Source organism: Stenella coeruleoalba (assembly GCF_951394435.1).
Source record: "Stenella coeruleoalba genome assembly, chromosome: 1".
Lineage (NCBI taxonomy): Eukaryota > Metazoa > Chordata > Mammalia > Artiodactyla > Delphinidae > Stenella > Stenella coeruleoalba.
Window position 1 is genome coordinate 88,413,401 of NC_137169.1, and position 72,089 is coordinate 88,485,489.

Below are 72,089 nucleotides of genomic sequence, written 5' to 3' on the forward strand. Positions count from 1 at the left end.
TCCCACTCTGACATTTTCTTCTTTAGTTGTTAACTTGTTTACTGTCTGTTCTTATGGCAAGCCTACCCTGTTGAGAATACCAGATCAGGGACCTTGTCTTTCTCGTTTGCCTCAGTACTCCCAGCACACAGAACAGTGCCTGGCATACAGGTGATTACTGGAATGAATAAGCAAGGAAGTTGGAGCCAATCTATTGGTTCTGCCTGGACTGCTCTTTCTTCACAAAATTCTTCCACAGTGATTAGCGCATGAGCAGACACTCAATACATGATAGCTATAATTACTGTTATTGGGTGTGTGGGTGTGTGAGTGGGTGGCTTACATATGGACCACTGGCTTGTAAGGAAGTATACTCACAGTACCACATTTAAGCTTTTGATGCTGTAAGAGAAATTCGATTTACACTATGCCATTATAATAAGTTTTACATATATAACTCCACATCAACAAACACTCTTATTTCATTTTTAAAAATTTTATTGAAGTATAGTTGATTTAGAATATTGTGTTAATTTCCACTGTACAGCAAAGTGACTCAGTATACATATACATATATTCTTTTTCATATTCTTTTCCATTATGGTTTATCATAGGATATTGAATATATTTATCTGTGCTCTACAGTAGGACCTTGTTGTTTATCCATCCTATGCATACTAGAACAAACACTCATATTTTAAAACAACCACATTTTCTAGGAATTTCTATGATTCTTGATGGATAATGAACATGAAAAGAATTCTGGTAAAGTGGCCATATGATGGCAGCTTTCGTAAATGTTAAACACTCAATATTAATGGAACATTATACACACACACACACTCGTGCACACACACACACATACATACATACTCAGGATAGATAGACAGATAGGTAGATAGATATATTCATACATATATACATGACTATAGGTAGATGTGTATGTTTCCTGACACATAAAAGTCACATGATATTAACATTCACAGCAGAGTTCTTGTCTGTCAAGTTCTACATTATCAAGCAGCACTTATCAACTAAATGGCTTAGAATAATTTATGATCCAAGTTCAAGGAACTGCCACTGGTTCAACATATTAATGACCCATATTAAAATTCATGTATTTCATCAAACTGGGTACATTTTTAGATATTTGGTCATATGACTCTGTTCGGTATCAGATGATCTGATTAATTTATAAGAATTCACAGTAAATTCACACTGTATTGATTTGGAGCTAACTCCATATTTTAACATTCTCCACATTTTAACATTTTAAAACTACCTGTATTTTAACATCCCTGAAATCAAGACATTTTATAATTAACATCTTATAAATATAGTATTTCTTTTTTTTTCTAAAAGCTGTTATTAAAGTAATGGTGTGTCTTCCCATCAGTGGCAACTTAGAATCAAGAAAGTGGTATTTGTATGAAACATGATAGATAGGTTTATAATCTTAACATATTGAGAACTCATACAAAATGATAATTAATGCAGTAAGACCTTTAGAGATAATTGGGCAAAGGACATGAACCTCCCATTCACATAAGAAAATTGTAACTAACCGGAAAATGTAAACGTCCTTACTAGTACTCAAATAAATGCTAATTAAAACAAAAAGGAAACTACATTTCTGTCTTTTAGATTAGCAAAGAAAAATTTTTTAAAAATCCAGTGCTAATTAGAGTGAAATAGAATGGGCATCAAATTTTGGTGGTATATTGGTACAAAATTTCTGGAAAGCAATTTGGCTGTATATATTAAAATTCTTAGTGTTCACACCCTATTTGTTCTTCTGGAATGTATTACAAGAGAACAATCAGAAATAGGTCAAAAATTTATTTACAAATAAGTGAAAAAAAGTCAAGATTCTAAATTTACATGCTATATTTCAGTTGTGTAAGGAATTCAGAAAAAAAATGATGATATTCTACTTGTGTGTACTTTACAAATAAATGCTTATTATTTTAATAACCAGAAAAAAATTTAAAAACTGAAAGGAAAGAAAATGACCATAGGATGTTTTGACAGAATTTCTATTTCTCCCCAAAGGAAAAGAAGGAAAATTTCTTACCACAAAGTTTGTCCTTGTATAAGACTTATCATCAAAAATGACATGTCTGGGAATTTTACACTTTTGTGTGGCACGATATTTCAAGATTTGTTAGATTCAGATGACTCCAAAGTCTTAGCCCTTGAATTTAAAATTTTTAGGATAATTGTTTTGAAGCTTGTTATTGTAATTATTTGATTCTTTTTTCAAACGCTGGCAGCTCACTGGTTAAACTTACCCTGTTAAGTATCGTCTTCCTGGATGAGGAAGTTTTCAATGTCCTCACTAAAGATGGTATTAGTCAGCTGTTCATTATCTCTTGCAAATAATAGTCAGATATGGTTTCCATAATGTAAATATTTATTTACCCAGAAATACAACAGAGACTATATGCGGCTAATTAACAGTTGTGTAAGAAGAACATTGCAAAATTTCCTTTTAATAGGACTCCTATGTCCATCCAATTCAATTCTACCTCAGCACGGAAGAGTCTCCCAGAGGTCTTTGGCTGTCTCCTCTTCTCCCTACTTCTCAGCCTCATCTGCAATCTTGAAATTTTAGTTTTGCTTCCATATTCTTTAAAAAAACAGCAACAAAATGCCTTGACTTGAGCCTTTGATATCAGAAAGAAAATAACCAGCTAAAACAGATACTAAATTTACATACAATGTATCTTCTGTATTTCAATAACTTCCTTCTTATTTTATTTACAGTTTCCTGTATTTATACTTTGGGTATTTTATTTAGGTATGCTGATGTAATGCATATCATTCAGGCCCTCAAGTATCTTGCAGGGAAGTTAAGGGTGGTAGGGTTGTGGGGCAGGTATATTATCAGCAATTATAGTTTAAGGTGAAGAGTATCATCCATTCTTTTATCCAACATAAGTTTACTGAGTGTGTGCCATTAGCCAGAGAGAGTTCTGGGCATTGGAATATAGTGAGGTATAAGGCATAGGCTTTGCTCCCTGAGTAGGAGGGTAACTGGACATTCTAAAAGCATGGAAGAGAGGTGGGCTTCCATTAATTGCTGATCCACAATAATCTCAGTTTCTTTTCCCCTCATCCCATATTCTCATTCCTAAACTCTGGCCAAGTGAATTTCTCATTCAGTAGGTCAGGGGTGAAAACTGGAACTTGATTTGTTTTGAAGCTTTCCTTGTAATTCTGATACACAGTCAAGTTTTAGAACCACTACAATGAAAAAACAGCCATAACCATCTCACTTGGAAGCAGGAGAAATTATTGAAAGCAGCAGAAAAACATTTCCTTGACTCATCTTTTTCCACACCATCTTGCTGCTGTTAGAATTTTGGTTTAGAATGTAAAATCATTAATGGTATTTTCTCTAACTCTGTTTGACTCTATAGATAAGACTGTCTTGTGCTCTTCCAGATGATTCTTGGCTTTGATAAGTTATTGAATTAATAGTCAGCTGAAGTTGTTTCTTTTGTTCTCATTTGAACTTTTCTTCTTATAAAAATGATGCTACAATCTAGTGTCTTATTGTTCGTCTGCTTGGGGCAAGCCAGTGACTCTTTTATAGTTTCACAGATGTGCCATGCTTTCTTGCCTCTGGGTCTTTGAACATGCTATTCCCTGTCGCATTCATTGGCTCATTTGTATTCAGATATCAGGTGTGAAAACATAATTAACTTTTACACATATGAGATCTCAAAAGATGTAATTTCCATGCGTCCTGTCATAGAAAGCTATTGATGATGGGTAAATCTAGATAGAGGAAGACAAGACTTGGGAAACAGCTAGCTAAGGAATAGCAGCCAAGAGAAGGAAGTCCCAGGATGACATTGGGCAGAAGGATGCAAAAATCCAGAGAGGAGAACCCTAGGGGAAAGAAAAGAGCTCTTGAAAAATAACACAGACAAATATTTAACAAATATGATGGAGTAATTAGTCATATAGAAACCTTTGCAAATGATAAAAGAAAGCAAAACAGAAGGTTGTTAACAAAGGAAAATGTAATTATTGCATACAGTGGCTGAGCAGTGAATAATATTTACATTATCTTTGTAATATGTCCATTGATTATTTCTCCTACCATTGTGATATACCTTTAGTGGGACAAGGGGAGAGGAGAACTGAGTGTGTGAGCAGTGGTGGTGTAAGGGCATTAAATCCTCTACGGATGCAAAAAATCAACAGGGAAGATGTAAATTTGATAAATCAAAAAATAATAGGCACATGAGAAAGTAATATGGAAAAATTGCCAGCAGAAATGACTATGAGAATTCAAAGTAGTTGCCTAAGTCAAGGATGGGTGGGGAATAGGGGATGTGTACAGGAGACTGTGCTGTTGTTTTTTCTATGAAAGTCTTTCAAATATTGATATTTAGAATATTTTTGTTATCATTGTGTTCAAAAAGTACATATATTCCTTGATTAAAAATATGAATCAACATGTATATATTAAGCAACCGCCACATGTCTGGCAAAGTGCTGAACTCTGCCCCTTATATAAGAGAAGCTAGAAAACATAGTTCTGACCCTCCAGGACCCTAAGTCACCTTGGAGGAGATATCAACCCATATCTAAAAAAGAGTACAAATGAACTTATCTTCAAAACAAAAATAGAGTTACAGATGTGGAAAATAAACTTATGGTTACCAGGGGTAAGGGGGTGGGGAGTGTAAATTGGGAAATTGGGATTGACATGTACAAACTACTATATATAAAATAGATAACTAATAAGGACCTACTGTATAGCACAAGGAACTCTACTCAATACTCTGTAATGGCCTATGTGGGAAAAGAATCTAAAAAAGAGTGCATATATGTATAACTGATTCACTTTGCTGTACACCTCAAACTAACACAGCATTATAAATCAACTATACTCCAATAAAATTTAAAAAAAAAAAAAACAATGAAAGAAAAAGGTGTGACCAAATCTGAGAAGAAATGCAAGAACTTTTGTATTTAAATTATGCGCACCTTAATCTTTATAAAATTGTATAAAACAAAAAGTATTGTCAAATTTATAATTCCTTCCCTTACTCCAAAGGCAATGAAAATGAATCGCTCTACTTTGGCTCCTTCTTAGGGATTTACAAATTTGGCCCCATTGAAGCCTCCCTAGTAGCAGGACTAAAGTGAAGTACTAGCCAAACACTGCATTTGTAATGCAATGGCGGCTTTGCAGTCTTCAGTCTTGGCTCCTTAAAAAAAAAAAGTTCTTAAGTGCTTCCTTTGCACCAGACACTTATAACGTGAGCAATGAATTCCTGTTCCCTTTGGCCCAATAACTGTCTTAAAGGATGCTGCAGAGATGACTGAAGAAGGACAAGCAAATAAGAAATTCAAAACAAGAGGGTCAGAATAATGGTGGGCAAAAAAGGAAAAAGGAGAGTACAAATGTAGTTTGTCAGGACTTTGGGGGACAGTTTCACAAATGCATTTCTTGCCACTGTTGCATATTTTACTTAGATGTCCTGTCACTTCCTCTGTGCCCTTTGTGACAGAACTATTTGTTAGGAAGGTTAAAATCACTGTGGAAGTTGTTTATGTGGCACGTTCCTTGACAAGAGATTTATCTTCTGGTCCTCTGAGAAGTATTAAGTTACAGCGGACACTTAAGCCTACTCAAGTTAGAAGGTGTTAAATGTTCTTGAGTAAAGAAAAAAAAGAAATCTCTGGAGGGAAGGTGTATCTCAGAGATCCACTATTGCGTCTACTCGGAAGTTTTTTCCCAAAGTTTACAAGATCAACCATCTCAGAGCCTGAGAAACTATCTGCCTCTTAGACTAGTAGATTATAAAGGTAATACACATTTACTACATTTTGGAAAAAGAAGACAAGTATACAGAAGAAATCAACCATTTCTTGTGATAACACTGCTTACAGTAGATTACTGTTAATTTTTAAGTGATACATGCATATATATAATATTATATATATTATATATACTATGTATATAATATCATATTAATTTGAAAAAGAAGTGCCATATTGTATATATATGTTTTGCTCTCATGCTTTTCTTCCACTGATATTCTGGTCCTTATTCGTGTGATAGATCAAGTTGCCACAAATTTGGGGTACATATCCAGGTCTGAAGGGAACTAGGCAAAGCCTTAAAGAAACCCAGTTGCTTTTTGCCTAGACCTGAAAACCTGTGGGATTCAGTTTCTACTAGAGTTGAAGGTTGCCTTGGAGACAAATTATTCTGTGGCTTTTAATTCAATTAAAGTAGATAATACATACATACATATATATATATATATTATTAAAAGTTATGTCTTTTCTGTTTATAGGTAACCTTTTCCTGGAAGGGTTTATGCCTGCTAAGTATTCATTGTTACATATTTTTACAGGGCTAAGCAGGACTAGAGAACTTCATGAAAAATTTTAAACAATTTTATTGTGGAAAAGTATACATAACATAAAATTTGCCATTTTAACCATTTTAACTGTCCATCTCTGTGGCATTAAGTACCTTCACAGTATTGTGCAAACATCACCACCATCCACCTCCAGAACATTTTTGTCTTCCCCAAAACTCTATATCCATTAAAAACAACTCTTCATTCACCCTCCCCACAAGCTTTGACAACCACCAGTCTGCTTTTCGTCTCTATGCTTTGGCTACTCTAGGTACCTCATAGAAGAGGAATCATACAATATTTGTCCTTTTGTGACTGCCTATTTTATTTTATTTTATTTTATTTTGCGCTACGCGGGCCTCTCACTGCTGTGGCCTCTCCCGTTGCGGAGCACAGGCTCCGGACGCGCAGGCTCAGCGGCCATGGCTCACGGGCCCAGCCGCTCCGCTGCATGCGGGATCCTCCCGGACCGGGGCACGAACCCGTGTCCCCTGCATCGGCAGGTGGACTCTCAACCACTGAGCCACCAGGGAAGCCCGTGACTGGCTATTTTATTTAGCATAATATTTTGAAGGTTCATTCATGTTTTGGTATGTGTCAGAATTTCCTTCCTTTTTAAGGCTGGATAATATTACATATTACGTATATACCACATTTTGTTTACCCATTCATTTGATGAATGAAAAACGAATTTTTTTAAACATCTTTATTGGAGTATAATTGTTTTACAATGGTGTGTTAGTTTCTGCTTTATAACAAAGTGAATCAGCTACACATATACATATATCCCCATATCCACTCCCTCTCGCATCTCCCTCCTACCCTCCCTATCCCACCCCTCTAGGTGGTCACAAAGCACCGAGCTGATCTCCCTGTGCTATGCCGCTGCTTCCCACTAGCTATCTATTTTACATTTGGTAGTGTATATATGTCCATGCCACTTTCTCACTTTATCCCAGCTTACCCTTCCCCCTCCCTGTGTCCTCAAGTCCATTCTCTACATCTGCATCTTTATTCCTGTCCTGTCCCTAGGTTCTTCATGGAATTTAAAAAAAAAAAATCTTTATCAATTACTCATGTTTGAATTTTGTCTCCCCTTGTTGTCTGTGGCAGAGTTGGCTGGGAGATGACCGTTTTGGGGTCCCTTTCCGTGGTGCAGAGTTGTTGGACAGTAGCACCCAGATGGATATTACATTTCCTAGTCCCTTTTATGTCCAGGTGGGCCCCATGACTAGTTTTTGCCACCAATGTGAGAGGAAGTGATACATCACTTCTGAACTGAGGTTCATGATCCTCTAAACACCTGCTGGCAGACTGACACCAGTGCAATATTAAAACCATGAGAAGGCAGAGCCACAGGTGGAAATAGCCTGAGTCACCACTTTGAGAAGAGCCTCCCAGGAGGGCCTCCCTGTTGGGAATTACATTGGATTTTGCATGATTGAGATTTTCCTATGGTAAGCCTCTGTGATTTGAGGGGTGTTATTCAGCCCTAATACAGCTTCTAAGACCCATCTATTTCAAGTTTCTTTTCCTGCCTTTCCAGTTCTTCTTTCTCATTGTCCATTACTGACTTTTTCCCTCTGCCTTATCTCCTGCTTTTCAGTCACCACGTCACATTCTCCTTTTTAATAGTGCCTGTGTCTATCTTTTCCTACCTAAATACTCTGCTATGATTTAGTTTAAGCAGAGACAGACCAAGAGGTATGTCAAGCCAGCTTAAAGCCTAGAATGCTAATCTATAAGGGGTGCTTAAAGACCATTAGAAATTTTGTTTACACCATAATCCTTTAAGGAGGAAATGGCAGCTGTTGGAGTGAGAGTTGAGGCCTTCATGGAATCTGCTTTAGTAACAGCAGGTGGTCTCTAAGCTGCCTTGGCAAGCAGGTGGGTTGCGGGCAATACAGGGCTGGGTGTTGATTAGCACCCAGTCCCTTCTCTAAACACATGTAGAGCAAATACGAGAAAATACCAGTTTGTAGGGGCAAATAATTAGCCAACTCAGGTCCTCCACATATTTTAGTCTGGCCCTGAGTTCAGGCCAGCAACTTTTCTTACTCTTTCTGGGCTGTTACATTTAATTCCGAATGGTTCTGCCATTCATCCTTCTTCCTGCTACCTGAGTGATCTTTCTGAGGCACAGCTCTGATCACGCTATCTTTGCCTTGAGGTTGCTCATTGCCTAGGGTAGAACTCCTTAGAATGGATCTGGCACCCCAGGCACTGGGAAGAGAGTAAGAGAGAACCACTTAAACCGTGCAGGCTTTGATGCTACCGTCCCAAATCATGAGCACACACCAGGCAATGAGGATGAGGTGGAAGTCATGGATGTGATATGCCAGGCTGTTTCTCACCTCTGAATCTTGACTCAGACTGCCCCTTCTTCGAGAATTCCAGAAGAGTATCCACTCATATTGCAAGTCTCAGCCCAAGGGATATCCTTCCTGTGAAATCTTTTCTGACAAGCTCTTCACCCTCCATTATGGGTTCCTTTCTGTCTTTTCTTCCTCTCCAAATCCAGGCAGTGGTTGAGGCAGAAAAGCTTAGATTTTTTCCAGCATTTAATCAGGTTCCATGGCAGTGTGAGAATAGTTACTGTAATATTGTTGTTTTAAAGGAAACTATATACTCTGGTTACACTGAGAGTCTTTGGAGGCTGCACGGTGCTCCATGCTTTATGCTATGTGCACACATGGTTGGTAATTGCTCCCTACTGGATCCCCAGACTACAGCATATGGACGATGGAGAGCAGAACCGTCCTATGGGCTAAGCATAAGAGTTTGAATGTGTCCTTTGGGCAGAGGAATGCTCATTTATCTTTTCCTCTTCCTGAACCCCCTTCTTCATTTGGGTGCAATCAATCATCCTTTTGCTGGGAAAAATAAATTAAATGTCTTACAGTGAGTTTACCTTGCAATTGAAGTAAAGATAGAGGAAGATTATTGTACAGGAAATCTCTTTGCCTTTCAAAATGTGACCTAAAGGCCTACTAACCTGAAAGGGGTTGGTCTGAACTTTGTTGCCAAAATAGTTGTTTAAAAAATATTTTTCGCAAGCACACTTGAAATACATCACCACCTGCTGCCATTGCTATCCATTAATTAATGGTCTCCAGGTGTCAGGCCAGCAACACTGGACCAATTGAATGTGAATGAAATTAATAACAATCTTGAGATGCCTGAGTTTGATTCCACTAAATGTTTGTTATAAAACTATGGTTTTATTGAGGATTTATAACCAAAGAAGATAGCTTATGAATAACGCCTCTGGGTGGTCTTTACTCACTTTGGGTTCCACCACTAGTTCTGACTTTCCAGCCACACTCCCTTGTTATTAAACAAACAGCCATGCAACTTACACATAGATTTGGTACTGAAAAGTGACATTTACTTGGGTTTTTTTTCTTTTTGGTGGAAGTGGTCAGACACTGAGATAGCATGGCCAAATGGTTCTTTCTTTTTTTAAAGTCTTTATATTTTTTAATATATTTTTTTATAAAATTGAGAGGAATGTACAGCTATTTCCCATATACCCCTTAGGCACATGCACAGCCTACCCCACTATCAACATCACCCATCAGAATGGTACATTTTTAACTTCAGATGAATCTACATTGACACATCATAATTACCCAAAGTTCTAAGGGCTCACCCTTGGTGTTGGACATTCAATGGATTTGGACAAATGTATGATAACATTTATACATCTTTTTAAAATCATATTTTTAGCTCCCTAAAATTCATCTGTGCTCTGTCTTTTCATCCTTCCCTGTGCCTACTCTTTGCAACTACTGATCTTGTTATCGTCTCCATAGTTGTGCCTTTTCCAGAATGTCATAGAGTTGGAATCATACAGTATGCAGCCTATTCAGATTAGCTTCTTTCACTTAGTAATACACATTTAAGTTTCTTTCATGTCTTTTCATAGCCTGATACCTCACTTCCTTTTAGTGCTGAATAATATTCATTGTCTGGGTGTATCCCAGTTTATTTATCCAGTCATCTACTAAAGGACATCTTGGTTGCTTCCAAGTTTTGGCAATTATAAATAAAGCTGCTATTGTAACTGAAAGTGTGTGTGGAGAGGGGGTCCAGCTGCTCACTGCTCAAAAGCCAATAAAGAGCCAAGATTTGTGGAAAGGAAAGTTTGCTTTATTTTGGATGCCGGCAAATGTGGGGGAAGGCGGACTCCTGTCCAGAGGCCAACTCCCTCCCAACTGACAATCGGGGGCAAGAGCTTTTATAGGCGGAGGGAGGGGGCTACATGTAGCAACAGCACAGTCAGCTCTGACAGTCATCTTGAAATTGGTCATGGGGTGGTCTGATCAGTGTCATCTTGATTGTTTTAAGTACAGTAAATCTTCAGTTCCAGGGTCAGTTTTTTCCTATTTCTTTGAGGCCAGTTCTTAGAATTGTGGCAGTTCATGTCATGGTTACAGTCTGGTCATTATGTAGTTAATTTTTCTACGTGGTAGGGGTTTCAGTACCTATGTGACAGCTCACAGGATATGGCTCAGAATATTATCTATAGCCCTTGAGAAGGAACTAAAAGTCCTTGACTATGCTTAACGACTAAACTATTATTATTTAGTCTTGTTGGACTGTTTTCCTTTGTTTCTGCATTTTCTGACTTCTTTGATTAAACTTATTCTTTAGCTAAAGTTTTTCCATAGAAGAAAGGCAGGCAGAGGACATGGGGGTCAAGGACCATAGGGTCCTGTTCCGTTTCACTGTGACTATCCTTTGGCAGGCTTGTGTGTGGACCTAAGTTTTCAACTCATTTAGGTAAATACCAAGGAGTATGATTCCTGCATCATATGGTAAGAGTGTATTTAGTTTTGTAAGAAACTACCAAACTGTCTTCCAAAGTGGCTGTACCATTTTGCATTCCCATCAGTAATGTATGAGAGTTCCTGTTGCTCCATGTCCTTGCTGGATCTTGATAGCTAGACATGATGCAGGTGAAAGGAACTGCTGTCAAGAGGCCTTTAGTAATGTGGTGGTGAGGTGTGGGAGAGGGGAAGTGTTCTATAGTCCTATGATTAGGTCTCAGTCTTTTAGTGAGCCTGTGCCTCTGGACTGGGAACTTCAGAAGTGTTTCTCACTTCCTGCCCCCTCTCCCCTTAGGTGGGACAGAATGGCTAGAACAGGCTGGAGGTGAGTATTTTCCTACATCCACACAGAGCTGACTGGAGTTAGATATTTGCTTTCCTCAATCAGTTCAGCTCTGATAATACCCCAGCAGGTTAGGCTCTGGTTAACTAGTTTCCCTTGAGAAGTTCATAATGTGGATAACTTTTATGGTTAAAAGTAAAAAAGATGGGACCACGTTTATTCTCAAGTCTTACCTTCTGCTGGAAAGTCTAAGGTTGAAGTGTGTTATTTAATTAGAAACTCTCATAATTTGTGTTTGCTTTTCTCCTAATACTGGTTTAATCACTCCTGGTCCCAAAATAGCAGAGCTACATGCTTCAGTGGGTAAAGATTTTAATTTCCTCTTTGTGGTTGGTAAAACAGCCCACTTACCCCTAATGGGATTTTTTCCACCTCACTGACATGGTAGCCACAAAATTTCCTTCCTCAAAATTCTCAGTTAGTAAATGGTGCGATTTGGATCTCACAGCTGGCAAGTGAAAAGGGAATTGCCCACTCCTTTGCCCTGCAGTCCTGGGAGGAAGTCTACACCTCAGCTCTGAGATTTCACAGGCCTGGAAGGACCCTCAGCTTCTTTCACCCGAAGCTCCTCCTCTTTCTCCTCAAAATTGCCTCAATAAGGTGACTGAGATTCTCAGTCAACAACTGGAGATGGAGCTTGAAGAGCTAAGGTCCCCAGAACAAAAGCTTTTGTTCTCACCCCAGGTGTAAATGATTAAAATGAGATTTGTAGCCAGAGCAATGAGGAAGCAGAAGAAAGCTGGCCAGTAAGTGGAAAGGGAAATGGGACTTTCCCAGCAAGAAGATTCTAAAACATGGGATGGGGGAGGGGAGAGGACTTACAGTGGCTTCCTCACAATTTTAACCCAGTCTTGCCTTTCACTAACACTGAGAGAAGGTGCTTGACAGATGCCTTGGGTGTCTTCCAAACAACCGCACCACTGAGACCCTTCTTATCCTCTTGGCTCCATTGCACGTGGAGTGCCTTTCCTGCTTAGAAAGGCAGTGGGTTCCTGGATGCTGTTGATAAATGAGAGAACAGAGACCAGGGCATTCAACTGGTTCCACCCCTGCTAAGAAAGACCATTCCTTTGTTTCAGCATCTGGTTTCATTTTGTGATTTCTGAGGGAACGCCATGTGTAGGAGAGGAAACTATCCCCATACATTTCCTCTGAAATAGAGCATTGTGTGGAATAGTTGACAGCATCAAGCTGTCCGTGCCATTCTTGGCTACCATTGGCTGAGGACTCAGGGAAGTAGACGTCTCACTGCATTTATGACATTGCAGTTTCTCTCATGCTCTGAGGTGCAATGAAACCTGACTGCTTCTCTAATGACTTCCTTATGCCCTCCACAGCTCATTAAGGGCTAAGAGGCCATCTCCTTTTCTAGTCTGTACTCATTCTAGAGTGTCATTTCACTGTTTGATTGGAATATTTGTTACATGTATTTTACTTGGTGAATATAATGTATTTTAACAGTGGTGTCGAGATGATATGAGTTCAACACAGGCTCTTGTTTTCTAGCTAGATGGTCCTTGTCAAGTTCCATGAACTCTCTGAATTAGTGTCATTGTCTTTACAGTGGAGATATCAACACCTAACTCTTCGGGTGGTGAAAAATAGTGTGAAAATATATGTATTCTGTGAACATACATGATAATATTATTACATTGACATGTTCTAACTTTTAAATCAGTACAGCTAAACAGTGAGCAAATTGCTGTTATAATGATAAGAACAACAATAATAAAATATAGGACATCACATTTCACCAAACAGTTTACATACATTTTCTTATTTAAGGCTGACCAACCTGGTGAGTTTTGCGTAGCAGGTACTTTTAAATAGCTACCATAGAAATTGGAGATTGACACTCAGAGAGGCAAACAAGTCACACAGTTGGTCAGCTAGGTATTGTGTATCCTATCGTTGAGGAGGATACTGACATTCAAAGATAAGTGACTTGTTGAAAGGAGCAAAGCTAGGACATAGAGATGAAAACTGGAACCCAATAGAGATGAGATCAATTTGAATTGATATCAAGTCCCATGCTCTTTTCATTATAGCTAATTAATTTTAATTCTCAAGAAATTTTCTGCTTCACATATCACTTTCTGAGAGAGGTGAGTTAGTATTTCCAGTTACCAGTTGTGACTTCTTGATGATTATGCATTTTTTTTTAGCATTAGAGAACATCCCTCTTCAACTCTTATGATGTTTTTATTTTCAAGTGTATTTTGATATTAAAATTTTTATCCTGGCTTTCTTTTGGTGCATATTTGTCTTTTCTCCTTTTAGTTTCAACTCTCTTTATCCTTTTCTTATAATTGGGTGATTCTTGTAAACTACTTACTCCTGGTCTTGGTTTTGCAAACATAAACTAAGACTCTCCTCTTTTTTTTTTTTTTTTTGCGGTACACGGACCTCTCACTGTTGTGGCCTCTCCTGTTGTGGAGCACAGGCTCCGGAAGCGCAGGCTCAGCGGCCATGGCTCACGGGCCCAGCCGCTCCGCGGCATGTGGGATCTTCCCAGACCGGGGCACGAGCCCGTGTCCCGTGCATTGGCAGGTGGACTCTCAACCACTGTGCCACCAGGGAAGCCCAAAACTCTCCTCTTTTGATCACTAAATTTATCCATATATTCTTATTTTAATTACTCTTATATTAAAACATTTCTGCTAGCTCATTTTATATATTCTAATTACCTTGTTTTCCTTAAAAACTATTTTCTCCTGCCTCTGGGTAGATTAAATTATAATCTAGCCAATTAAAAATAATACTCTATTTTTCTTTTTGTATGGCTTACTTACACATACTTTTTTCTGTCAATTTATTACCCTTCATATTTCCCTTCGATACAAGCAGACAATCATCTTAACACATTTTAATTTCCATTTTTTTGAAAAAAATTTCTCTTTTGTCCTCTAGCTCTTGCCTATTGTTATTTTCTGCAGTTTTAGTTCTGGGTTGATATAAATGAGCTTGAGACTTGGAGTTCTTTTGGTTTTTTAGTTCTTTTTTTTTTTTTTTTAAGATAGCAGTAACTTTTAGTAAGTTTATTAGTCCAATGGTTCCATCTCTGGATACAGCTCTCTCCTCGCCTGTACTCTGCCCTGGGAACTCTAACCACCTTGATCTCCCTGGACACTCAGCTCTGTCTCAGGGAATTTTCTGAGCTCTGCTTGTGATCTCAGGGAATTTTCTGAGCTCTGCTTGTGATCCCTATCCCTATGTCAAGGCCTGAAAACTCTCTCAAGTCAGTAGCTGGAGCAATCATAGGGTTTATGTTGTTTGTTTTCTCAGGGATTACCATCAGTCATTGTCTAATTCCAATGTTTTGAAAAACATTGTTTCATATATTTTGTCCAGTTTTTGGTTTCAGACTAGAGAGTGAATCTGGTCCTTGTTACTCCATCTTTGTTGGAAGCAGAAGTCCTTGTGCTTCAATCTCCCTTAGTAAATATTTATCCTTCTAACAAATAAAATGCAGTAGAAATGAGACTCCTGAGAGACAATTCTCTGTCAGTTTCTTGCATTTCATCATGTCTTCCAAGCAGAGATATTGACCACATTTGTTCTAGACTAACTTTGGAAGGATATTTCTGTAATAAACTGACTTAGAAGATAAAATAGTTATCTCCCTCCAGAGCAAAGGAAAGATTTGCTTAAAGTCTTGGAATAGAGATAGTGTCACTCTCCAGAGCAAAGGATGAGCATGTTTACTGTCCAGTAAAATATATTTGTATTTCCTAAGCTCAATGCTCCTCTTCTGTAATGCAACCCAGTGTATGAGGAGTTGTCACTTGACCCTCTGTTCATCACCCTGTGGAACTGGGGCTCCAGGCATTAGCGGAAGAAAATGCTTATTCTCCATCTACTGCTATTACTGCAAGTAATGATCTATCCTTTGTCTCTGACCCAAGAGTCTTGTGCCTTCTGCCAGCATTCATAAAAATGTGGCAGGCTAACTTGTTAGCGTGTAAACAATGTAAAATATCATACTCGTACTTGACCGACAAGATGGAATAGGCTAGGTCAAAAAGCAATATGACTTCCACTTGGCTTTTTCTCTTGAGGCACATGCCTTGGGAGTCCTGAGTCAATATGTTATACATTTGGCTACCTTGAAGTCCCTGTGCTGGAAAGATCACGTGGAGAGTCAGCGCTACATTTGAGATACTGATAGCAGTTCCAGCTATTCCACTCTTCAGGTGATTGAGTCTTCTTCAGCCCAGGAGCCCGTCACACGAGTGAGTAAACCTTCAGATAATTCTCCACACCAACCTTTGAGCCACTGCTAAAGTGGGTAGAGAGAGCTGTCCCCAGAGACCTGCCTAGTTTGCAGACTAGTGAGCAAAAGAAATGCTATTGTTTTCAACCACTAAGCTTTGGGGTGATTTGTTATGCAGTACTGGTTAACTGAAAACACTACGTATTTTATAGCTTCCTTCTGAGTTTCTTGCTCGTTTTCCTAAAGCACTTTCTCCAAAAGGTTTTTTTTTTTTTTAAAGTTCTTGTGCAGTAAACTTCTGAGACCTTATATGCCCCCAAAGAAATTTTTCTGTCACATTTCAGTAATAGCTTAGTTGGCTGTGAAAGTAAAAAAATGAAGTTCTTTTCTTTCAAAACAATATCTATTGTTTTCTTGCATTTAGGTTACTGTTGCAAAATCTGATATTACTTTTATACTTACTTCTTTATAGGTGATCTGCAGTTTGTTCCAGCAGCATTTTAGAATTTTTTTCTGTCTTTTAATTTTTAACATTTTATTATAAGATGTATAAGTACAGTTCTTTTCTTCGTTATGCCATTTTATAATTTATGAGCCCTTTCATTCCAAGGTCTTACATCTTTCTCTAATTCTGGGAAATAATTGGTCTTCATTCTTTCAAGTAGACCTTTACTTTTTATTGTTTTTCTCCCTTTTTCTGTGACTCTCATATAAATGTTGACTCTCCTAATTCTGTTCTTCACATCTCTTATTAAATCTTCCTTTATATTTTCCACAACTTTCTTCCTAGTGCTTTCATAGATTTCTTCATTCTCACCTTTCAGCTCACTAACTTGTTCTTCAACTGTATTTATTCTTCTATTATACCATATATTGAGTTCTTTATTTCAAATTTTATATTTCTGCTACAGTATTTCCACTTGGTTATACTCTATAACTGCTAGTTCTTTCTTTATGTTAATAATATCTCCCTCATCTTTTTGAAGACAATTATAATGTTTAATTTAAATAATTTACCTCTCTGGTTAATTAAGCCTTATTTTTCAGGTATAAGTTTTTCCGTTTGTTTTTTAATCCTGGTATCAGATGTCTTGTTAGTGTGCCTGTGAGCTCATAGTCCTCTGGGAGTATCAACTGGCTTTCATGAAAATGTTAAATTCCAGGCTAACTGTGATCCTTGTGGTAAGTTTCAGGAATAGGGGCAGAATGGGAAAGTCATCCCAGTAGGGGAGCAAGACTCTTTCATGACCCCCTTGCCATTCCTCTTCTCCACAGTTGACCCTGTTCCTTGACAAATTTTGTCATGCCTTCACCTAGGGGACTGTTCTTTCTGAAAGCTTTTTGCTTTGCTTGTAACCTACTGGATCTCTGTATAGTCTAGGGAGAATCACTTGAAGGAAATACATTTATTTCGCTATATTAATGGATTTGTTATGGTGATTCAAGCCTACACAGTGGAAAGAGCTGGTTAAACAGTCTCTGCTGGGCTGTTGTCTTCATTTCTGATGCTGGAGTTTGAAGTCTGTAGAGAAGTCAGTCAGAAAGGAAACGTGGATATAAAGTCAGAGACAGCAAGGAAAAACTGGAGCTCATAAGCATGAGTTGGAACCTGCAGTGCTGGATGGGAACCTGTGTCAGTTCTCACTGCTTTCAACCTCACGGCAGTGAGATGTTGGAACACTTCATCGTGGACCCAAGACATCTAGCTCTTGAATCAGAAAACATGAAGGAGTTTCTAAGAGAATCTGGATCATTTGCATGTCCGTGAAGTAAGCCAGCAAGGTGACAATGTTCATGAACTTCAAAAACTCCTGGTTATCTTGCTCTGACATTGTGAGGAAAAACAAAACAAACAAAAAAAACCACCCCAAAACCAAACCAAACCAAAACAATCTGAATGCTATGTCACTTCTACTATCCAATATTGTGCAAAAGTCTTTAACTGGAAATACAGAGAAAAAGAATTCTTGGAAATGTAGTTCATACTAGCTAGGTTGACACATTGCAAAGCTAGCACAACGTCAGCATATGGAAAGAGGAGGGAAAGGGTAGAAGGAATTCTCAGGGGCTGCTGCTCTTTCTGCATATATTGTTACCCGCTTCCCCTCTAGCTGGCCTCTGGCACTGCTCTGTTGTTTCTGGCTAACATTGCACTGACCTGGCTGGTTTTCTGTCCTGCAGTGGCAATACAGCAAACATCCTTATTGCCCTTCTAGTGCAATGAGGATGGATAGAAAAGAGCACAAGTCCAAATCTCTCCCTCAGCTTATTTCTCAGCCATGTTTCCCAGCTCCTTACCACCTTTGACTGGTGCTTTCCCACTTCCCCTCCCGCATCATTTCCATTAACTCCAACACAGCTGCCTCTGACTGGACCTTCTCCCAGTTCTCACATTAATGTTTCAGCCCTATCTTATTCCGCATCATGTGTTTGGTGACATCAAGGCTTGTGGGGGAAAAGCTAGCAAACCATGTATTTGCTCCCATGTCAGCTGTAAGAACATTTGAAATGTAGATTTTGGATTTTCCTATAAGAAATTATTAAGATAATATAAAGAAAATGATCAAAGAAATGATTGACTTTATTGGTTATGTTATTTTGCTTTTCTGGAGATTTGTTTGACACAGTTCTTTTCTTTTCTGACAAATCATTCTGAGGGGAAACAGAAAATGAAGATTATGCTTTGAATCATAGGATTTTTAAAGAGTTGTGCATTGTATATTTCAGTCCAGGCACCAGAGTAGAAATGCATTTAAGGAAAGCTGGTTGTCTGAACTGCTCCTCAAGACGACAAGAGAAGGCTATACCATGACCAACACCTGCTCTTATTATTACAAAATATCATTCATCTACTCCATTCTTCCCTTTGGATCCATAAATTCTAGCAGTATTTCCTTAGAAACCAGGAGGGAAAATAATCAACCTTCCTGTGCCTTTAATTTCTAACCATGGCTTATGACTGGTTAGAGCAACTGGCAGCATCCAGTCTGGTCAACACATTTCTGTGTCAAACTTTCCAGTGCTCCACAATACCAGGCCACAGGAAATCCAGGCAAATAATATAGATGGAATTTTATTCTTATTTGGACATCATAACAGAATTTAAACTCCCACAGATGACTAAAATTAAATTCATCCACTTAAGTCAGTATACCGTAAATAATGGTGTCTTAAAATTCTTTATTTTATTCAATATTTGGATGTTTCTTGGAAGTCACAGAGCATGCTGGTGAAATAATTATTACAGAAATGCTCCTAAATCAAGTAAAAAAAGAGACAGCAAGAGAGAGAGAGCAAGAGATGTCTAAGGCTCTTATTTGTCAATGCTCTTACTGTAGACTATTTTTGAAAGATATTTTGGAAGATAAATCTCTTGAGGGCAGGCCAGATATTATGCTCTTTCATTGCCTTAGAAGATCTGGGACACTGAGTAATCAAAATGAGGAAAGAACAAGAAGAGTCTTCAACACTTTAAATATCATAAAGAAGTTACCAGGTAGAAAGGGACAAGTGCAGTGAGTGCTTTTCCTGAAAAAATGACAGTGTCTTGACAATGGCTATGAAAACTTGATGACCCTTAACGTCTCATGGAAAAAGGAGTCAGTAAAACAACGTGAAGATGTAAAAGCGGGAATATAAGAAACACAGAAGAAAGATGACAAGGTGACAAGTTAAACATAATCCACAGAATAAGAAACCTCCTCCACATTACACCTACAAACGCCTGCCCTTTTGTTAATACATAAAAGAGAGCCTCTCACTGTAACTCCTTCACTTCCTCAGTGGGGGTAAACAAGATGACTAGGCAGTGTGAGGGTGACTGATGAGAGAGATTTTGCTGGGCAACAAGCTGGATGTGCATCCATTAAACTGTGTTTTACCTTAATCAGTCTTTTATTTGTTACCCCCAAGTCCTAGTTATTCAAGTCTTTCAACTGTACCTCACTTCTCCTGTATCACTCCACACACAAAATCGCAAAGGTATTAGTAGATTAAAGTAGACATATTCACTGAATAAGCCATGTGTGTGTTGGGGAAGAATGGTAGGGGGACCACTTTGACCTGAAAACTTCTAATTTAAGCCAACTTTCAAAGAGAGAAGAGAATAATCAGCTATTTGTGATGTTTTTTGATTATATATGAGATCTTATTCAAATTTTCAATCTACAGTCACAGGTCTCTGATGACATTTAATGTCTGTGATCTGGCACCAGTGGAGGATCCACCATGCTCTCAAAGAGTCCACCCATTTACCTTGGTGTTAAATTCCACCATAAAAGGGAGAGCCTTTTATTTTAATCTTTTCTTTCTATCCAGTAATAAAAAAAAAATAGTATTAGAGTGAATAAGACAATGGGATACAAAAAACAATATATAAATAAGTTATTCATATCAATTTTTCTAATGGAAGAATTACTATGGTTAATGAATGAGCATCAAAGGAAGGAAAATTCTTCAATGAAGAGTTGAAAGAAAGAGATGAAGAGTTTGGCGGGGAGGCAACAATTATCTTCTTGACAAATACCATTTATATAATATTTTTTTCACTGTCTGGACATCAGAGGATTGAGTTAATGATGCCCTCAGTTGATGGCACAATATCATCACTGGTCAAAGCAAGACTCCTCTGTTATTTTTTATTTTCTTCCATTTTATTCCTATTGCTCATTCCCATTCCACCTCCCCACAGGTAACCATTATAATGTATTCATTCTGTACCTTTTGGTTTGTACATGTTCTTTCAAAATACATGTTTTTGTCTACATTTAATTTATGTTTTATAATTCTATTTACTTTAAAATTTTCCTCAGGACCGTATATTTAAGATTCATCCACATACTCTGTGTACATTTAGTCCCTTGCTTCTAACTACCATACAATGTGTACATTTTCCCTATGATACATTTACCTAATGACAAATAACTTCCTCTACGCATTCTCTCAGTGATGTGCACCCAGATTACCTCTAGTTATCTCACTCCAAAGGATGCTGAAGTCAATGTCCATGTATGTGACCCTTAATGATCTGTGTAAGAATCTCTTTGGACCCTATAATTCTACTCCAAAGGTAGAATTGCTGATGATAAGGCTAGAATATATTTAAAACACTCTAGTTTGGGTGTTGGTGGCCACTTTTTCTTATATGTAAAGCTGGTACTGTCATTACCATCTCCATTTAACAGGTGATGGAAAGTTCAGACTTTGAGCTGCCTACCGTTACTCAGTGAGTAAAGAGTGAAACTTTCTCTTCTGACTACAAGGTTCTTCTCTATTTTTAGCATCATGTCACATTGTCTCCACAAGCTTGTCCTATCCTGAAACTGGAAAGTGGGTTAGATTTGTTGTATTATATTTACTGTGGGCGATCTAACCATTCCCTCCTTTGTGATTATAGTGTAATCAAATGCAAGGTTAGTGAAGGGGGATATACAAGTTCCCTGTTGGCTGAAGGCAATTCTAGCTGATCTCATTTAACTGTTTCCTGGTGTACTAGAAATAGTACCTCTGTATTAAAATTAGGCAAAATCAAGTGCATACAACTTGCTAACGAAGGTCTTAATGTGAATTTCTAGGAAGATGATTGACTCCTGAAGATCTGTCAAAAAAAGGGTAACAATGCTTTTAATTGGTACCCCTTGTATGTGAAACATATGGAAAGCCTGATGCCATGGGCTTGTGAGGAGGGAGACCAGGTTTAAATCTGCTGGGAAAAGAAAATAGAGTAAAACCGACTTATGATAGAGTCCTCGAAAATATTTTATAAATACTTAACGATAATAATCTGAGTATTAGAACAATTATATTTTGTAACTGACTTAGTCATTTTGTAGGCATTGTTTTAATGTTATTCCACACAAAGCTACTACATTCTTCTGATACTGTCACATGGCAGCCCCAGTGACCACACTGCAATACCTCTTTTATCAACGCAAGGTTCTCAGTCCCCAAGAAAGCCTGATACAGCCATTCCAGACATTCTTACATGGACATTTCTATCTTTTACAGGGGCTTTGAACTTCATGCTAAATCAAAGAATCCTCTTGGGAGGAAGAATGCATCCTGGAATTCACCATGGAGACTTACTTCAGGAGCAATGATTGAATCTCAACTTGGGGAGAGAGAGGAGGAGTCGTCTCTTAGAGATTCCTGGGACGCAGGAGTGTGTGTGTTTGGGGAGTGGAGGATGTTTTAAAAACTGTAATTCTTTACCTAAGAGATTTTGATCCCCTACTCAATGGTTTTTATCCATCCATCCACCATCTAACCCTACGATTTTTAGGAAAATTTCCTCTATGACTTTTTGGACAATAGCAATGTCACCCGTCACTTGAGCAGATGTCTTTTACAGAATCTGTAAAAGCATTAGGAAACTGGGTTTAGGGATAGGCCAGATTAGAATTTCAGAAAAAATTTCTCTTAAGTTCCCTCAATTTCTATGGCATTTTTATCTTTCAAAAAGTAGCACAGTGTATTAGTTCACTGGAAAAGCAGTGAGCTAATTTTAGGCCAAAGGCCTGGGTTGTCTTTATGCTTTCTGCTGTAAACAACCTCATGTACTTGAGCACATGATGGCTCTTCTGGGCTTTAGTTGGACTAGACAAATGCCAAGATCTTGTCCAGTTCAAAAGTTGTTAAGCTATTAAACCTAGAGGAAAAAGCAAACTACAATAGGAAATTAGAATATTATGTCTCTGATTGCCCTCATTTTTAAACTTTTTGGATCAAGTACATAAAATAATGTTAATTTCGTCTTGACACTTCTATCTGTGACTTAATGTTCTCCAGAACAAAACTATTGATACATATGGAGGCTCTGTGCTAAGAAGTAGGTTAGGCCATAGGAATATGTTTCTGGTCGCTTTTGTTCAATAGCCTAGGAAGAAAAGGGTATTTCCTTGGGGAGGACTCTTTGGAGAACAGTGGTTTTTATACTTTAGCAGCACCACAATCACACAGATTGCTGGGCCCCACCCCCAGAGTTGCTGATTCAGTAGATCTGGGGTAAGGTCTGAAAATTTTATTTCTAGTAAGTTTTCAGGTGATGCTGTTGCTGCTGGCCTGGGGACCACACTTGGGACCACACTATTAGAGAACATCGTTTGCCCAGTGTTGAGGCAGTGTTCTGAATCTCTCCATTTCAATCTCATCCCCAGGTTACACTATGTGATGGGCAGACTTCAAGATGATACTGTGACCTTCTGTTTCAGATTCCAGAAGACTGTTTTCCAGTAATGATCACCACACACACACACTCACACACACACACACACACACACACACGCATACACCCCAGCAACACAGAAAATGGAGAATAGGGCAAATTCACATAGGGTCACTCAATTTCCCCATTCTTCCTCTCTTCATGATCCAAAACTGTAGACAGTCTGGTTTACATAATTGGCCAAAAATTATTTTAAAAGATTGGTGTATTTTGGATGCTGTCTCATCAGTTTACCAAAGAATCCAATAGAAGCAGATCACAAATCACTGTTCACATATGCTCTCCCTTTCTCTCTGGAGTAGCTGATATTTATTGAGTATTTTCTGTTTACCATGAAATGTGTTGTTAACTCTATTTGCATGATCTTATGTAACCCTTGAGACAATCCTGTTAGGTGGGTGTTATTTTTAATCCTATTTTATAGATGGGGAAACCTTTGCCTAAAGAGGCAAAGTAACTTCCCTTGGGTTGCTCAGAAAGAAAAAGGGGTGGAACCAGGATTTGCAGTACCATCCTGCCTCCAAATATATAATCTTGTAAAACCACGAAACACTCTCTTTACTGTTTACATTCTGTAAAGTGGGCCTTCCTCCCAAGGATAATGTCAAAATGAATAAGATAACAGACTTGTTAAGGGCCACAGAGGAAGAATATATTATGCCTACAAGATATTATTTTTGAAATATTTTAGATGTTACTCTTTTTTCTGCAATAAATCAAATGCTACATTCTGTAAATTTATTATTATCTCTTTTACTTTCTTGGTATCTCTGATCTTTAAAGAATTAATTTTATGTCCTTTTCCTCAAAATAGTCATGCGTTCCTTTTCCTTGCTGATATTCAATGGAACTATTCAAAATTATTTTATTTGTAATGTATAACCAACCCTAAAGGCAGATATTCTGGTATCACCAGAGATTAGTGGAAAGAGCTCACTCAGGATTTGAGTTCCAGACCCAGCCAAGCTTCTGCTCCCTGTGATTCCGGTGGTCGCTGTTTGCTGCATTTACATCGGATGGGGTTGGGCTTCATCAGAGGGACTCAAATTTTTCTCCACCACAGTATAGAATGGATGATTTTCTTTTTCACAAACCCAGATTTAGGTGAAACCCATGAATATTTTGCAAGGATGCAAAACAAATAAGATTGCAGCCTTGGGAATTCCCTGGTGGTGCAATGGTTAAGAATCCGCCTGTCAATGCAGGGGACATGGGTTCGATCCCTGGTCCGGGAAGATCCCACATGCCGTGGAGCAACTAGGCCCATGTGCCACAACTACTGAGCCCACGTGCTGCAACTACTGAAGCCCGAGTGCCTAGAGCCCATGCTCTGCAACAAGAGAAGCCACCTCAATGAGAAGCCCACACACCGCAACAAAGAGTAGCCCCGGCTCGCTGCAACTAGAGAAAGCCCACATACAACAACTGAGACGGAGACCCAACTCAGCCAAAATAAATAAATAACTTAAAAAAAAAAGAATGCAATCTTTTTTTCCTAACTGCAGCAACAATAATAATTAACAGAATGTCTGTTATCTTACTAACCATGTAGCAGATAAGATAGACTGTGGGTTATGAGCAATTCACAGGAAACTTGCTGTTTAACTCCACCTCTTTACTCCCAGTCAGGAAAGCATTTCAGAATGCAAGTGAGTAAGCCTGATGACCGTCATAGGAGTTATCTGCAATCTAATCTATTTTTTAAAAATAAATAATTTCCAAAGAACAGCTCTTACACCTGATCACTGCTCTGTGGTTGAGAACCACAGGACTAGATGATTTTCAGATCTCTTCCAACACAAACATCTCATTTATGGTCTTGAAACTTTTGTCCAGTGGACCTTCACAGTGGTCTTTCTGGATTGACTGCTTTGAAGATAAGTTACACAGCACAATTATTTCTAAGTTTTGTCCAGTTTGCTAATCTAAAAAGAAAGGGTGTTATAGCAATTCTCTGAAAAAATTTAAGAACATCCCTGAGAAGAGAATAAAATTGCCAAATCCATTGCTGCTCCTGCAGAATCCTGAGAGGCATGGAAAATGTCAGGTTGCCCGGTGCCATCTGGCTTAAGAAGATTATTGTCATCTGAGGCAAACATGGTCTCCGTCCTGATTTAGAGGAAATAACAGAGCCCATAGATTCTTAGATGCCTGACTCCTTCAAGTGGGAAATCTTTTAGGTCAAAGCTGTCTATTTTCATTTTTACATTCAGCATTTCTCCCTATATATTTATTTCCCTCTGGGCTTCTTAAAAGCTTACCTAGAACATTTATAGAAAATATTTTTAATCTCCATAAGAACATTGAAATTTTTGCTATAATTTCATTTTTAAAGATTTTAATCGCTTAGTATTTACCCTATTTATCCTGGCACAGTCTTCAAAAGCAGAATATGCTCCTTAAGTCCTATTTTAGTTAAAGTGACAAATCACAGGCAAGCTTTTCTAATTTTTTATATGGCAGTCTTGGAATTTCCACAGCTTATGTTCTGAGCCAACAAAAACATACAGAGGGAATTTTTGAATTCAGTTGATTTACTTCACAACATTACTTCTTACAAATATATTTGCTTATCAGGGCAGAGAAATTTAAGTGTGATCTGGAAATGGAAAGTTTGTTCTGTGACATCAGAAGCAAAATGGATAAAAATAGTTTGCTCTGACAATACCACATCCCAGGAAAAGGTGATGCCTAAGTTATCCGTAAGGTTTTCCTGGACAGCCACTGGTACAGGAAGATCAAAAAAGATCTGCAGTTGAACTGAATTGAGGTTGTTTCAAAAGTAGGCACTGTGCTAGAGCAGAAAGGGCACTAGACATGGAATCAGAAAACTTCACTTCTAGTCCTAGTTTTCCTATTACCTAGTTGTGTGTTTTTGAGGAGGTCAGTTAACCTCTCTGACCCTCAGTTTCTTCCTCATTTAATGGAGATAAAAAATACTCAACCTGAGTACTTAGAAATGTTAAGTGGCTCACTTGAGATAAAACATATTAAAGAATTAACAAAATTATAAAGCACTTTATGAATGTGAGATATCTTTATAAAATCTTTCTATGATTCAATTAACCTTTGAACATATGATGTTTAAATTGGATGAGATGACAAGATTAATTGGGGTATTTCAACTCATCAGGATATGGTGTTTCTTTCATTAGTACTTGTTTATACCCTCAGAAGTCTATTATTTATTTGAAGCAGGGTTAGCAAATGTTAATGATTCTGCTATAGGATTTTGTTTGTTTCTATTTATTTATTTTTATTGTGGTATACTTGATTTACAATATTAAATTAGTTTTAGGTGTACAACATAGTGATTCAAAATTTTTATAGATTATACTCCTTTTACAGTTACTATAAAATATTGGCTATATTCCCTGTGCTGTATAATATATCCTTGTAACTTATATATTTTATTTATTACATTTTTATTTTATATTGAAGTATAGTTGATTAACAATGTTGTGTTAGTTTTAGGTGTACAGCAAAGTGCTTTGGTTATACATATACATGTATCTATTCTTTTTCAAATTCTTTTCCCATTTTAGTTATTACAGAGTACTGAGCACATTTCCCTGTGCTATACAGTAGGTCCTTGTTGGTTACCTATTTTAAATATAGCAGTGTGTTCATGTCACTCCCAAACTCCTAATCTATCCCTTTCTCCCACCCTCCCCACTGGTAACCATAAGTTCATTCTTTAAGTCTGTGAGTCTGTTTCTGTTTTGTAAATAAGTTCATTTGTATCATTTCTTTTTAGATTCTGCATATAAGTGATATCATATGATGTTTGTCTTTCTTTGTCTGACTTACTTCACGGAGTATGATAATCTCCAGGTTCATCCATGTTGCTATAAATGGCATTATTTCATTCTTTTCAATGGCTGAGTAGTATTCCATTGTATATATGTACCATATATGTAATGGATATATGTACCATATATCCATTGTATATATGTATATTACTCATTCATCTGTCGATGGACATTTAGGTTGCTTCCGTGTCCTGGCTATTGTAAACATCGCTGCAATGAACATTGGGGTGCATGTATACTTTCAAACCATATTTTTCTCCAGAAATATGCTCAGGAGTGGGATCGTTGGATTATATGGTAGCTCTATTTTTAGTTTTTTAAGGAACCTCCATACTGCTTTCCATAGTGGCTGTACCAATGTTTTGATTCTGCTATAGGATTTAAAGGAAGACTATTGAGTTACTCCTGTAAAGACCTTCTTCCATTCTACTCTTCTTCCAAAGTTCGGTGAGCTCTTAGAAAGACCAACCCTCCCCTGCTTATCTTAGTCTTACCAGTACAAATTGCCTATGAAACCAAATCCAGAAGATGGTGATAATTAGGTCTGATCTCTGACCTTCCTCTAAGAGATCATCAGGATGAAATCCATCTCTCTTTAGGTCCTTCTTCACAAGTCTAAACTTCTGAACTCATTATTAATAACTTTCTGTACATTCCTTATTCTGTGCCAATTCTACGTCTTCCAAGACTTTCATTGTGCTCTCCAGAATTTAAGATTAGTTATCTGCAAAATCTCTGATAATCTCTACCTTCATTAAGCCTTTCCTTCATCTTTTTATTCCAAGAGAAGACTGGCTTGGTTTGATAACACTCTTTCCACTGAAGTCCTAGCAGATGGTGACCCCCCACATGCCACTGAGCCTGAGTTTAGATTAAGGATTTTTCTTCTTCTCATTGCCAATTCCCAAACATTACTCCTCTCCACTACTTCCCAAAGCCCATCTTCTTTAACTTCCTGATAACTTCTGGTGACCCTTCTTCATTCATTAATTATTTGGACACATGGTTCAATCTCTTCCTCTCCACCACTCCTATCTTTATTTTTAATAAGTTGAATACCCTCATAGAACTGGCCTCTGACTTTTGACTTCTTTGCTTATAATAATCATTGCTTCTATAGAACCTAGTCATTCCATTTCATAGTCATTCTCTAAAACTTGTCATCACCCAAAATATTCCTAATCGTAATTTTGATATCAAGATTCCCATTTTCTGACCACTACCTCCTCATTTTTTTTTCAACTCACTTACTGTTCTACAGTCCAAATTTAACAGTTCTTTGATTCTTATTGTTACCATATACCATGTCCCAGATTCACCTTCACCTCCTATGCCCCTATTTTCCTCTACTGTCCTTACCTGGCAAACTCCCAACTTTGGTTAATCCAATATTACACCATACAGAATCTGCACTGCTGAAGCTGAACCTGGCTGCATGGAAAAATCAGTGATTCTTTTAGGTATGTGATTTCTTAAGATATTCATTTCACACCATATTCTATATCGAAGGCCACTAACAAATTTTTTTTAATAGACAAAAGGGGAAATGGGAGGAGAGATTTCTGAAAGAAACCGACCATTCTCTTATTCAAACACATTGTACTTCCATCTGGGGTTTGCTTTGTTTCCCTGTCTTTTCTAACTTACCTTCCCTCTGCTAGTTTATTTCTCTTCATATTTCTTTGCTTAATTCTACTAGAATGTAAACTCCGTAAAAGCAAGCAGGGATATTATCTGCTTTGTCACCACTGTAGTCCTGAGCACCTAGAACAGTGCTTAGCACATAAGAGGCACTCATAAATATTCATTTTGTCACCAGCCTTAGCTGTGGAGGGGAAATAGACATGTTCATGTCCAGGGGCCCAAATAGAAACATTGGGACATACAGAGTAGATACAACAGCCCAGAGCTTCACCCAACAGCAGGGAGTCTGTTTAAGGCATAAAAAAGCAATAGCATGTTTTTTAAAAAAGACATGCAATTGGATTTCCATGAGGTTTCTGCAAAGAAATATCTGCCTTGCAAGAGGACTTGTGCTGGTTTGCTTAGAGTCATAACACCTGGACAAGCAGATATTTGGTCAATTTATCTATAGTTCTTTTGCTACTCATTTTTAACCCAGAAATCATAATGATGAAAGGGAAGAACTTTGCAAACCATCTATCCTGCCACCTTCTGTTTTGCAGATGAAAAAACTTGGACCCTGGAAGTAAAGACTCAAGCCCTAGATTACACTTTTATTTATAGAGGCAAAACCCAGGTGTCCTTACTCCTGACTATGTCTTCCTAAACTGTTCAGTGCAATGCTGAGCTACAATTCTTAAAATGGATCTGGGTTACAAAAAAAAACTTATGTGTTTTTTATGAATACTGGAACTTTAATTTAGCACATAAATTTAAACAATTATGTTTAAAGGTAGATTTCCAAAGGTATTGTGCTTTGGGGGGAAAATGTCTATGATCTAGTCAAATGGCAGAAAAATATTTTTTATTGTTTTCTATACAAAACTCTGGTCATTGTAAATCATAAGATCATTCCCAATTAAATAAGCAATTTATTAATGGAGCTAACACATTTTGGTTTAGAGTGATTTTCTCCCATGGCATTTGCTTTTTTTTTCTTTCTCATGTATTTATTTGTCCTTATCTACCACAAGCTCATGAAATGTCCTCTCTAAGTAGCCCCTCACAATGTAAACAGATGTTTTGTAATCATTTTGGAACAGAAGAGGACCTGAATATTTTCATCTCCTCAGTTCCTTAGTGTTGCTCATGTTGCAAATGAAAAATAGAGTGGGAATCATTTGGGGTCAGGAAGTTTGTGGGACTGTCTTATGGGGCTGGTTTCCAAGGAAATCCCATTTAAGGCTGACTGGAGGCAACTGGAAGAATGGATAGGAAGTGTGTTTTGATGCTCAGGGGCTCTACTAATTTTTCTTCTAAGCTCCAACAAGAGGCAAAGAGAATTCCTCTTTTGACATTAGAATCTTAGGTCCCTAAGAGTGAATCTGAGGGGGTAAAGTGTGGGTGAAATGGGTGAAGGGGAATCAAAAGGTAAAAACTTCCAATTATGAGTCAAGAGTGAAAACTCTAATTTTAAACCCTAATTTAAAAAGATACATGCACCCCAGCATTCACAGCAGCACTACTTACAAGAGCTAAGACATGGAAGCAAACTAAACGTCCATTGACAGATGAATGGATAAAGAAGATGTGGTACATATATGCAATGGAATTCTACTCAGCCATAAAAAACCCCCAAAATAATGCCATTTGCAGAAACATGGATAGACCTAGAGATTATCATACTAAGTGAAGTAAGTCAGACAAAGAAGCACAAATATCATATATCACTTAACATGTGGAATCTAAAAAAATGATACAAATGAACTTATTTACAAAACAGAAATAAACTCACAGACATAGAAAACAAACTTATGGTTACCAAGCAGGAAGCTGGGGGAGGGATAAATTAGGAATTTGGAATTAACATATACACACTACTACACATAAAATAGATAAACAACAAGGACCTAATATACAGCACAGGGAACTATATTCAGTATCTTGTAATAACCTACAATGAAAAAGAATCCGAAGATAATTGTATATCTATATCTATATATATTAGGAAACTGTGACTGCCATTGCTAATTGCCTAATTCATCCATTCTCTTTTCTTATACAAAGAATCCTGATTTATTTGGGGCAACAATGTATTCAGTTAAAATATTCAATCTCCCTTGGGAGTGACACATATACACTATTGATATTATGTATAAAGTAGATAACTAATGAGAACCTACTGAATAGCACAGGGAACTCTACTTAATGCACTGTGGTGACCTAAATGAGAAGGAAATCCAAAAAAGAGGGCATATATGTATACGTATAGCCGATTCATTTGCTGTACATTAGAAACTAACACAACATTGTAAAGTAACTGTACTCCAATAAAAAATAATTCAAAAAAAATAAAGAGTTTCGTTTTACACTTGCAAATAAGCTAATTTACTTACTTTTGGGGTTAAGTTTTATATTTTTGAATTGTCATTTCTTGTTTCTGGCTTTGAATTTTTTTCATTTATTTAAGATATATGTATTAAATCTCAAAGAAGCAGCAAAAAGAAAAAAAGTAAAAAAGAAAAAGATGAAAAAAATATTCACTCTTCCACCTTTTCAATGAAATATAAGTGGAAGTCATTCCTTGGGACTTCTTGGAAAACTCTTTAAAACGGGATAATCTCCAATGGCTTTGCTTGTTTGCCCTTTGTTTTCTCTGGTTTTCTTGCCTGAAATACAGATGTAATGTTTGGAGAAGAAGCAGCAGTTCTATGATCATGAGGGTTAGTGACACATTATAGATGACAAACCCAGAGACTAGACTCGATCTTGTTTCTCAATGTTTTTATCAAGTAGCTGAAACAGCCTTGAACTGCATACCCTTAGATCTCACATTTGTTAAGTCACTGTGAAAGATTTCTATTACACAGGGCCTAATGCAGTTACAGACAAGATTTTTTTTAACCTATCCAGAGTAATTCTCAAAGTGGGGAGGAATTGACATTGTAGAATCTACCAAAGGGGTCTTTCACATTCCCTTCTCCATTCTGATATGCCCTCCAAAAAATGAATTGCTCCTCCTCTTACCTTGGTGAGAATGGCTGCCATTAAAAGCCACTGTTACTACTAGGAATGTCACTTGCCTCAGATGTGTTAGAAAAAGATAGGAACTTTACCTCCAGGGAAGCCCATAACAGATTGATTACTTGGAAGTCTTAAAGAGTTGGAGTTACTACAAATGTGGCTGGTATTAAACCGGCTGAAAGAAGTATGCCTGAAACTTCTGAGAGTCCATCCAGAGGAGCATCAGAAGATGCTTAGAATTTTGAAATGGACAATGAGGGGATTGGTGAAGTTAGGCTAGAAAGGATGGATAACACTGTCGACAATAAAAGAATTTTAACTTTGAAGGGCACCTTAATGGTCATCCAGTTGGATATCTCATATAAAACAAAACTTGACGCCTACCACATTTTTAGGAGGTGTCACCCAACCTTGCTTGACAACTTGCAGTGAGTAGGAGTTGGTGAATTCCTAAGGCAACCCATTCCATTGTTTAAAAGATTTAATAACTAGAATGTCCTTCTTCACAGTGAACTTAATAGTGTTGTATCTTAATATTAATACATGCCATTTACACAGCACTTTGCTATTTTTTATTTTAATAATACATTTTTAACCCATATCCTGAATATGATCATTTCAACATGTAATCAATATTTTAAAAACTATTTAGAAGGTAAATAATATTTGCATTTCTCTTTTTTTTCTTTTTTTGTTGTTAGTTTCTGGTGTACAGAAAGATGATTCAGTTATGTATATATATATATATATATATATATATATATATATACACACACATTGAATCACTTTTCTATTTCTTTTTCAGATTGTTTTCCATTATAGTTTATTATAAGATATTGAATATAGTTCCCTGTGCTATACAGTAGGACCTTGTTGTTTATCTATTATATATATAGTAGTATGTGTATGTTAATCTCAAGCTCCTAATTTATCCCTCCCTCTCTTTCCCCTTTGGTAACCATAAGTTTGTTTTTTGTTTTGTTTAATTAATTTATTTACTTTTTATACAACAGGTTCTTATTAGTTATCTATTTTATACATATTAGTGTATATATGTCAATCCCAATCTCCCAGTTCATCCCACCACCACCACCACTGCCGGCCCCCCACTTTCCCCACTTGGTGTCCATACATTTGTTCTCTACATCTGTGTCTCTATTTCTGCCTTGTAAACTGGTTCATCTGTACCATTTTTCTAGATTCCACATATATGCGTTAATATACAATATGTGTTTTCCTCTTTCTGACTAACTTCACTCTGTATGACAGTCTCTAGGTCCATCCACATCTCTACATATGACCCAATTTCATTCCTTTTTATGGCTGAGTAATATTCCATTATATATATGTACCACATCTTCTTTATTCATTCGTCTGTTGATGGGCATTTAGGTTGCTTCCATGACCTGGCTATTGTAAGTAGTGTTGCAATGAATATTGGGTGCATGTGTCTTTTTGAATTATGGTTGTCTCTGGGTATATGCTCAGTAGTGGGATTGCTGGGTCATATGGTAATTCTATTTTTAGTTTTTTAAGGAACCTCCATACAGTTCTCCATAGTGGCTGTATCAATTTACATTCCCACCAACAGTGCAAGAGTGTTCCCTTTTCTCCACACCATCTCCAGCATTTGTTGTTTATAGATTTTCTGATGATGCCCATTCTAACTAGTGTGAGGTGATACCTCATTGTAGTTTTGATTTGCATTTCTCTAACAATTAGTGATGCTAAGCAGATTTTCATGTGCCTCTTGGACATCTGTATGTATGTCTTCTTTGGAGAGATGTCTATTTAGGTCTTCTGCCCATTTTTTGATTGGGTGGTTTTTTTTAATATTGAGCTGCATGACCTGTTTATATATTCTGGAGATTAATCCTTTGTCTGCTGATTCATTTGCAAATATTTTATCCCATTCTAAGGGTTGACTTTTCATTTTGTTTATAGTTTCCTTTGCTGTACAAAAGCTTTTAAGTTTCATTAGGTCCCATTTGTTTATCTTTGTTTTTATTTCCATACTCTAGGAGGTGGGTCAAAAAAGATCTTGCTGTGGTTTATGTCAAGGAGTGTACTTCCTATGTTTTCCTTGAAGAGTTTTTTATTGTCAGATATTACATTTAGGTCTTTAATGCATTTTGAGTTTATTTTTGTGTATGATGTTAGGGAGTGTTCTAATTTCATTCTTTTACATGTAGCTGTCCAGTTTTCCCAGCACCACTTATTGAAGAGGCTGTCTTTTCTCCATTGTATATCCTTGCCTCCTTTGTCATGATTAGTTGACCATAGGTGCGTGGGTTTATCTCTGGGGTTTCTATCCTGTTCCATTGACCTATATGTCTGTTTTTGTGCCAGTACTATATTGTCTTGATGACTGTAGCTTTGTAGTAAAATCTGAAGTCAGGGACTCTGATTCCTCCAGCTCCATTTTTTCCCTCAAAACTGCTTCGGCTATTTGAGGTCTTTTGTGTCTCCATACAAATTTTAAGATTTTTTTGTTCTAGTTCTGTAAAAAATGCCATTGGTAATTTGATAGGAATTGCATTGGATCTGTAGATTGCTTTGGGTAGTATAGTCATTTTCACAATATTGTTTCTTCCAAGCCAAGAATATGGTATATCTCTCCATCTGTTTGTGTCATCTTTGGTTTCTTTCATCAGTGTCTTACAGTTTTCTGAGTACAGGCCTTTCACCTCCTTAGGTAGGTTTATTCCTAGGTATTTTATTCTTTTTGTTTCAATGATGAATGGGATTGTTTCCTTAATTTCTCTTTCTGATCGTTTGTCATTAGTGTATGGGAATGCAAGAGATTTCTGTGCATTAATTTTGTATCCTGCAACTTTACCAAATTCACTGGTTAGCTCTGGTCGTTTTTCGGTGGCATCTTTAGGATTTCCTATGTATAAGTATCATGTCATCTGCAAACAGTGTCAGTTTTACCTCTTCTTTTCCAATTTGTATTCCTGTTATTTTCTTTTCTTCTCTGATTGCCATGGCTAGGACTTCCAAAACTATATTAAATAATAGTGGCGAGAATGGACATCCTTGTTTTGTTCCTGATCTTAGAGGAAATGCTTTCTGTTTTTCACCATTGAGAATGATGTTTGCTGTGGGTTTGTCATATATAGCCTTAATTTTGTTGAGGTAGTTTCCCTCTATGCCCACTTTCTGAGAGTTTTTATCCTAAATCGGTGTTGAATTTTGTCAAAACATTTTACTGCATCTATGAGATGATCATATGGTTTTTATTCCTTAATTTGTTATATGGTGTATCACATTGATTGATTTGCGTATATTGAAGAATCCTTGCATCCCTGGGATAAATCCCACTTAATCATGGTGTATTATCCTTTTAATGCGTTGTTGGATTCTGTTTGCTACTATTTTGTTGAGGATTTTTGCACCTATGTTCATCAGTGATATTGGTTTGTAATTTTCTTTTTTGTAGTAGCTTTGTCTGGTTTAGGTATCAGGGTGATGGTGGCCTCATAGAATGAGTTTGGGAGTGTTCCTTCCTCTGCAATTTTTGGAGGAGTTTGAGAAGGATGGGTGTTAGCTCTTCTCTAAATATTTGATAGAATTCATCTGTGAAGCCATTTGGTCCTGGATTTTTGTTTGTTGGAAGATTTTAATCACCATTTCACTTTCATTACTTGTGATTGGTCTGTTCGTATTTTCTATTTCTTCATTGTACAGTCTTGGAAGGTTACACCTTTCTAAGAATTTGTCCAAATCTTCCAGATTGTTCATTTTATTGGCATAGTGTTCCTTATAGTAGTCTCTTAGGATGCTTTGTATTTCTGTGGTGTCTGTTGTAATTTCTCCTTTTTCATTTCTAATGTCATTGATTTGAGTCCTCTCCCTCTTTTTCTTGATGAGTCTGGCTAAAGGTTTATGAATTTTGTTTATCTTCTCAAAGAACCAGCTTTTAGTTTTATTGATATTTACTATTGTTTTCTTTGTTTCTATTTCATTTATTTCTGCTGTGATCTTTATAATTTCTTTCCTTCTACTAACTTTGGGTTTTGTTTGTTCTTCTTTCTCTAGTTCCTTTAAGTGTCAAGTAGATTGTCTACTTGAGAGTTTTCTTGTTTCTTGAGGTAGGATTGTATTGCTATAAACTTCCCTCTCAGAATGGCTTTTGCTGCATCTAAGGTTTTGGATCGTCCTGTTTTTGTTGTAATTTTCCTGTAGTTATTTTTTGGTTTCCTCTTTGATTTCTTCAGTGATCTCTTGGTTATTTAGTAACATATTGTTTAGCCTCCATGTGTTTGGTGTTTTTACATTTTTTCCCCCTGTAATTGATTTCTAATCTCATAGCATTTTGGTCAGAAAAGATGCTTGATATTATTTCAACTTTCTTAAATTTAGCGAGGCTTGATTTGTGACCCGAGATGTGATCTATCCTGGAGAATATTCCATGTTCACTTGAGAAGAAAGTGTAATCTGCTGTTTTTGCATGGAATGTCCTATAAATATCAATTAAATCTATCTGGTCTATTGTATCATTTAAAGCTTGTGTTTCCTTATTAATTTTCTGTCTGGATGACGTGTCTATTGGTGTAAGTGAGGTGTTAAAGTCCCCCACTATTATTGTGTTACTGTTGATCTCCTCTTTTATAGCTGTTAACAATTGCCTTATGTATTGAGGTGCTCCTATGTTGGGTGCATATATATTTATAATTGTTAGATTTTCTTGGATTGATTCCTTGATCATTATGTAGTGTCCTTCCTTGTCTCTTACAATATTCTTTATTTTAATGTCTATTTTATCTGATATGAGTATTGCTACTCCAGCTTTCTTTTGATTTCATTTGCATGGAATATCTTTTTACATCCCCTCCCTTTCAGTCTGTATGTGTCCCTGGGTCTGAAGTGGGTCTCTTGTACACAGCATATATATGAGTCTTGTTTCTGTATCCATTCAGCGAGCCTGTGTCTTTTAGTTGGAGCATTTAATCCATTCACATTTAAGATAATTATCGATATGTATGTTCCTATTACCATTTTCTTAAATCATTTTGGATTTGTTTTTGTAGGTCCTTTTCTTCTCTTGTGTTTCCCACTTAGAGAAGTTCCTTTAGCATTTGTTCCAGAGCTGGTTTGGTGGTACTGAATTCTCTTAGCTTTTGCTTGTCTGTAAAGCTTTTGATTTCTCTGTCGAATCTGAATGATATCCTTGCTGGGTAGAGTAATCTTGGTCGTAGTTTCTCCCCTTTCATCACTTTAAATATATTGTGCCATCCCTTCCGGCTTGTAGAGTTTCTGCTGCAAAATCAGCTCTTAACCTTATGGGAGTTCCTTTGTATGTTATTTGTCATTTTTCCCTTGCTGCTTTTAATAATTTTTCTTTTCTTTAATTTTTGTCAGTTTGATTACTATGTGTCTTGGCATGTTTCTCCTTGGGTTTATCCTGCCTGGGACTCTCTGTGCTTCCTGGACTTGGGTGGCTTTCCTTTCCCATGTTAGGGAAGTTTTTGACTTTAATCTCTTCAAATATTTTCTCAGGTCCTTTCTCTCTCTCTTCTTCTGGGACCCCTCTAATGCGAATGTTGTTGTGTTTAATGTTGTCCCAGAGGTCTCTTAAGCTGTCTTCATTTCTTTTCATTCTTTTTTCTTTATTTTGTTCCAAGGCTGTGAATTCCACTACCCTGTCTTCCAGGTCACTTATCTTTTCTTCTGCCTCAGTTATTCTGTTATTGATTCCTTCTAGTGTATTTTTCATTTCAGTTATTGTGTTGTTCATCTCTGTTTGTTTGTTATTTAATTCTTCTAGGTGTTTGTTCTTTAACTCCTCCAGGTCTTTGTTAAGCTTTTCTTGCATCTTCTCGATCTTTGCCTCCATTCTTTTTCTGAGGTCCTGGATCATGTTCACTATCATTATTGTGAACTCCTTTTCTGGAAGGTTGGCTATCTCCACTTCATTTAGTTTTTTTTCTGGGGTTTTATCTTCTTCCTTCATCTGGTACTTACTCCTCTGCCTTTTCATTTTGTCTATCTTTCTGTGAATGTGGTTTTCGTTCCCCAGGCTGCAGAATTGTAGTTCTTCTTGCTTCTGCTGTCTGCCCTTTGGTGGATGAGGCTATCTAAGAGGCCTGTGCAAGCTTCCTCATGCGAGGGACCGGTGGTGGGTAGAGCTGGGTGTTGCTCTGGTGGGCAGAGCTCAGTAAATCTTTAATCTGCTTGTCTGCTGATGGGTGGGGCTGTGTTCCCTCCCTGTTGGTTGTTTGGCCTGATGCAACTCAGCACTGGAACGTACCCGGCTCTTTGGCGGGGCTAATGGCAGACTCTGGGAGGGCTCACACCAGAACTTCTGCTGCCAGTGTCCTTGTCCTCACGGTGAGCCACAGCCACCCCCCGCCTCTGCAGGAGACCCTCCAACACTAGCAAGAAGGTCTGGTTCAGTCTCCTATGGGGTCACTGCTCCTTCTCCTGGGTCCTGATGCACACACTACTTTGTGTGTGTCCTCCAAGAGTGGAGACTCTGTTTCCCCCAGTCCTGTTGAAGTCTTGCAATCAACTCCCTCTAGCCTTCAAAGTCTGATTCTCTAGGAATTCCTCCTCCCATTGTTGCCAGACCCCCAGGTTAGGAAGCCTGATGTGAGGCTCAGAACCTTCACTCCAGTGGGTGGACTCTGTGGTATAAGTGTTCTCCAGTTTGTGAGTCACCCACTCAACAGTTATGAGATTTGATTTTATTGTGATTGAGCCCCTTCTACCATCTCATTGCAGGTTCTCCTTTGTCTTTGGATGTGAGATATGTTTTCTGGTGAATTTCAGTGTCTTCCTGTCAATGATTGTTCAGCAGTTAGTTGTGGTTCCAGTTCTCTTGCACGTCCTTCTACTCCACCATCTTGAACCAATGAGAACTTTGCTATTTTTATTTAAAGAGATTTCAGATGATCACTTTTGACTTGATAGTCATAAAAATCATGTGAATCACTTAAAATGATACTATTATCCCTATTTGAGCGTGTGTAAACAAGTGTAGAGAGGCTACCTATACTTGCTCAAAGTCGTGGAATTCCCAGGTGGAGTAGTGAATTTGAATTCAGGACTAATGGGATCTGAGTCAAGCTCTTTTTCAAATTGTTATTTATTCATTCAGTATTGATTTACTGAACCCCTACTATCTACTGGTCACTGTGTTAAGTGCTGAGGCTCTAGTGGTGAACAGGACACACATACCCCTGGCCTTCCTACAGCTAATAATCTAGTAACTACCTACCGGTAAGCCCTACCTTTAGCCTCTGATATAGCACAGAGCAGCAGGTATATTCCTTCCTTCACACATCAGTCATTTATTTATCAAATGACTTCATAGGTGTCTCTTATCCAAACTAAACATCCTATTCTTTTAACAGCTCCTACCAGGCCAGGGATTTTAAAACCATCTACCAGCCTTATCACTTTCTTCTGGACACCCTCTGTTTTGTCAGTCTCTCTCATAAGGACTAGAGCCTTGAATCAGACACCTCTGCTCCCAATATGGTCTTGGAGACTATGGCCTCAGGTGATAAGAAGGTTGAATGCTATGAGTTCACCTTGAGCTTATCAACATCTATTTTGGTTTCTCATGACAATGTTGCCCTGTGTTCACTTTGTGATTCACTAAAACCATTAGAGGGTCTTCCTATGGATTACCATCAAGTCAAAACTCTTCCATATTTTACTCAAGACTTTGATGTTTTACATTTCAATGCTGGACTTTAATGTATTCCCATTAAATTTCACTTCATTATCTGGACCATTATTACATCTTTTGAGATCATCCTTATCTTGATTCTGTCATCTCTAAGGTTAACTGTCTTTCTCAGTTTTGCATTATGAATAAATTAGATAATCATGTCTCCTGTGTTACTGATAAAAATGTTGAACTGAACAATTTCAAAGAAAAAACACAGTTAACACTCTATCCAGATAGGTTAGTCCCAATCTGTTAACCTTATACTTGAAATTCTATTCACTCATTCATTCCACAAATTTTAAGAATATCTTATTCTGGGCTAGATGCTATGATGGAAAATGAAAACACCTGAGTATGTAAGTTAGGAATGATTGACATGTTAACAGGTAAATGCAGCATGACAACTACTTCACTGCTAGTAGGCTCTAATGAAGAGGTCACAGAAGAGAATACAGTCAACTCAACCTGGAAGGAGCTGGTAGGACCTCAAATGTCATCCAACTCAAGTATGTCATGAGGGACTTCTGCTGAAACCACTATGAACTAATTCAATAGATTAGATATTTCTCCAATGTTCCAAGCTTGGAATCATATCCAAGCTTGATACTGAAGTTATTTGCTATGACTTGTTCTCAGTGATCCCAAATTGGATCCTACGGTTCACTTGTGTTTTTACACCCCAGAGAGTACAATAAAACTCTATAATTCCCTTTTGATTTCTTCTGAGTTAAGCAGTTAACATACATGGTTCTGATAATCTTCTTCCATGACATGAACATTATAAAAGACCTCTAGATTACATGTTCATCAGCTAATTTTGCCTGAAGCCCCTTTTCTGATCCTTAGCTATTTGGCAGATGAAGCCACACTTATATACCATCACAGCCAGTAGCTTCTTCCACTTTTTTTCTCTCCTTAGCCTTGAGTGGGAGCCTCATCAGCATCCAAGAGGAGGTCCAGAACCTCTCCAGCCATGTAGGAGCAGTTATCAGTTCCAAACCTCAGTTATGGCCTTCCTCAGTCACATAGCACAGGGCTGTTTATTGTACACATCCCTGGGAGCCCGTGAGCTTTGGTATTTTTTTTTGTTTTGTAGAATCCAACATGTTTCTCATGCACTATTTACATATTATTGCTAGCATTTTGGAAGTTTCTTTTCCAAATTTTAATTTATAATATTTATGATTGCACTTTTTTGGTACCCACTAAGTGCAAAACCAAGCATTAGATATTGGGAAGGCAGAGGTAGATACAATGCTGAACAAGAACTGGTCTGGGACCATGATACGAACTGATGATCCAGTGTGGGAGGAAGACCTGCACAAGTCTAATACAAGGAAGTGGCTATTCCGGTTTCTTTTTGATGGGCAAGCATTTTGCAAAGACTTAAGTATGTGTGTGTAAGGCAAAAACAGTCATTTAAAAATACCTTTTAAAAAGTCTTTTCACTGGCGGGGAAAAAGAGCATAAAATTGTTGTTGTCACCTACCATAAAAGAGAAACAAATTATTTTTCATGTTTTAACTGTGTTTGTGGTTAAATCTCACAGTCAAGAGATTTACCACTTCAGATGACTTCCATACATTTCATTTAAGTCTGCAAAAGACTTCCAATTATCCAGCAACTGAACCAAAGAATTGGTAACTTTTCTAAAACAGAAGAGGAAAATTCTTTCTCTTGTTCTGGTAGTGTTCCTTTATTCTCTACCCAAGAAAATCATTTCAGAAGCTGGATGTTTGTTGTCAAAAAAACTATGTTGTGAATAAAACGTATAAAACTAAGAAGCTATGCTGTCTCTCTTTTAAAAAACAACTCACCAAAAGAAAAGATCTTTTCCTTTTTTTTGCAAGAGAAAATTTAGTCTCTGTTTTAGAATTGCAAATATATCTTCCTAATGGAGAAGAATCAGTTCACATGACATAGTGCTTGTTTAGCCACTTCAAAAACTAGAGTGTAATTTACTATTTTTCCCTCTCTCTTTTCCCCATTGGATTCAGAAAGCCTCATTCTGCCACAAGCATTACTTTATATATTTCATGCAAAGATATCCTTTCAGAATGAAAAATCAGGAAAAGTTTTAATTTTATAGGCTTGGAAGTGTTTTCTTTTTCTAGGGCAGAGATAGTAGTTTCAGTACTGAGAGCAACGGAAGGGGTTAACACTGGACTTGGCTGGGTGTCAGTTAAACTTTTTTTCTGGCTCTGCTCCGGGTTTCCCCTTGAAGGGATTTCCCTCCGCCTCTGTGTCTCTGCAACAAGACCCTTTATAAAGAGCAGACTTTCTATTTCATTCCTCACTGAACCTCACTGGCTTTAGGAGCTCAAGACTTCCCAGGCACTTTCAGTGGGGACAGAAAGAAGGGTTTTGGAACCATTATTTTCTCATAACAACAGCAACTTAAAATGCCTAGGAAGATGGTTGTGATCTTTGGAGCCTCAAATATACTTTGGATGGTGTTTGCAGTTTGTAAGTTCTTCTCCTTGATTTGTTCCAAATGCTAGCATTCCATTTTAGCCCTGATTTTGGCTTCAGTCAGTTTTGTTATGGTCGTAAAGAAAGGCACTAGGATTTTTAAAGAGTGGGAAAATTTAATTTAACCTAACTTTTAATGTGCTATTGAGTATTGCTAGACACCATTATATTGTCATAGTTACAGCTGTAAAGTTGATGTTTTTTGGATACTTTTTTTCCAATGTCAAATGAGTAATTGGATTCTATCTCTAGGAAGGTCTGTCTTTTAGTTTCCTGCACTTGATAATGAAAGCAAACTTAGCTAGTGACAAAACAACTCTGATAAATGGGCATCAAGGTCAGAATGAGGGTTCTCCTAAGCGAAGATGATTTCAACACCTTCTTTTGAAAGTGACTTCAATGCTGCCTTGCGTTAGTTGGAAGCAGTTTAGGAAAGAGATCAGCCAGATTGTATTTTGGGTGTTATACTAGAACAGAGAAGAAGGACTAGAATACTCAACAAACCAGTGTTTGTTTTTTTCTTTCTGCCTTCACAGCTCAAGCTTTTAAAATCGACATCTTCCCTGAATCCAAAATTATTGCTCAGATTGGTGACTCCATCTCACTGACTTGTAGCACAACAGGCTGTGAGTCCCCATCGTTCTCCTGGAGAACTCAGATAGACAGTCCACTGAACGGGAAGGTGAGAAATGAGGGGACCAAATCCACGCTGACCATGGATCCTGTTAGTCTGGGGAATGAACACTATTACCTGTGCACAGTGATTTGTGAGTCTCAGAAACTGGAAAAAGGAATCCCAGTGGAGATCTACTGTGAGTACTTCAGAGAATATTTGATTTTCTCTCCATTTTGCTTTAAAATAAGTTTCTAAAAGGATAGTTTTGAAAGAAAAGAAAGAAAAAAGTATATTCATGTCCAGATTCTTGGCTAGAGGACCCAGTGTACCAAGAAAGCTAGAGACAGCTGAACCTAGCACTAGACCAGAGACGCAAATCCTAGCTTCTATTTCCAACTCTGCCACAAACATGGTGACCATGGGTAAGACTCAACTTCTCTAAGCTTCAGTTTTCTTAATCATAAAGTGAAGATCTCTAAGGTTCTGTTTATTTTATTTTAAAAAATTTCTATTCAATTATATCCTTATATGTTCACTTGTCCATGTGTCTAAATGATTTATGAATTCCATACTTCAGGGATTTTCCATTTATTTATTCTTATGCAATTTGGTGCTTAAAATTAGTTTAAAGATTATCAGGGGATCTATAATTTAGTAATGGGCTCCTGTACAAAGTTTTCCCCTTTAGCTAGAAGAAAAATATCTGCAAACATTTCACTCATTTGACTTTGGTGGAGATAAATTTAGGAGGTTTTGTTTTTGTTTTTGTTTGGTGCCATTAAGTCTTGATGCTCAATCACTCAACCTCAAAGATATTTGTATAATGAACTAGATTTGCCTTGTGAATGTGAATGAATACCCCTCATTTACCAGCCTACCAAAATGTACCCAAATCCATTCTCAATCCAGCAAAGAAAGTTAGCAAAAGGAGTGAAAAAATAACCTGAAATAAATCACTTGCATTCTGGTTACTGCTCTTTCCAAAATACTGGAATCCTTGATAGTCATCTCTTCAGAAAGACATCATTTGATTATCTTTTCTACTTATGTTGCTTCTCTTCTGCTGTAGTGGAGACAACTTTGTCCAGTAACCTTAACTGATTCTTCAAGAAGCCTGTATGTTGCTAGTGCTTCCCAAGAAACTGTGCCTGGCCGGCTGCTTTCAATTATGCTGGTTGTACATGCAGAGTTTATGTCTGTGCAGCCTCCTGAGCTCCTTGAAAGGCCCCCTTATGTAAATACAGGGGAAAGTAGTGAGTTCTTGTATTACCTGACAGCAAACTATGTGTATTATAAGCGCATTTCTTTCAGAATATGAGGGACAGGACTATTGGTGGAAAAATGAAAAATACTGTTTCTTCACATAGCAAAACATTTCCAGTTCCTTTGCCTTTCCTCGCAAGTACCAAATAGTTGAAGATTTAAAAAGAGAAATGAAGGCCCTTCTGGCTTTAATTATCTTGGCTGAAGTTTTTTAGTTTTTTTTTCAAGAATGTCTGTCTTTCATTATGCTTAACAGTCCTGTCTCCATTCCACATTTGATTGTAATATTCTTTAGAGTTGGAAACTTTGTATTCTTATTTCACAGTCTTGAATCGAGCCAATGTGTTACCATCCTGGCAGTTTGCAATGAAAAGTAGCCTTGCAAGGAAAGCAATGGCTGACTGAACTAATGTGTCCCTTGACACTAAAAAGTTCAAATGGAGTATTAGTTATACTTTGAGTTAGGCATTTTGGGAGGCAAATATGCCTTCCAGAATTTAAAGACTGCACAGGTGTACCTTTCTGGTGGATGAATGCCTGTCAGAGGCACCATTTTTCAGAAACCAATTATTTAGAATTGTTCTTTTCATTTCTTAGCATATCTTGCCCAATAACTATTCTTTGCAATGCCATTCTAAGCCTCAGGTTCCTTATCCATAAAATGAAATATATCTGCCCTCACTAAAATAAGAGAATGTGATATAACATAAAAATATCTTCAATAGCAGTACAGACTAATAAAAATCCTGAGTTTAAATCCCAGCTTTACCATTACTAGCTGTGTGACCTTAGGAAAGTTATGCACATGTGCTAAGTTTATGTTTTCAAATCTATGAATTGTGGTATCTATTTCTTAGGGTTGTTGTGAGGATGAAATAAAGTCATTGGTGTTAAATGAATAGCACAGTGATGGGCACACATAAGTATTCAATAAACATGAATTTCTTCGCCTTCCTTTCACTCTGATAACATGCAACACTTAGTACATGCAGCATCAGAACTGAACTCTCTAACAGGAGATTCCAGTTCTTGAACCTACCCCAAACCATGAAAGGCTATTTAAACAATTCTTCTGTATTAAGACTGTATTCGCAAACATATTAGATTTAGTTTACATTGATTTAAATCAGTAAGGGACCTCATACAACATGAACAAAAAGTCCATTTGCATGTATTTGTTTGAACTTTGCAGCTTTCCCTAAGGACCCAGAGATCCATTTGAGTGGTCCCCTGGAGGTTGGGAAGCCAGTCACAGTCACGTGTTTGGTCCCTGATGTTTACCCATTTGAAAGGCTGGAGATAGAATTACTGAAGGGCAACCATTCCGTGAAGACACAGAACTTTCTGGAGATTTCAGAAGTGAAGTCCCAGGAAACGAAGAGTTTGGAAGTAACCTTCACTCCTATTGATGAGGATATTGGGAAAGCTCTTGTTTGTCAAGCTACATTACACATTAATGAAATTGATTCTCAACCCCAAGTAAGGGAGACTACAAAAAAACTGCAAGTCTACAGTAAGTACTTGTGTAAAGTCTATGGGAACTTAGTCTTGGATCTATACAGCAGTAAACTTAGCAGCTAAAGTCAAGAAGAAACGTGTTTGTAGTTTTTACACCATTTTGATTCATTGAGAGCATAATTTTTGACAATAGCATAATTTAATAAGCACACCAAATTTGTGTTGAGAAGATTTGAGCTTAAGTTCTGACTCTACTAACTGTGTGAATTTGGGTCACTTAATTTCACAGTCTATCAAAGAGGACTACTAATGCCACCTGATCAGGTAGTAGGAAATAGGCTCAAGTGATAAAATGTTTTTAATCATGTTTTGTAAACTCGTATACCATGCCTTGAAATATCAAGGTATAGAGATTTTACGAGGTGGGCACTTATTCTGTGTGTGAGTGCGTATATGTATGCTCACCTGGACACATATGTGTGGGGTGAGAGAGAGGAGATGAGGTTTGATTGTCTCCATGCTCTCTGAGACGGCTGGGGGAGCTGAAGCAGTCTTGAAATCCCAAAATTGGTAGGAGTGGACTCACTGTGCTTTGTTCTAGGCTAAAATGCTCTGGTCTGCTTTGACACCGTACTTAAAAGGAGTATTGCCTTCTATAACAAGTTTAGTTGAAAGAGAATGAGATGGAAACGTTTTATCAATGTTTTGAGAAGAATAGTCAAAATAGATATTTTTCCTAGAGAATATAAAACTTGGAAACAAGAGCTATAACTAAGTATTTGAAAGACAGTCACGTAGAAGTGGGATTTGATATATTCTTTAGCAGTAGAGGACTGAACTATGACCGGTGTATAAAAGTTAGTTACAAAGAGGAAGAGTTCAGCTCAATAAAGGGAAAGTGCTCTAATAACTAGAGCTGTCCAAAAATCAAATGGACTGTGCTTACTATAAGACATGGATTTCCTTGCACCATAAGTGTTGAAGCCGACTTGAATGAACCTTTGGCAAGGAAGCTGAGCCAGAACTTCTACCTTACCTAGGAGATTGAACCACATTATTCTAAGGGTTTTCTTAATTTCTGAGTATCTATGGCCATCTGAAAACACCAAACATCAAAAAAAGTAACTCCATCAAATTAGTCAGAAACTGGATTGACTAATTTTTATGACTCAGCAATTCTTTATCCTAGTTTGGCAGAGAAAGTTTGTCAAATTTGTGAAAGTATGTAAATAAAGTCTATGAGAGAAATACTGTAGCCCTATTGGATCAAGATGATGCTTAGCAATGACTACTATTGTGCTCTGCCTTCTCAGTCTCACCCAAGGACACACTTATATCTGTGAACCCCTCCACAAGCCTGCAAGAAGGTGATTCCGTGACGATGACATGTACCAGTGAAGGTCTACCAGCTCCACAGATTTTCTGGAGCAAGAAATTAGACAATGGGAATCTACAGCTCCTTTCTGAGAATGCAACTCTCATTTTAATTGCTATGAGGATGGAAGATTCTGGAATTTATATGTGTGAAGGAGTTAATCTGGTTGGGAAAGACAGAAAAGAGGTGAAATTAATTGTTCAAGGTAAGCAGAATGCGAAAAAGGACTGATAAAGCTGCCGTCATTTGGATTTAAGCAATAGTGAAATAGCTTCAATGCCAAAATTACTTCGTTAACTTTTATTGATGATCCATCTGATCGTCATGTGCTTTAATACAATTATATATTCATCTTACTCATACTTCTTGGAAATCTTTCCTGCCAGAACTTCCATGGCTCTGCTTTTCTGGTTCCTTTCCATTTCTCATCATTCTTTCACTGCCTCATTCCTTGGCTTTCTCTCGTCCTTCTGCCCCTTGAATATTAGTATTCTCAGGTTCCCACATCTGGTCCTCCTCCCTTCTAACTCTGGACTCCCAAGATTTGAACTATGTATTATGTGCTGTTTACTCTGAAATTCATGTTCCTATTCCATATCACCAAAACCTGTCAGTTCTACCTCAAAATGATCCCTAGAATCTGATCTCTTTTCTTCAACCCTCTTGCCATTGCCTTAGTTTATCATCTCTCACTTGGACTCTTGAAAGATGTTCTTATCAATAAATAATATCCACCAGCTATATTCCAGGCACTTTACGTATGTTTCCTCTAATCTTCAAGAAATAACTAACGAGTATGTATTTTATATCCATTTTACAGATGAGAGAATAGTGTTTCCCAGAGATTAATAATGACCCTTATTGCTTGTACACCTAATATTTGCCAGGAATTCTCTTTCCACTTTATAAATGTTACGTCTTTTTTCTTTACCACAACCTTATGAGGTGAATAAAAACACAGGCACAGAATAGTTGACAATTTGCCTAGAGTCACAGAGCTCATTAATGACATTTAATAGAGGCCCATTTAAACCCCAAACCCCACGGTTTTTCAACTATAGATAATTGTCTTTGAATGGTCACCCTGCTCTCATTCTGTCCCCCAACATAATCCTATGCACTGCTACCAGAGTTATCTACCTTAAACAAGAAAGGTGCACATTTTATATTACTTCAACCAAACCCTAACTGCATGTAAATTAAAATTCACATTTTTTAAAATAGTCGCATAAAACTCTTCACAATCTAGTCAGAAACAACGAGCAGGGATGGCACTGGCAGCCAAAGAGCTTTTCTGGATATCTGAGACTTAGGAGTTTGCCTTGGCATCTCAGTTTTCAGCCCCTGAGTCAATAGTAAAGTATTTTTATATTGTATCAAACAAATTTAAGAGGTGGCCTGCATACCACTTTAATGCTTAGATTTTGCCTTTGCTTTCAATGTGATTCTGTGTGACTTTCAATGGTGCAGGTTTATTCTGTTGATACAGAAGCTCTAAGTGCTGGTCTGTTACGGGTATTGCTTCTAATCAGAAGACATATTTGTATAACTTTTTTTCAGTACTTTTCTTAGATTTTGTTTTATCTCCACATGAGGATGATTTGATTTAGCTGTTCAAGCAATTGGAAAGCTGGGATCTTGAATCAGACCTACCTGGCTTCAAGTCCTAATTTTGCCACTTGTAACCTGGGTGAAGTTATTTATCATTTTTCCTCAAGAAGAAAGAGGAGGAGGAAGAAGGGGAGGAGAGGGAGACAGAATTAATAATATCAGCTCATGAAGTTGTGAGGATTAAATGAGATAATATATGTAAAGTGATTTCCACAATGCTTGACACACTGGAACCTCTTATATTTTTGAGCTGTTTTTCCACTGTTACAGGGATTTGATAAACTACATTTGAGTGGAGAATGATTTTTTTTTGCTGAAAAGATGCCAATCTCTGTCTTGACAAATTTTTATCCTTATTCATTCTATTGAATGAATGAATCAACAGGGTCTTGTGCATTTGTTCTTAAAAGATGTGGTTTCATTTCTGAAGGTCCCAAGGTGGAAAGGAGTAATTTATTCCTGGCATAGATGTTAGCTGAAAAGAGGCCAGGAAAAAAAAAGACCATATATTGAGCTGTGATGAAAGAAGAAAAGAATCTTATCTTCTTTTCGTCTTGTTCTTTTATCCCCCAGAGAAAATGTTTACTGTAGAGATCTCCCCTGGATCCCAGATTGCTGCTCAGATTGGCGACTCAGTTGTGTTGACCTGTGATGTCATGGGTTGCGAGTCCCCATCTTTTTCTTGGAGAACCCAGATAGACAGTCCTCTGAACGGGAAGGTGAGGAGCGAGGGGTCCAAGTCCACATTGACCCTGAGTCCTGTGAGATTTGAGAACGAACATTTTTATCTGTGCACCGTGACATGTGGGCATAAGAAACTGGAAAAAGGAATCCACGTGGAGCTCTACTGTAAGTGGTTTTCAGAATTGTTTACTGTTTTGTCGTCGTTGTTCCCAGTTCCACTGGAAGAAACAGAATGTGAATCTGTGACACAAGACAAGATCCTTGTGTTTAGAAGGGGAATTTAGCATTGTGAATGGTTCCTAAATCTCTGAACCAGAATTTTTCATGTAACTTAATTGGCCTAAGTCTTAGGTAGATATTACATAAGAACCCAGCATCCACAATGCTTAGGCTGTGTCTTGTCGATACTCTCTCATCATGGACTTGAACGCACTGCATGCTCCCTGCTTCCCATCCCCCTCTGGGTGTATGTGGGGTGTACAGAGGTGGTCGTGTGCAAGGAGTGTAGTCAGTGTCCACTCAGATAACAGGGTGGGATGACTGCTGCTCAATTATTTGAATTGGGGGTGAGGCCCAAGCATACTGTTTTTTGTGGGTTTTTTAACATCTTTATTGGAGTATAATTGCTTTACAATGGTGTGTTAGTTTCTGCTTTATAACAAAGTGAATCAGTTATACATATACATATGTTCCCATATCTCTTCCCTCTTGCGTCTCCCTCCCTCCCACCCTCCCTATCCCACCCCTCCAGGCAGTCACAAAGCACCAAGCTGATCTCCCTGTGCTATGCAGCTGCTTCCCACTAGCTATCTATTTCACATTTGGTAGTGTATATATGTCCATGCCACTCTCTCACTTCGTCCCAGCTTACCCTTCCCACTCCCCGTATCCTCAAGTCCATGCTCTAGTAGGTCTGTTTTGACGGCACATTTGAAAGCCGATTGGCAGGATGGGAGAAATGAGGCAATGGGGAGCAAAAGAAAGCCAGGGCGTTAGATTTGTCACTGGGGATGGTCAGTGGCAGACAAAAAGTAGAAACAGGAGACTGCACTAGATTTGAATATTGATTTACACCACATAAATACACTACACTTTTTCTTGCTGTTCTTGTCACCTTAACAAAAATCCTTTACAGCCTCAAATCTCTATGAATTGGCATTGCTGGAGTTCCTCAGTTTATAATGAACGAGGGAGAAAATATACAAAGTGATCATAAAGTTACACTTTGAGTAGGTTATTCTGCCTTGTTTTTATTCAGTGGGATTCAAGAGAACAATTGTAGAGATTTTCCTCCAGAAATCTTGCCCAAACTTGTGTTACCCCTCAGGAGTTTGTTCAGTATGAGTTAGAGTATGTCCGTAAAGGGATTTGAATCTCTCAGAAGAAGGGTAAATTTATTGCGTTATCGTATTACCAAGAGTCCGGGACCTGCTGATGTAGGCACATTCCCAACAGCAATGAGAACCAGCAGTGAAGCCTTACCATCATATAGAAACGTTAGAGAATGTATCACTTTAACGACACTTCGCTTAAGGAGAAAAAAATTTTAGCATGGCTCTTGCTCTTGATAACCACTCTAATCTCACATTTATTGATTTGCATAAGATGTGTTATAAATGTTATTCAGAATCTAAATCTCATAGTTTCTTCTTAACTACAAGTATTATCCAAGGAACATTTAAGACTTTCTGCCTAAACTTGGCCATTGCAAATGAAAATGTCTAAACTGAGAAGTGCCCTTGGGTCTTATCTGAGATGAGAGGCTGCATGGCTCTGTGAAACCAAGCCTGGGCTCTGAGCTCAAGGAAATAGAAATTCTGATCTCAGCTCAGTGACTTACTAGATATGATGCCAAATGGCAGACTCTTAGCCTCTATGAATTTTGTGTTTCCCTAGCTGTAAAATACATTCTCTATAAGTTTTTCTAGCTGTAAAATACCCATTAGATTATGCCGTTTTGAAGACTGAGATAATGAATGTTAAGGGACTAGCACATAGTAAATATCCAATACGTCCTGGAAAATATTTAAAATGTTTAAAATATATAGTTACTAAATAGGATGGTGGAAGCTGACATGTCCATTGAAAAGACCAGGCCACAGCTGTCAGCAAGATTGCATCACTAGAGAAGAATAAAAAGTATATTTATTACCTGATGATTTGATGTGCTAGTTATTTTTCGTTTCCAGCGTTATTTATATTTAATGTCATAAATATTTATACTTAATGTTGTTATTTATATATTAGTGATCATCCTATCCCAGGTGAATTAAAATCTGCATTTTGAGACCTTTGCATTTAATAGAGATTAGTTCTGTTTTTCCTTGACTGTCACATGTAAACATCATTTTTGCTTGACGTTTGCAGCCTTCCTTAGAGATCCAGAAATTGAGATGAGTGGTCTGTTAGTGAGTGGAAACCCAGTCACTGTAAGCTGTAAGGTTCCTGATGTGTACCCTTTTGACCGGCTGGAAATTGAATTACTTAAAGGGGAGAGTATTATGAAGAATAAAATCTTTTTGGAAGATGTAAGTAAGAAATCCCTAGAGACCAAGAGTTTGGAAATGACCTTCATCCCCACCACTGAAGACACGGGAAAAGTTCTTGTTTGTCTGGCTAAGTTACCTATTGATGAAATGGAATTTGAACCCAAACAAAGGCAGAGTACACAGATACTATATGTTAATGGTAAGTACATGCATGATGTATCCACAGTTTAATATGAATTTTTTTTAATCATGGTTGCCAGGAAAGAGTTAACATTAGGTTGATAGTTAAAACCATTGTGAAAAAAATAATTGAAAAGGAACAACAAAATAATGATTATTATAACAAACCACCCCCAGTGCTTAAAACAACTGTTTATTGGCTTATGATTCTAAGCTGGAAATTTGGGAAGAGGTCAGATGGGCAGTTTGTTCAATGTGGTATTAGATGAGCTCATTCATGCATTGTCAGTCAGTTGGCAGGTCAGTGGGGGATGGTCCCAGGTGGCCTCACTCACATGTCTGGGCCTTCTCTGGTGTTTCTTGGCCTTTCTTTCTCCATGTGGTGTCTCTCAAGGAAGGTAGCCTAGGTATAGTCACCAGAGTGCAGTATTTCAAGAGGGTGATCATGAAAGGGGCCTCTTGGGGCCTGGGCTTGGAAGTCCTACTGTGTTACTTCTTCCAGGATATATTGGTCAAAGTTAGTCACAAGGACAGCCTAGATTCAAGGGGTAGAAAAATAGAGTCCACCTTTTCATAGGTGATTCACATAGTTCATGGTCATGTTTAATGTACCATAAATGTCAATATGTACTATCATTGATCATCCATTCTTTGATAGTAAGAGAGTTTCTACAGAATTTATTTCCATTGGAAAATATCCAGGATGTGTCCATATTCTACTCTCTATCGTTCTGTACCTGCTAAAGTAAATGCGGACAGAAACCTCTTTTGGAAAGTTATCAAGATTTATAAACTGTTCTAATCCGCGAATCCATAGCCCAGTTTTGCAACATTATCAAAGTTCTTTGGAACTCAGTGTATAAAGAGTCAAGCTAACAAGTGTCCCCACCTTTTCAGTTGCTCCCGGGGATACAACCATCTTGATCAGCCCCTCCTCCATCCTGGAGGAAGGTAGATCTGTGAATATGACATGCTCTAGCGATGGCCTTCCAGCTCCGAAAATCCTGTGGAGCAGGCTGCTGAGTAATGGGGATCTACAGCCTCTTTCTGAGAATACCACTCTTACCTTAACGTCTACAAAAATGGAAGATTCTGGTATTTATGTCTGTGAAGGCATTAACCAGGTTGGAATAAGCAGAAAAGAAGTCGAATTAATTATCCAAGGTGAGCTAAGTGATTAAATGAGTTATGATTGCTAGTCTTATTTTGGTTGTGTTACTGGTTTTGAAAAAAGTCCTTTTTGAAACAAACAAAATTTTTACTAAAACAGAATGCATTGAGCGTTTTGAAGAGCTCATGATGTTTCCTCTGCACGGAAAACTCCTGGAATAGTACTTCCCCATGAACCATTCCAAGTCACTTATCCCAAAATTCTTTCAACTGCAGGTGGAATCCAGGAACTGTGCCAAGAGTTCCAGTTACACTTACAAGGCATTGATTATGGCATTGAAATAAGGATAGGCAGATGTATATATGTATTTTGAAATTACTTAGGACTAAAGCTACCTTATCTAGCTGGATTAAACTCTGAGTGGCAATCTCACAAGATGCCTGCTAGTGTGTGCTTAGGAGCCTAAGAAGGCACTTAAACATTTGATAAATTCTGAGATTGAGTAGCAGTGACCATGCCCTCTGGTTTATCAGTTTAATGGCATAGAATCACTAGGGTGGATGAAGTTAGCAGATCCAGACCCATTCTTGCCAGGATGGAGAGGCAAGACTGAGAACAAAACAATTCCTAGTTGACAGGATGAAGCTGTAGGCAGTTTTGGGCAAAATCATGAAGTGATTTGGATTTCCCTCATACCTTCCCTTTTGGGGTTCAAGGTTCTCTTCTTCACTAGAGCAGTCAGTTCCGCTCTTACCCCTTGGTATTGTTTCCACTAAGATATTAGTGACTTTCTTGTTACATCATTACAATAATAATTTGTATTTTAAAGGAAGAACTTGGCAGGGCAATGCACTACCTTAAAGAAAGCCCTTAGGATGTAGCTCTGGTTGGGGAAAGAGTATCAAATCAAGTCACAAAACAGATGAACTTAATGGGAATCTCACTTATAAAATGGTGATGTGGTACCTCCCTCCACGGGTTGCGTATTAACAGAGATGTTGTATGTCAAGTACTTAGCCCAGGATAATTGGTGTTGTTAAGGATTGTAAGCACAGCTTAATTTCTTTTTTTTTTTTTTTAAAGAAGATGTTGGGGGTAGGAGTTTATTAATTAATTTATTTATTTTTGGCTGTGTTGGGTCTTCGTTTCTGTGCAAGGGCTTTCTCCAGTTGTGGCAAGCGGGGGCCACTCTTCATCGCGGTGCGCGGGCCTTTCACTGTCGCGGCCTCTCTTGTTGTGGAGCACAGGCTCCAGATGAGCAGGCTCAGTAGTTGTGGCTCATGGGCCTAGGTGCTCCACGGCATGTGGGATCCTCCCAGACCAGGGCTCGAACCCGTGTCCCCTGCATTAGCAGACAGATTCTCAACCACTGTGCCACCAGGGAAGCCCCAGAGCTTAATTTCTTGATCTGGGATTGTCCAGCTCAGAACTCAGAAGCCTGTAATGGCCTTTATACTTAAAGAAATATTTGCACAGCAGTGTGACCAGAAAAAAAAAAAGTTCTTTTTCACATTTGAAACCTACAGCTGTTTTTAAAACACTTATTCGTTGGCTAGGCTGGGTAAAGAATTATATTAAGGGACATGAAAGAAGCATAAGAGTTGTCTTCTTTTATTTAAAATGTGATCATTTACAACAATCCAGTAAATGCTTGACTTCTTTAATTACCCCTCTAAATGTTTAATGCAAACAGTAAGCACAAACACCATCTTGACAGCTATTGTTACTGTCATTAAATTAATATGGGATTGGTTTATATTTCATTCAGTCAGAGGTATCTTTAAATTCTTTCCACAGTTGCTCCAAAAGATATACGACTTACAGCTTTTCCTTCTGAGAGTGTCAAGGAAGGAGACACTGTCATTATCTCCTGTACATGTGGAAATGTCCCCCAAACTTTGATAATCCTGAAGAAAAAAGCAGGGTCAGGCTACATAGTGCTGAAGTCTACAGATGGTGCATATACCATCCACAGGGCCCAGTTGGAGGATGCGGGAGTATACGAATGTGAATCTAAAAATGAAGTTGGCTTGCAATTAAGAAGCATAACACTTGATGTTAAAGGTTTGTTTTTGTTTTTGTTTTTTATTATTTTTTATAATCGGTCAGAGGCTTGGTGAATTGTAACGAATTTCAAGGATTAGGTGAATGAGTGAGCAAAATGGAACTGAATTCCATGATGATTATGGTTATTTCTTAGTCTTTCCTAAAATAATCACGCACAGCTGCTCTATCCTATGGAGTCAGCCAGGAAGTTGACATTAATCAATCATTGGTCAGTGTAGAATTCCCGTTTGCTTTTTTAAACGTTGACAATTCATCATTGGTCTCTGAGGTCCTGCATTTCCAAAGTGTTTAAATGTATTTTCAAAACCTTTCCCTGAGGGTTATAAGGAAACTAGAGAAGTAGAATTGGCACATGGAAAAAGAAAAGTTCTATCCAGACCCTTTTCCTTCCTACCAGAAGAGAGTGTCACTCTCTGAACACGGAGTAAGTACATATTTTCTGGATTGACTCTCTTCAGGAAAATAACTGAGTATGGTGATCTTAATGCTGAATAACATAAAGGAAACTCTAGACTACAGAACTGTCTCCTTAGAAAATCCAAGCTCCTTGTCCATTTTACCCCATTCTGATGGAGAGAGGGAGGGAGGGGGCAGTGGCCCCAGCAGAGAAACTTCAGAAACCTCTTTATCTCCTAACCCCTTGTGTGAACACACAGTAGGATCTGTTGATCTTATCAGTGGAAGCAGAACACGTCAGACTTTACTACCCTGTCTCCCACTCCTTGAGTGCTAATGAGCTCCCATTGTGTGTTGGAAGCCAAAATTGAAGTGAACATTCTTGCAAACAAATGCCAATTCTTAAGAGCCTCTGGCACTGGGCTCTCAGAGTTAGCAACTACTCATCAGTGTAAAGAAAATTTAAACGTGGGTCAGAAAATGGATAAAAATTTTACTCATCTGGCCAAATCTCTCAAGATTACAAGACCTTACCATATGTTTTCTTGTCTTCATGGTACCTCCTCAGAACACAACAATATCAATACATACACCTAGAAATGTTAAAGAAGGGGAAAATATCACGATTACATGTAAAACTTTTAGTCATCCACCTGCAGTGATTATCCTGAAAAGAGTTGATCTGGCCAATGAAGTTACTATGTGTTCAAAGAATGGAACATTTACCTAGTATCATGTTACTCAAAGTGACACAGGGATGTATGCAATCAGTGCTTCCAATGAGGTTGGGGATGTTTCTGGACGGATTGAGATCTTGGTTATGAGTAGGTTGAAATTCATTTATTCCTATTTAATCCTCAATGCCTCCAGAACACCTTTAATTAAGCCTAGTCCCAGGAACTTGGACTCCTAACATTTTTATATTTCTTTTTGTAGTTAACGATTCTCTTTTAAAGACACACCAAAACTTCTTCTCCACTTTTTATCTCTCATACATTGCTGTCTTTACTAATTGCTTTATTAAGTTAGTAACTTACATATTTGCCATTTTTCACTCATTATTTAAATGAACAAATTGAAGCACATTAGGCACTCAGCTAGTACCTCCAAACTAAATATGGTTTAAAATAACTACAAATGAATGGAAACAAAAATTTGACATTTTTCCTGGGAATTTTCAACTAGTCATCTTTTGTAATTAGCTGAGTTTTAAAATTAATTTTTTTTTTTTTACAAATATATTTGCTTGAATGTATTCCAGTGATAGAACTGGTTGGGAGTCTTTAGGATTTTCAGTGTTGATACAGCTAATAGAAAATTGTATTTGAAGGTTGCCCTGGTAACCAACTCAACAGCGAATTTGTATTTTACTGCAGATATCTGAGGGGAAAACAAAAGGCAAAAGATAATATGTATTAAATTGAAAAGAAAACAATAGGAGCAGAGATACCATTGCTCAGCAGGTTATCAATATTGATGCTTAACCATAATTATGATAATGGAAATTCTATTGAAATATTACCCTTGTACTCTGACTAGTTCTACTCTAGCAAGGGAAAGTAGAAAAATAGGCAATTATCATTATGTTTATGGTGAAGTGTTTTTGACCTCAATAATTCAAAAACATGGACTCCCTGTCATCTGACTCCAATGATTCTTTTCTTCTTGGTTGATCTCCAGTGATTAGAAACTCCTATAAGTAAAGCAATGATTATCAAGGTCAAATCACTCATTTCTTCCAGGACTGAGAAAATATATACCTCACTTGAAGAAACGATATTTGTGAGGTCATACAATGCTGTGCAAATGTAAATATAAATAGAGATGAAACTTCAGTAAATACCATGTTATCTTCTATAGATGTTCTTATAAGGTTAAGATATTAAATAGTATTGTAGGGGTCAGATGATTTTTGTAAGTAGAAAGAGTACTAATTTTAAAGTTTTTGTATACTATTATCTTATATACCCAATTTACAACAAAATGTCAAAATGACAGGATGTAGAAAGAAAAAAATATATTACTATTGAAAAGATATTTATTGGGTGCAAGCTACTCCAAGCAGGGAACCAGGTACTGGCTATTCAGTGGTGGATCAAAAAGAAACTAGATACATGTGCTTATGTAATTCACAGTCTGAAGGAGGAAGACAAAATTAATAGATAAGCAAACAAATGTTTAACTATAAGCTGTGATTAGAGCTATGGAGGGAAAGTGTAGTGGGTTATATAACTATATTAGGAAAAAAAGTATATTAGGGTTTCTTGTTTAGGCTGGAGGAGATGCAGGTCAGAGAATGTCTCTCTGAGTAAGTCATATTTAAGCTAAAACATAATGCTATCCAAAAAACTTCATATTATCAAGAAGTGATATAAATGCTGAAGAGGAATAATGTATATTAAGATGCCCTACTTCAGAGATACAAAATATAAAGTTTTCTATATATCTCTAAAAAGCCATTGACAACAATTCTTTCCCTTACTATCTTATATGTGGTGTTTGACTATAATGGTTACACTCTAGGTGTTACAAGACTTTTCTTGGAGAACTGTTTAGTTATTTTAATTCATAATGATCAGAGTCCTAGTTCTTTAGTATATGTTTCTATTTCCCAAAGCAAACCCTCTTCTCCAATTCTTGCTCTTCCAAATGAGTCCTAAAAAGTTGCTCCCTTCCTTCCATTCTGCTATTGAACCTGAATCTATTTGAATCCAAGTTTGTGGAAATCAACAACTGTCATCTTTAGACTCATCATGACCATAGCAACTGCTAACTGATTATTTAAATAATTCAAAGAAATATGTATTTTGGGTCCTGTTGGTTCTTATCACTACTTTGATTCACTTCTCTTTAGAGGACGAGTTGTACTGTTAAAATAAAACATGTAACTATTATTCTTAAACAATTTCTTTTTATACTAGACATTAATTGCATCCATTTTGTTATTTTCCAGGAAGAGAAAGTAACAAGCATTATTTTTCTCCTGAACTTCTCGTGCTCTATTGTGCATCCTCCTTAATAATACCTGCCATTGGAATGATTATTTACTTTGCTAGAAAAGCCAACATGAAAGGGTCATACAGTCTTGTAGAAGCACAGAAATCAAAAGTGTAGCTAATGTTTGAAATGTTCAATCAGAGACACTATTTATCAGTTCAAATCCTCAGTACTGCTCATCATTCCACGAGGAAAACAACAAGCTAGGAGTGCAGACTTCCTTGAATGTAGTGAACTCTTGGAAAGAAATGGCTGCCTATGCCCCTTGTTGTGAGCAAGAAGCCAAAGGAAAACTTCTGCCTAAAAAATAGGCACTACCTTTGAGATGTGACGACTGTAGTAGTTTCTTGATGTGTATATGCAATAACATGATTTGTATATATGTAAAATAAAACTATGCCATAGGAAGATTGCTTGGAATATCAGCACACTATAGTCACATTTCTATAATTATTAAAATGTTGCTTGGATTGACTGTTATAACTTAAAACATCTTAATATTGATTGGCAGCTGAACTATGTCATCTTTTTAATATTTTATTTCCTTTAACAAAATTTTATTCCTATAAAGTTCATAGACAACAATTCCATGTTTTGTAAAGATGTTAGGATTTTATATTGCTATAGGCAAATGATAAACCAAGAGGACACTGGGTTGACTTTCAGGTACTAAACACTTCAACCTATGGTATAATGGTTGATTGGATTTCTCTGGATGGTACTAATATGGTACAGAGACGTTTTATGATGTTGTTTGTTCATCAGACTCTTGTGTAACTTTCTCAATGTGGTCTAAAAATGCAACTGCTTTTGATTTTCTTTTGTAAATGTTTAGGGTTTTTTGTATAGTAAAGTGATAATTTCTGGAATTGAAAGAGTTGTGTGTTTATTTATTATAAATTGCCTCCTTTAATCATGTTGCAGCTCTTTGTGAAATGTCAAGTTCAAAGACCAAAGAGTTCAAACCCATAGAACTAATAAGCAGATACTTGAAGTATGGTCCTCAGATTACTTTTATCAGAATCATCATGGGAACTTGACAAACATTCACATTTCTTGGGGCCATCCTAACCTATTGAACTGAAATATCTGGTTTTGTGACCTTGGAATCTGCAATTAAAAAATTTTTTAAATATAGTATACACAGAAAGAGTGAATGCAGATGAACATACACATATTAAAGGGCAGCAAGTGAACACCTGTATGTACCACTAAGGCCAAGAGATAGAGCATTACTATTCTTCAGAACCTCTTAGATGCTACTCACTGATTGCAGCTCTCTTACTGAGGCATAAGCGATATCTTGAATTATACATTAACCATTCCCTTTCTTTGGAGATTTTATACCTATATAGGAAACCCTAAGTAGAACATTATTTTGTTTGCCAACTTTTGAATTTTACATAAAAATAATCAAACAATATATTTGTCTATGACTTTATTCACACAAAATTATGTTTTTGAATAATTCATCCATATTGTATTTAGCTTTGTATATTCATTATAAGATTTTGCTACAGCTTATTTATACATTCTAGTGTTGATGGATATTTGGGCTGTTTCCATTTTTACAATACTGATCAAAGCGTCTATAAACACTGTTTTACATGTTCCTGACTAACATGTGTAAGAGTTAACTTAGGGTACAATAATTCCTATAAAATGTATACATTCTAATGAAATTGCTGGGGTGTAGGAAATGTACACTTTCAGGTTTATAAGGAAAGCCAAACTATTTTCTGAAGTTATTGAAATAATTTATACTCCCACCAGCAGTGAATAAGAGTTCACATTACTAAATGGCTTACCAAAATTTGGCATTGTCTGACTTAAAAATTTGCCTTTCTTATGGGTATAAAATGATTTTCCATAATGGTTTAAGTTTGCATTTTCCTGATTATTAGTGAGGTTGAACATCTTTTCATACATTTAACAACTCTTTGGGTTTAGGATCATTTGAGCTGGAGATACATATATATTCTGGATACCTGTCCTTTGTTGGTTTCCCCTACATATTCTTCTGGGAATTTTATAGTTTTAGGTCTTATGTTAAGTCTTAATCTACTTTGAGTTGATTTTTGTGTATGGTGTAAGATAATCTCATCTGTTCTTTACTGCATATTTCCTTTTCTTTTCTGCCTTCTTTTGGATTGATTGTTATATTTTTAGTAGTTATTACTCTCTGTTTTTGTTTTTAGTAGTTGCTTTAGGATTTATAGTACATCTTTAAATATTACACCACTTCACATATGAGAACTTTATAATATATATTTTCTTATCTCCCCTTTCCAGCTTTCGTGCTAAGATATTTCTATTTTACAGGTGTAATAAACCCCACAATACATTGCTGTTGTTTTTTACTTTAAAAAGTCAATTATCTTTTAAAGATATTTGAAAATTAAGAAAATTTTTATGTTTAACTGCATATTTACCGTTTCTAGTACTCATCATTCTTTTCTGTAGATTCAGATTTTCCTCTGCCATCATTTTCCTTCTGTTTAGAAACATCCTTTAACTTTTCTCATAGTACATACATGTTTGCTGGTAATGAATTCTTTTCTGAGAACGTCTCTGGGTTATTTTTTTTTTTGAGTTTTCATTTTGAAAGATAGTTTTAATAAAATGAATATATAATTTAATTAACAAATTTATACATTCAAATGGTTATGCTATTTTATAAACATACAATAATTATGTTCCATTAAATTACAATGTAATTTACAGAGACAGGTATCATCTTGTTGCCTCACATAAGTTTTCAGGTCAGTAGTTTCCTCCAATGTGGAAGTTAATCAGATAAATGGTCAGAGAACTTTATTGGTATAGAATTCTAGATTGACAAGGTTATGTTTTTGTTTTTGCTTTTGTTCTTTAAAAATGTTTCACCTTCTTCTAAATCTGCTTATCTTTGTTCTTTAAATGTAACATCTTTTTTATCTCTTGTTGTTTTTAGGATATTTTTAACACTGGCTTTAAGAAATTTGATTATGATGTGCCTTCATATAGTTTTCTTTATGATTTGTGTGTTTGTGTGTGTGTGTGTGTGTGTTTGTGTGTTTTGGTTTGTTAAGATTCTTAAATCTGTGACTTTATAGTTTTCATTAAGTTTGGAAAAATTTCAGCCATTATTTCTTCAAAAAATTTTTTTCCGTACCACCCACCTCTTCCCTTTTGTAAACTCCAATACAGATACAAAAGGGTGCTTAGCATTGTCCCATAGCTCACTGATGCTCTGCTTCTTTGTTCTAGTCTTTTTTCTATTTGTGTTTCATTTTGAATAGTTTCAATTGCTATGTTTTCAAGTTTACTAATCTTTTCTTCTACATTGTTTAATCTGCTATTACTCAATGTGTGTTTTTTAAAATAATCCCAGTAGTAATTTTCATGGCTAGTGGTTCTACTTGGGCCTTTACTTACCATGTTCAAGTTTCCTTCACCTTCTTGAATGTGTTGGATATCATTACAATAACTTCTAATGTTCTTGTTGCTAATTCTATCATATGTGTCCTTTCTGGGTCTGTTTCTATTGATTGGCCCATCTCTTTAATATGAGTCATACATTCCTGCTTTTTTTGTGGCCTTTAATTTTTTATCAGATGCAAGACATTGTGAATTTTACCTTGCTTGGTGCTGGATATATTCATATTCTTATAAATATTCCTGAGCTTTTCTTCTAAGTCATAGCTAAGTTACTTGGAGAAATGTTGACCCTTTTGAGGTTTCTATTTTCTTTATTTTTATTTTTTATTTATTTATTTTTTTTGCGGTACGCGGGCCTCTCACTGTTGTGGCCTCTTCCGTTGCAGAGCACAGGCTCCGGACACGCAGGCCCAGCGGCCATGGCTCACGGGCCCAGCCGCTCCATGGCACAAGGGATCCTCCCAGACCAGGGCGCAAACCCTTATCCCCTGCATCGGCAGGCGGACTCTCAACCACTGCGCCACCAGGGAAGCCGTTTTTTATTTTTTAAGTATTGTTTTGTGAGACTGGAGCCACCTTTAATCCAGAGCTAATTTTCTTTTATTACTGAATCAATACTCTTTTGAGTATTCTACCTGATATCCTATGATTTATGAGTTTTTCCCACTCTTGTTGAAGGGAGCACAAACTATGCTTTGTCCTGTGGAAACCCAAGAATTGTTCCCCTTGCTCTTATTGGGTGGCTCTTTCCCCATATGTGGGTAGTTTTCTTACAAAGGAAACTGTCATAGCCCAGCTTGAGGAAGACTTGGAGATTTTCTGAAGATTTCCAGAGCTCTCTCTGTGTAGCTCTCTCCTCTCTGGAACTCTGTCCTGCACACTTTACCAACCCTAGCCTCTCTCAACTTCTAAACAATTCTCAGTTTCAGGAAGTCCCAAGGCTCTGCCTGAGTTCCCTCTCTCTTCAAGTTATAGCCTGGAAACTCTTTCCAGGCAGTAAATCTGGGCAATCAGAAGACTTACCTCATTTGTTTCCACTCTCGCCAATATCACTGTCCTTTGCAACCTCCTATCCAAAGACTGAAAAACATTGTTTCATATATATTCTCTGGCTTTGTCATTATTTCAATTGTAATGGTAAATCCAACCCCTTACCTTGACTAGAAATAGAAGTCTGAACTCACTTTTAATCAAAGAATACTGCTAGAAACACTCTCTAGAAATTTTTTCTCTATTTGTTGTAGGAATGTTTATTTTATATTTTACACTTCTCTGCTCCACATTATAAGGATCCATATAAGAGATTAATTTTAGAATACAATGCAGGAAACAACATTTACCTGAAGAAATTAGTTTTCTTCTAAATCATGATTAAGGAGATTAATATAAAAGACCTGTCTTCTTTATTCTTTGATCAACCAGGAGATTCTTAGTCAAATTTACATATTAACTATAGCATATGTGTGGTATTTTATGGACTATTTTGTTTGTTTGAGTGCTATTTTCCCCTTGGTTACATCTGTACCAGTTTGCATTTTCTTCTGCCTCTTGTGCCTTTTCCTTACATTTATATTTTATTAAACACTTTCTGTAAGTTACCTCATATTTAATGGAAAGGCCAGAATACAAAGAAGTAAACCAAAAATTAAAATAGTTTGTGTATACGTGGTACCTTGAAAGCATAAGCATGAACAAAGTAGTCTAGATGAATTCTTTATATTCACTCTTTCCATTGGAGAACAAAACCCATGGAGTTGGTGAACAGGATAAATGTGGTTGGAAAAGAAGACAAGAAATCTTTGGAGCTTAAGTGCTGTCCACTGAGGAGGGTTCTAGATCAAATGTCACTGTGTAGACCAGCGATATTTGGGGTACTAGGAAGAAATGGATGCCTCAGGTTGTGGTTTGGAGAGTGATAAGTATACTGAAAAAGAGAAATAGGAGATGAAGGAAAGCCTTGGGTTTTTCACAATGTTGCTAAGAAAGAACTCTGATCTTTTGTGTTTTAAGACACATGTTGTGCTACTTGTGTGTCTGATGATCTAATCAGAACCTGTGGGTATGTAAATATGTCTATCTTAACATATAAGCTTCAAAGAGAGCCAGTAACATTCTATCACTTTGAGTCTCTTTAAATAGGTCCGTTGATGGGAGGGATATAATGTTTCACTAAAATGATTTTTCTGAGTAAAGATAATGTAGATAATCTTATAGTGAGTATGAAGACGTGCCCTAAATCATGAAGGTGGTAGGCAAAGAACTGAAGTTTGGAAAAGCTGAACTTGGGGGGTTTTCTCTTTAGTGTTGTGTATGGACCACTAGTATATACAACACACTTCTCTGTTGGATTGTTTAATTTTTGGTCAATACATAATATTCATTTATTTATTTACTGTTATTATTATTTACTGTTATGGTGATAACTTTCAACCTCTCTATGCTGAGTGGGTTCTGAGAGAAGAGCGTTATAACTTACTTAGAATAAGAGCTAAGAGCAATAGAACAATATCAAGGCATTATTCGTATTAGGTTGAAATATATGAGGTTGTCAGTCAAAACCTGTCCAATATCAGCAATTCACATGGTTTAACTTGTGTATCAGTGTTAGGTTTATATGTTGTGTAACACACCACCCCAAAATTCTGTGGCTTAAAATGACAACCATTTTATTTTATTTTATTTTTATTATTTTTTACATCTTTATTGGAGTTTAATTGCTTTACAATGGTATATTAGTTTCTGCTTTATAACAAAGTGAATCAGTTATACATATACATATGTTCCCATATCTCTTCCCTCTTGCATCTCCCTCCCTCCCACCCTCCCTATCCCACTCCTCTAGGTGGTCACAAAGCACCGAGCTGATCTCCCTGTGCTATGCGGCTGCTTCCCACTAGCTATCTATTTTACATTTGGTAGTGTATATATGTCCATGCTTCTCTCTCACTTTGTCACAGCTTACCATTCCCCCTCCCCATATCCTCAAGTCCGTTCTCCAGTAAGTCTGTGTCTTTATTCCTGTCTTACCCCTAGGTTCTTTATGACATTTTTTTTCTCTTAAATTCCATATATATGTGTTAGCATATGGTATTTCTCTTTCTCTTTCTGACTTACTTCACTCTGTATGACAGACTCTAGGTCTATCCACGTCACTACAAATAGCTCAATTTTGTTTCTTTTTATGGCTGAGTAATATTCCATTGTATATATGTGTCACATCTTCTTTATCCATTCACCCGATGATGGACACTTAGGTTGCTTCCATGTCCTGGCTATTGTAAATAGAGCTGCAATGAACATTTTGGTACATGACTCTTTTTGGATTTTGGTTTTCTCAGGGTATATGCCCAGTAGTGGGATTGCTGGGTCATATGGTAGTTCTATTTGTAGTTTTTAAGGAACCTCCATACTGTTCTCCATAGTGACTGTACAAATTCACATTCCCACCAGCAGTGCAAGGGAGTTCCCTTTTCTCCACACCCTCTCCAGCATTTATTGTTTCTAGATTTTTTGATGATGGCCATTCTGACTGGTGTGAGATGATATCTCATTGTAGTTTTGATTTGCATTTCTCTAATGATTAATGATGTTGAGCATTCTTTCATGTGTTTTTTGGCAGTCTGTATATCTTCTTTGGAGAAATGTCTGTTTAGGTCTTCTGCCTATTTTTGGATTGGGTTGTTTGTTTTTTTGTTATTGAGCTGCATGAGCTGCTTGTAAATTTTGGAGATTAATCCTTTGTCAGTTGCTTCATTTGCAAATATGTTCTCCCATTCTGAGGGTTGTCTTTTGGTCTTATTTATGGTTTCCTTTGCTGTGCAAAAGCTTTGAAGTTTCATTAGGTCCCATTTGTTTATTTTTGTTTTTATTTCCATTACTCTAGGAGGTGGGTCACAAAGGATCTTGCTGTGATTTATGTCATAGACTGTTCTGCCTATGTTTTCCTCTAAGAGTTTGATAGTTTCTGGCCTTACATTTAGGTCTTTAATCCATTTGGAGCTTATTTTTGTGTATGGTGTTAGGGAGTGATCTAATCTCATACTTTTACATGTAGCTGTCCAGTTTTCCCAGCACCACTTATTGAAGAGGCTGTCTTTTCTCAGTTGTATATTCTTGCCTCCTTTATCAAAGGTAAGTTGGCCATATGTGCATGGGTTTATCTATGGGCTTTCTATCCTGTTCCATTGATCTATCTTTCTGTTTTTGTGCCAGTACCATATGTCTTGATTACTGTAGCTTTGTAGTATAGCCTGAAGTCAGGGAATCAGGAATCAGGATTCCTCCAGCTCTGTTTTTCGTTCTCAAGATTGCTTTGGCTATTTGGGGTCTTTTGTGTTTCCATACAAATTGTGAAATTTGTTGTTCTAGTTCTGTGAAAAATGCCAGTGGTAGTTTGATAGGGATTGCATTGAATCTGTAGATTGCTTTGGGTAGTAGAGAATGACAACCATTTTATTATGTTTAATGATTCTTGGGCTGACTAGGGTGGGCTGCATGGGTTTGTGCTCTTCTTCTTCATGGGTTTGGGTCAGTTGTCTAGGGGCTTGAGTAGGCTGGAATATTCAATGTGATTCACCCACATGGCCGATAATTACTGCTGGCTGTCAGCTGGGAGCTCACCTGTGGCTGTCAAAGACAACCTTGGCTCTTTGCTTTGTAGTATGGGTTCCTCACATGTCTTGGGTTTGGACGTCTCAGACTATTATTTCTACTGCATTCTCAAAGCCAATTCACAAGGCCAGCCCAGATTCTGAGGGTTGCAGGTAGGAGGTAGCTCCACATCTTGATGTGTTTGGGAATTTACAGAGTGAAGAGGAAATATTGGGGACCATCTCTGGAGATCAGTTACCATCAAAAAACATTTCTCTGATGAATGTAAGAAAGACCATTCAGGTGAGTTTTACTCAAATAAGGGCACAAAGTGATAAGTGAGCAGTATAACAGTGGATGCTATTAGTTCCTTAGTGTGTGCCAATAAAAATTACAATGTTGAAGACAATACTGTGACATGAAAATATTCAAAAATTTTGATGCGTAATCTAAAAGGAGTAATAAGATGTGTGCCCAAATAGCCATAATTCAAGTAAAAATTGATGCATAGGTAAAGATAAAACTGAGAGGAGAAAAACACTGACTCTGGCCAGGAGAGATAGAAGGACTCAGGCACAGCTCCATGAAGGAGGTGCTATTCAAGCTGCATCTTGAAACAAGGGATAAGATGTAGACAAGTCACTATAAGGAAGGGCAGAGACATTCAATGTGAAGTGGAAAGAGTGAGCATGGGTATAGAGGGAGCAAAGACCTTTGACTTCTATGTAAAGAAGAGGCAACCAGCCCATTTGGCAGAAACATGGGAAAGTGTAAACAAGTACAGTAAGAACTGAAGTTGGAAAAGTGAGTTGTAGCAAATTGTGGGAGGCCTTGAATGCTGACTTGGAAGTTTGGGCTTTGTTCAGGAGTAAGAGCCATTGAAAGGAACCAACAGGAGCAGGGCAATGCTCTAGGAGGTTGACACCTCATGTTCATCTGATATTTTCTATCTATACCTTTGTCCCCTGACTATTCCCAGAGACTCCCCTCCCAGCTTTCTGCATTTAGTGATAACTTCCTTTCCATTATTTAGTTCCAGGGCTGCCACAGTAGTGAGATATGAGAGAACCATTTTTCTTACATTATATGTGGATAAAACAGAATATTATTTAGCTACTAAAATAACATTTTCAAAAAATATTTATTGGCATGGGGAAATGCCTATGTTCCAGTAAAGAAATAACAAAATAATAGATTAATAAAAACAGAATAAGAATTGTATGTAAAATGTGAAAACATCATAAAAATCTGAATACTCTGTGTCTATATGCATATGCACATAGAGAGAGGAAAGGAGATCACAGTGTTACATTGACAGTGGTATTATGGGTATTTTTATTTTATTTATACCAAATAAAATATTTGGTATGAATATTTTTCCAAATTAGAATGACTAAATTTTTTTAGTCATTCTAATGACTAAATTAGAATGACTAATTCTAATTAGTTTTCCAAATTAGAAAGTATTAGAGTTATAGTCAAAAAAGTTATCTTCTAGTGTGTTAACCACTGCAAGTAAGTCTTCAAATGGCAACCAAGTAAAAATAGCATCCTACCTGAACTTGAGACTTGGAATTCTCAAAGACCTATAAATATTTAGGGCTCTGCGATCCAGACATAGAGTGAGACAGCTGCTTTGGCTCTCTGAGTATTTGAATGTTTGCTCTGAAGAGAATAAAAAGGAGAGGAAGGTACTTGAACAACCTTTCACCACTAAACCACCTCTGGAATTTCTAAATAAGGCCTTGGAGGGAGGGAAGGTGACATAAAGAGCCTGCACACCATCACTCCACACTCTCACAGGACTTGGGGAATGACGCAGCCAGAATTACTTGGAGACACTAAAGTGAAATATTGAGGTTTAAACCTCAATATTTCACCAGCTATCCAGCCGACCTCAGGTTCCTTATACAAATTTTGTTACTTTATGCCTCAAGAATCATTTGTTCACTCTTTTCCAGTCTTGCATAATTTACTACTGTGGGAATCTGATAATACTTAAGCAGATAAAGAAAGACGTGAGGAAATCCTGGGAAAAGAGTAAAACTGCCACATTATTATTTTAAATTACTGTGTTTGAGCAACTGAATTTACTAATTCATTTTATTTCTTCAGAAATTTTCAACCAGGTAGCTCTGCAATTTTGTTTACATCTTTGATATAATAAAAGAGTATACTACTTTACACCTCTTCCAGTTTCACCCTTGCTAAGAAAAGTCTGCTTTTTGGCCCTTCTTTCTGCCATGCAAAGGGGACATGGGCTCCTCTAGGATTTATCTGAGTAGCACTAGTCTTAATTTTTCAAACTGTCTGAACAAAGTAAAGAAACTTTAGGAGTCTTTTAAATAGAGTTTTTATAGCTTTATCAGGAAGAGAAAAGAGAAACGTGACTAATAGTAACAGAGAAATTCTAGGGAACTAGATCTTTCTTTTTCCTATTTCCTTTTGAAGAAGTATATACTCAGGATCTTAGGCTAATGATAGCATAAACCAACTTGTTTCTTTTTCATCAACAAATGAGGTCAACATTAATGACATGCATAGGGGAATAAGGACCTTGAAAGTTTTCTTTCAGCAGTGGTCCCATTGATTCCAGGGTTAGAGTGCCTTTGTTTTTCAGGCTGATCAAAACTGGGGAACAAATCCTTGTGTGATGTGTCTGGCACATTTTTAATGAGATGTTGTAAAAAGAACTGATAAGTAATTTTATCAAGAATTTACTGCATGCCTATCCTGGATTAAGTGCTTTGCATGAATTATTTAATACTTACATTAATCCAGCTACGTACTGTTATCTGACCAATAGAAAAATTAAACTAGAATAATTAAGTAATTTTCCTAAGTTCAATAATCTATGGAACTATTGTTGACCACGGTTTGTCTGATTCCAGAATTGGCACTGTTATTCTCTATACTGTTACTTTTAGTTCATACACATGAAATAGACTTCTACAGGCTTAGTCATCTTTGAAGAACAGATGGCAAGTAATCTTAAAAAAGAAATCTATCTTAGGTCTTCAGTTTGTTATGGGAAGGAAGAAGGGCTGATAATATTGTTCAGATAAGTTTTTGTGGTATGTTTTCTGAAGAGCATAAGAACCCCAGATTCCTTATGTTAAATATCCAACATTGTTCACTGGACACTAATCTCCTTTCTGTTGAATTTAAAATAAACATATAGGTTACTATGTTTAAGCGGCCATCTGCCATCATGAGCAAACTCTTGAGGAAATCGCTTTGGACTTAAGGTATAGCACATGTTTGATCATTATGTGTATTTATACTTTTAGAATTTGGAAACCTTGAAAGAAAGAGGTTAAAAGTCAGCAAGAAGGAAAATGGGGGAAAAAAAGAATAATTTTAAAAGGCAGAATGAGTGCTTTATAGTGTTCTGTACTAGTGCGTGTAAGAAAGAATTAAAACTGTAAGATACAGAGAGTAAAGAAAATCTAATTAATGTGTGTTTAGCTGAAACTGATCATTTTGGAAAAGAGAAGTTTAGCCCAAATTTTTGTGTGATAGGCCCAATAATGACCCCCCCACCCCCCAAAAAAGTGTTCATGCCCTAATCCTTGGAACCTATGAATATGGTACTTTATATGGTAAAAAGGCATTTTGCAGATAGGATTAAGATCTTGAGGTGAGGAGATTACCCTGGATTTCTGAAGTGAGTCCAATGTAATCAGAAAGGTCCTTATAAGAGGGAGACAGAAGGGACAGGATCATTTTAAAATTTTTAAATTAATTCCATTTTAGTTTCTTTCCTAAATTCTTAAAATGGATATTAAATTCTTCTCTCCCCTTTGATTTTTTAATATTTCTTTTCATTAATAATGAAGTCATTTAAGAATATATATATGTTTTCCTCTGACCACAGTGTTTTCTAGGTTCTATAGGTTTTGGTAGAATGTCTCTTTTTTACTCCTCTCTAGATAGGTTAGTTATCTTTTCACTTTTGATTTCTGTTTGATCCAAAAATTATCTAGAAGAGTCAGTCTTAATTTCCAAGAAATTCCAAATTTTTGTTCATGCCACCATTATTAGTAAACATTGTCTTAGAAGTTCTAGATAATGCAAAACAACGAGAACATAAAATAACTAGTCTCAAAACGATGAGATCAACTTATCTGCTTTTGCTGATGGTATGAACACCCAATAAATCTGAGTAACAACCACAACAATAACAAGCAGTAATGGTAAAAATAGGTGGATACTAGATGAATATTCAAATATCAATAACTTTATTTTAATAATAAGGGCCTAGAAATAGAAATGAGAAAAAATTTTCCCAATATTGACAAACACTACAAAATAATTAGGGATAAATTTGTCAATATAATTTATAAAGAAAACTATAAAATCTTGTTAAAAGACATAAAGTATTGAAAAGTATACAACAAGCTCAAAGACAATTTATTTAGAAGTAGCTATGCTCACCACTGTACCACCAACACTGCCTGACAAACAATTTATCTGGAAAGAGTTTTTGCAATGCTAAGTTTGAGCAGAGAATAAATAACAATAATACACAAAAATTTTTTAAACTGATAAAAAGAGACAAGCAACCAAACAGGAAAATGGGCAAAGAGTCTGAATATTCACAATAAGAACAAATTCACAGAAGTGAAAATCAAAAAGATCAAAAAACATATGAAAATATGTGCAAACTTAATAGTAAAGATATTGCAAATGTTTAATAATGAACTCATCAAAGATTAAAATCCAACACAAAATACTTATTGCTAAAAGAGCTGTGAGAAAAGCAATGCTCCTATACATGGCTGGGAGAAATGCAGATAAAGTCTTTGGGAAAAGGAATCTAGCAACATCTATTTTTTTAATACAAATAGCTTAGCTCTTGGGACTCTCTAGATATAAAAGCATCCGTTCACAAGAAGGCATATATGCTGGAATATTTTTTGCAGGAGTATTCACATGAAGAAAAGCTAAGAAAAATTAATGTGTCCTCATTCATCCATTCAGAAAGTATGTCTTTACTGGACTGTTAGGTGCTTTGCTCTTCACTAGACGCTATGAAGTATAATAAAGGGCTCCCGCCTTCAGAAAACTATGGTTGTAGCCGAGGAGCCAAGACATACAGACACAGTTACATAATAGAACAGGATATTCCAGACCCTAAGCAAAGGCTAGGAGAGCCAGCGGGGTAGGGGTTCGTGGGGAGGGGGGGTGGCGCGGGTGGAGGAGAGAAAAGGGAGGGTGTGTTCTGGGGATGGCGAATGAGTCCATTAGAGAGGAGAATCACATCCCAATTACAAAGAAAAAGGAATCCGCTAATTCTTGACTAATCCTGATGAATGGAGGTAGATTGCATAGAAACAGCATAGAAAGGGGAGCTTGACATGGACCCTGTTAAGATTCTAAAGCTTTTAAAAATAAAAATGGAGCAGTAATAATCAGAACTTGAAAGGGGAAAGAAAGTTAAGACAAACTAGTTTTTATTTTTCATGAAGCCTCTAAATAAAAGGAATGCAATAGACATGATGAAATCAAAGTTTTGGCAAGGGTTTGATAAAGTTTTTTTAAATGTTTGGAGAGGATGTGGAACAGTTAGAATAACTGGTTAAATGACTACCCAATGCGTACTAGGTGTACTATTGATCAGTACCTAGAGGAAGTCTCGTATGTGGAGGAATCTCATCTGTTATAAGCACATGGATGTGTTTCAATCAGTTGTGTGTGAAGAGGAATTTGTTACTAACGCTAAGAAGTAAATCAACATGGATTCAACGTTTTCTATCTGATAATATGTCCCTCACTGGCATTCAGATGGTTTCAGTGAATGCGAGATGAGTGGGAGTTACAATTAGCAGAAGAGAATTGTGCAGAACTCTCCAACACTCATGACATATCTGGACATACCCACGGCAATATGTTGTATATCTGTACATTGCTGCAGAGAAGTTAGTAAAAGCTGCTGCCCTTTGTGGGAAGAAGCATGGCACTCTGACCCCAGCACCGTGATTCGGATCTGAGATGAGACTGAAGCTGAAGCAGGGAGTAACTAGTACACTGATTCCAGAACAAGGATTTAAAAAGATCCCAATCATCATCATGGGGAAAGTTACGTAAAAGTTAATAGTAAATAACATAAAGCCCTATTCTAGCCCAAACTGGTCAGAACATAATTGGGACATTAAAAAAAAATTCTTCCACCATTTATTGTAAAAGGGGCAGTAATAAAAATAAAGCTAATTTTGAGGAAATCAGTCAAGCTGGAG

General features: G+C 37.1%; 1 protein-coding gene across 1 annotated transcript; it reads left to right on the top strand.

Annotated features, from left to right (window-relative positions):
• Nucleotides 1–41,404: 41,404 nt before the first annotated feature.
• VCAM1 (vascular cell adhesion molecule 1) lies at nt 41,405–58,709 on the top strand. The gene is made up of 9 exons (XM_079923843.1): nt 41,405–41,587; nt 42,130–42,405; nt 44,665–44,985; nt 46,244–46,510; nt 48,490–48,765; nt 50,968–51,288; nt 52,167–52,433; nt 54,178–54,444; nt 57,797–58,709. Exons 1-9 carry the CDS (start codon nt 41,524–41,526, stop codon nt 57,955–57,957), a joined length of 2,220 nt encoding a protein of 739 aa, XP_079779969.1. The 5' UTR covers nt 41,405–41,523; the 3' UTR covers nt 57,958–58,709.
• Nucleotides 58,710–72,089: the final 13,380 nt, after the last annotated feature.

Excerpts from the sequence above, each read along its gene's own strand:
- VCAM1 (XM_079923843.1), top strand. The coding sequence starts at position 41,524 with ATGCCTAGGAAGATGGTTGTGATCTTTGGAGCCTCAAATATACTTTGG. Across the intron at positions 44,986-46,243 it reads AAAAAAACTGCAAGTCTACA|TCTCACCCAAGGACACACTT; the intron begins GTAAGTACTTGT and ends CTGCCTTCTCAG. Across the intron at positions 54,445-57,796 it reads CATAACACTTGATGTTAAAG|GAAGAGAAAGTAACAAGCAT; the intron begins GTTTGTTTTTGT and ends GTTATTTTCCAG.